A 72,089-nucleotide genomic window follows, 5' to 3' on the forward strand; every position below is an offset into this window, starting at 1 on the left:
TCTGGTTAAACTTGACGAGCCTAGCATATACAGATATGGCCTCGGAACACGGATACCGAAAGGTCGAACGTGAATCATATAGTAGATATGATCAACATAGTGATGTTCACCATTGAAACTACTCCATCTCACGTGATGATTGGACATGGTTTAGTTGATTTGGATCACGTGATCACTTAGATGACTAGAGAGATGTCTGTCTAAGTGGGAGTTCTTAAGTAATATGATTAATTGAACTTAAATTTATCATGAACTTAGTACCTGATAGTATTTTGCTTTTCTATGTTTGTTGTAGATAGATGGCTTGTGCTGTTGTTCCGTTGAATTTTAATGCGTTCCTTGAGAAAGCTAAGTTGAAAGATGATGGTAGCAACTACACGGACTGGGTCCATAACTTGAGGATTATCCTCATTGCTGCATTGAAGAATTACGTCCTGGAAGCACCGCTGGGTGCCAGGCCTGCTGCAGATGCAACTGACGACGTTAAGAACGTCTGGCAGAGCAAAGCTGATGACTACTCGATAGTTCAGTGCGCCATGCTTTGCGGCTTGGAACTGGGTCTTCAACGACATTTTGAACGTCATGGAGCATATGAGATGTTCCAGGAGTTGAAGTTAATATTTCAAGCAAATGCCCGGTTTGAGAGATATGAAGTCTCCAATAAGTTCTATAGCTGTAAAATGGAGGAGAATAGTTCTGTCAGTGAACACATACTCAAAATGTCTGGGTATAATAATCACTTGATTCAACTGGGAGTTAATCTTCCTGATGATAGTGTTATTGATAGAATTCTTCAATCATTGCCACCAAGCTACAAGTGTTGGGGAACGTAGCAGAAATTCAAAATTTTCCTACGTGTCACCAAGATCTATCTATGGAGAGACCAGCAACGAGTAGAAAGAGAGTGCATCTACATACCCTTGTAGATCTCTAAGCGGAAGCGTTCAAGTGAACGGGGTTGATGGAGTCGTACTCGTCATGATTCAAATCACCGATGATCCTAGTGCCGAACGGACGGCACCTCCGCGTTCAACACACGTACAGCCCGGTGACGTCTCCCACGCCTTGATCCAGCAAGGAGAAAGGGAGAGGTTGAGGAAGACTCCATCCAACAGCAGCACAACGGCGTGGTGGTGGTGGAGGAGCGTGGCAATCCAGCAGGGCTTCGCCAAGCACCATGGGAGAGGAGGAGTAGGGAGAGAGGTAGGGCTGTGCCAGAACTTCGTGTACAGCTCCCATGCGCCTCCCCACTATATATAGGGGTGGAGGGTCTGGTTTCTTGCCCTCCAAGTCCATTGGGGCGTTGGCCAAGGTGGGAGGAAAGAAATCTCATTATTTCCTTCCCCACCGATTGTTATCCCCCCTTTTTAGGGATCTTGATCTTATCCCTTCGGGATATGATCTTATTCCTTCTAAGGGGGGATCTTGGTGCGCCTTGACCAGGGGTGTGGGGCCTTGCCCCCACTACCCACGTCCATGTGGGTCCCCCCATGCAGGTGGGCCCCACTCCGGAACCTTCTAGAACCTTCCCGGTACAATACCGAAAAATCCCGAACATTTTCCGGTGGCCAAAATAGGACTTCCCATATATAAATCTTTACCTCCGGACCATTCCGGAACTCCTCGTGACGTCCGGGATCTCATCCGGGACTCCGAACAACATTCGGTAACCACATACAAACTTCCTTTATAACCCTAGCGTCATCGAACCTTAAGTGTGTAGACCCTACGGGTTCGGGAGACATGTAGACATGACCGAGACGTTCTCCGGTCAATAACCAACAGCGGGATCTGGATACCCATGATGGCTCCCACATGTTCCATGATGATCTCATCGGATGAACCACGATGTCAAGGACTTAATCAATCCCGTATTCAATTCCCTTTGTCTATCGGTATGTTACTTGCCCGAGATTCGATCGTCGGTATCCAATACCTTGTTCAATCTCGTTACCGGCAAGTCACTTTACTCGTTCCGTAACACATCATCCCGTGATCAACTCCTTGGTCACATTGCGCATATGATGATGTCCTACCGAGTGGGCCCAGAGATACCTCTCCGTTTACACGGAGTGACAAATCCTAGTCTCGATCCGCATAAAACAATAGATACTTTCGGAGATACCTGTAGTGCACCTTTATAGTCACCCAGTTACGTTGTGACGTTTGATACACCCAAAGCACTCCTACGGTATCCAGGAGTTACACGCTCTCATGGTCGAAGGAACAGATACTTGACATTGGCAAAGCTCTAGCAAATGAACTACACGATCTTTTGTGCTAGTCTTAGGATTGGGTCTTGTCCATCACATCATTCTCCTAATGATGTGATCCCGTTATCAACGACATCCAATGTCCATAGCCAGGAAACCATGACTATCTGTTGATCACAACGAGCTAGTCAACTAGAGGCTCACTAGGGACGTATTGTGGTCTATGTATTCACACGTGTATTACGATTTCCGGATAATACAGTTATAGCATGAATAAAAGACAATTATCATGAACAAGGAAATATAATAATAACACTTTTATTATTGCCTCTAGGGCATATTTCCAACAACAAGAGCTTCGTGATGAACTATAATATGCAAGGGATGGACAAGACTATTCCCGAGCTCTTCGCAATGCTAAAGGCTGCGGAGGTAGAAATCAAGAAGGAGCATCAAGTGTTGATGGTCAATAAGACCACCAGTTTCAAGAAAAGGGCAAAGGGAAGAAGAAGGGGAACTTCAAGAAGAACAACAAACAAGTTGCTGCTCAAGAGAAGAAACCCAAGTCTGGACCTAAGACTGAGACTGAGTGCTTCTAGTGCAAGCAGACTGGACACTGGAAGCGGAACTGCCCCAAGTATTTGGCGGATAAGAAGGATGGCAAAGTGAACAAAGGTATATGTGATATACATGTTATTTATGTGTACCTTACTAATGCTCGCAGTAGCACCTGGCTATTTGATACTGGTTCTGTTGCTAATATTTGCAACTCGAAACAGGGACTAGAGATTAAGCAAAGATTGGCTAAGGACGAGGTGACGATGCGCGTGGGAAATGGTTCCAAAGTCGATGTGATCGCGGTCGGCACGCTACCTCTACATCTACCATCGGGATTAGTTTTAGACCTAAATAATTGTTATTTGGTGCCAGCGTTGAGCATGAACATTATATCTGGATCTTGTTTGATGCGAGACGGTTATTCATTTAAATCAGAGAATAATGGTTGTTCTATTTATATGAGTAATATCTTTTATGGTCATGCACCCTTGAAGAGTGGTCTATTTTTATTGAATCTCGATAGTAGTGATACACATATTCATAATGTTGAAGCCAAAAGATGCAGAGTTGATAATGATAGTACAACTTATTTGTGGCACTGCCGTTTAGGTCATATCGGTGTAAAGCGCATGAAGAAACTCCATACTGATGGACTTCTGGAATCACTTGATTATGAATCACTTGGTACTTGCGAACCGTGCCTCATGGGCAAGATGACTAAAACGTCGTTCTCCGGAACTATGGGGTGAGAAACTGATTTGTTGGAAATCATACATACTAATGTATGTGGTCCAATGAATATTGAGGCTCGCGGCGGGTATTGTTATTTTCTCACCTTCACAGATGATTTGAGCAGATATAGGTATATCTACTTGATGAAACACAAGTCTGAAACATTTGAAAAGTTCAAAGAATTTCAGAGTGAAGTGAAAAATCATCGTAACAAGAAAATAAAATTTCTACGATATGATCATGGAGGAGAATATTTGAGTTACGAGTTTGATTTACATTTGAAGCAATGCGGAATAGTTTCACAACTCATGCCACCTGGAACACCACAACGAAATGGTGTGTCCGAACGTCGTAATCGTACTTTACTAGATATGGTGCGATCTATGATGTCTCTTATTGATTTACCGCTATCATTTTGGGGTTATGCTTTAGAGACGGCCGCATTCACGTTAAATAGGGCACCATCAAAATCCGTTGAGACGACGCCTTATGAATTGTGGTTTGGCAAGAAACCGAAGTTGTTGTTTCTTAAAGTTTGGGGCTGCGATGCTTATGTGAAGAAACTTCAACCAGATAAGCTCGAACCCAAATCGGAGAAATGTGTCTTCATAGGATAACCAAAAGAGACTATTGGGTACACCTTCTATCACAGATCTGAGGGCGAGATTTTTTTTTAAATTCGGATCCTTTCTAGAGAAGGAGTTTCTCTCGAAAGAAGTGAGTGGGAGGAAAGTAGAACTTGATGAGGTAAAAGTACCTGCTCCCTTGTTGGAAAGTAGTTCATCACAAGAACCGGTTCCTGTGACAACTACACCAATCAGTGAGGAAGCTAATGATATTGATCATGAAACTTCAGATCAAGTTACTACCGAACCTCGTAGGTCTACCAGAGGAAGATCCGCACTAGAGTGGTACGGTAATCCTATTCTGGAAGTCATGTTACTTGACCATGGCGAACCTACGAACTATGAGGAAGCGATGATGAGCCTAGATTCCGCAAAATGGCTTGAGGCCATGAAATCTGAGATGGGATCCATGTATGAGAACAAAGTATGGACTTTGGTTGGCTTGCCTGATGATCGGCAAGCCATCGAAAATAAATGGATCTTCAAGAAGAAGACTGATGCTGATGGTAATGTAACTGTCTACAAAGCTCGACTTGTTGCGAGAGGTTTTCGACAAGTTCAAGGGGTTGACTACGATGAGACTTTCTCACCCGTAGCGATGCTTAAGTCTGTCCGAATCATGTTAGCAATTGCCGCATTTTATGATTATGAAATTTGGCAAATGGATGTCAAAACTACATTCCTGAATGGATTTCTGGAAGAAGAGTTGTATATGATGCAGCCGGAAGGTTTTGTCGATCCAAAAGGTGCTAACAAAGTGTGCAAGCTCCAGCGATCCATTTATGGACTAGTGCAAGCATCTCGGAGTTGGAATAAACGCTTTGATAGTGTGATCAAAGCATATGGTTTTATACAGACTTTTGGAGAAGCCTGTATTTACAAGAAAGTGAGTGGGAGCTCTATAGCATTTCTGATATTATATGTAGATGACATATTATTAATTGGAAATGATATAGAATTTCTGGATAGCATAAAGGGATACTTGAATAGAAGTTTTTCAATGAATGACCTCGGTGAAGCTGCTTACATATTGGGCATCAAGATCTATAGAAAGACGCTTAACTGGACTTTCACAAAGCACATACCTTGATAAAGTTTTGAAAAAGTTCAAAATGGATTAGGCGAAGAAAGGGTTCTTGCCTGTATTACAAGGTGTGAAGTTGAGTCAGACTCAATGCCCGACCACAGCAGAAGATAGAGAGAAAATGAAAGATGTTACCTATGCTTCAGCCATAGGCTCTATCATGTATGCAATGCTGTGTACCAGACCTGATGTATGCTTAGCAATAAGTTTGGCAGGGAGGTACCAAAGTAATCCAGGAGTGGATCACTGGACAGCGGTCAAGAATATCCTGAAATACCTGAAAAGAAATAAGGATATGTTTCTCGTTTATGGAGGTGACAAAGAGCTAGTCGTAAATGGTTACGTCGATGCAAGCTTTGACACTGATCCGGACGATTCTAAATCTCAAACCGGATACGTGTTTGTATTGAACGGTGGAGCTGTCAGTTGGTGCAGTTCTAAACAAAGCGTCGTGGCGGGATCTACATGCTAAGCGGAGTACATAGCTGCTTCGGAAGCAGCAAATGAAGGAGTCTGGATGAAAGAGTTCATTTCCGATCTAGGTGTCATACCTAGTGCATCGGGACCAATGAAGATCTTCTGTGACAATACTGGTGCGATTGCCTTGGCAAAGGAATCCAGATTTCACAAGAGGACCAAGCACATCAAGGGACGCTTCAATTCCATCTGGGACCAAGTCCAGGTGGGAGACATAGAGATTTGCAAGATACATCCGGATCTAAATGTTGCAGACCCGTTGACTAAGCCTCTTCCACGAGCAAAACATGATCAGCACCAAGACTCCATGGGTGTTAGAATCATTACTGTGTAATCTAGATTATTGACTCTAGTGCAAGTGGGAGACTGAAGGAAATATGCCCTAGAGGCAATAATAAAGTTATTATTTATTTCCTCATATCATGATAAATGTTTATTATTCATGCTATAATTGTATTAACCGGAAACATGATACATGTGTGAATACATAGACAAACTTAATGTCACTAGTATGCCTCTACTTGACTAGCTCATTAATGAAAGATCGTTATGTTTCCTAACCATAGACATGTGTTGTCATTTGATTATCGGGATCACATCATTAGGAGAATGATGTGATTGACTTGACCCATTCCGTTAGCTTAGCACTTGATCGTTTAGTATGTTGCTATTGCTTCCTTCATGACTTATACAAGTTCCTATAACTATGAGATTATGCAACTCCCGTTTATCGGAGGAACACTTTGTGTGCTACCAAACATCACAATGTAACTGGGTGGTTATAAAGGAGCTCTACAGGTGTCTCCAAAGGTACATGTTGAGTTGGCGTATTACGAGATTAGGTTTTTTCACTCCGATCGTCGGAGAGGTATCTCTGGGCCCTCTCGGTAATGCACATCACTATAAGCCTTGCAAGCAATGTAACTAATGAGTTAGTTACAGAATGATGCATTACATAACGAGTAAAGAGACTTGCTGGTAACGAGATTGAACTACATATTGGATACCGACGATCGAATCTCGGGCAAGTAACATACCGATGACAAAGGGAACAACGTATGTTGTTATGCGGTTTGACCGATAAAGATCTTCGTAGAATATGTAGGAGCCAATATGAGCATATAGGTTCCGCTATTGGTTATTGACCGGAAACAGTTCTAGGTCATGTCTACATAGTTCTCGAACCCGTAGGGTCTGCACGCTTAAGGTTTCAATGACAGTTATATTATGAGTTTATGAGTTTTGATGTACCAAAGTTTGTTCGGAGTCCCGAATGAGATTACGGACATGACGAGGAGTCTCGAAATGGTCGAGACATGAAGATCGATATATTGGAAGCCTATATTTGGATATCGGAATTGTTCCGGGTGAAATCGGGATTTTACCGGAGTACTGGGAGGTTACCGGAACCCCCCGGGGGCTTAATGGGCCTACATGGGCCCTAGTGGAGAGGAAGAGAGAAGGCAAGGGCTGGCCGCGCCCCCTCCCCCCCTAGTCCGAATAGGACAAGGAGAAGGGGGCGGCACCCCCCCCCCCTTTCCTTCCCCTCTCCCTCCTCCTTCCCCCTTCTCCTTCTCCAACTAGGAAAGAAGGGAGTCCTACTCCCGGTGGGAGTAGGACTCCCCCTTGGCGCACCCTCCTTGGCCGGCCGCCCCCTCCCCCTTGGCTCCTTTATATACGGGGGCAGGGGGCACCTCTAGACACAACAATTCATCTCTTGATCTCTTAGCCGTGTGTGGTGCCCCCCTGCACCATAGTCCTCGATAATATTGTAGCGGTGCTTAGGCGAAGCCCTGCGACGGTAGAACATCAAGATCGTCACCACGCTGTCGTGCTGACGGAACTCTTCCCCGACACCCTGCTGGATTGGAGTCCGGGGATCGTCAGCGAGCTGAACGTGTGCTAGAACTCGGAGGTACCGTAGTTTCGGTGCTTGATCGGTCGGGCTGTGAAGACGTTCGACCACATCAACCGTGTTGTTCTAACGCTTCCGCTTTCGGTCTACGAGGGTATGTGGACAACACTCTCCCCTCTCGTTGCTATGCATCACCATGATCTTGCGTGTGGGTAGGAATTTTTTTGAAATTACTACGTTCCCCAACAGCACCTCGTGTTGGGAAGATCCTGATATATATATATATATATATATATATATATATATATATATATATATATATATATATATATCCAATTGGATGTAAGTTATCATGAACTATTATTGTTGTTATCACCCAAAGGTGAATACGTTGGGAGGCAACACTATAAGCCCCTATCTTTCTCAGTGTCCTATTAAAACTCCATAACCATTAGTATTGCGTGAGTGTTAGCAATTGTAGAAGACTATATGATAGTTGAGTATGTGGAGTTTGCTATTTCTGAAAATAAGATGAATTGCAATTGTTTGATGACTGAGAATGAAGTTTTCTAGTTTTCATGAAAGTTTATGGTCTATGCTTTAACATGTGAATAGCTTGTTACTTGTTCATGAGAAGTTTTATGAGATGAACTACTGTTATGACATATAATCATGCTAGGAAAGGTGATTGAAATTATCATTGATCAAACTTGTGCACCTTCTAGCATTCACACTTCATAAATTCTTTCTTTTATCATTTACCAACTCGAGGACGAGTAGGAATTAAGCTTGGGGATGCTATCTATAATTTATGAAGCATTTGTGCTATTTTATTATCTGTTTTGAATGATTACGGGCTTTATTATACACTTTTATATTACTTTTGGGACTAACCGGAGGCCCAACCCATATTGTTGTTTTATTGCTTGTTTCAGTATTTCGAAGAAAAGGAATATCAAACGGAGTCCAAACGGAATGAAACCTTCGGCGGCATGATTTTTAGGAAGAATATGATCCGGGAGACTTGGAGTGCAAGCCAGGGGATCATCGAGGGAGCCACGAGACAGGGGGTGCGCCCACCCCCCTAGGCGCGCCCTACCCTCTCGTCGGCCCCTCGAGGCTCCCCCGACCGACTTCTTTCGCCTATATAAGCCTACGTACCCTAAAAACATCGAATATCAAGATAGATCGGGAGTTCCACCGCCGCAAGCCTCTGTAGCCACCAAAAACCTCTCGGGAGCCTGTTCCGGCACCCTGCCGGAGGGGGAACCCATCACCGGTGGCCATCTTCATCATCCCGGCGCTATCCATGACGAGGAGGGAGTAGTTCACCCTCGGGGCTGAGGGTATGTACCAGTAGATATGTGTTTGATCTCTCTCTCTCTCTCTCGTGTTCTCTCTATGGCATGATCTTGATGTATCGCGAGCTTTGCTATTATAGTTGGATCTTATGATGTTTCTCCCCCTCTACTCTCTTGTGATGAATTGAGTTTCCCTCTTGAAGTTATCTTATTGGATTAAGTCTTTAATGATTGAGAACACTTGATGTATGTCTTGCCGTGTTTATCTGTGGTGACAATGCAATATCACGTGCCACTTGATGTATGTTTTGGTGACCAACTTGCGGGTTCTGCCCATGAACCTATGCATCGGGGTTGGCACACATTTTCTTAACTCTTCGGCAGAAACTTTGGGGCACTCTTTGAAGTACTTTGTGTTGGTTGGATGAATCTGAGATTGTGTGATGCATATCGTATAATCATGCCCACGGATACTTGAGGTGGCAATGGAGTATCTAGGTCACATTAGGGTTTTGGTTGATTTGTATCTTAAAGTGTTATTCTAGTACGGACTCTTGAATAGATTAATCCAAAAGAATAACTTTGAGGTGGTTTCGTACCCTACCATAATCTCTTCGTTTGTTCTCCGCTATTAGTGGCTTTGGAGTGACTCTTTGTTGCATGTTGAGGGATTGTTATATGATCTACCTATGTTATTATTGTTGAGAGAACTTGCACTAGTGAAAGTATGAACCCTATGCGTTGTTTCCTACCATTGCAATACCGTTTACGCTCACTTTTACCATTAGTTACCTTGCTGTTTTTATTATTTCAGATTACAAAAACCTATATCCACCATCCATATTGCACTTCTATCACCATCTCTTCGCCGAACTAGTGCACCTATACAATTTACCATTGTATTGGGTGTGTTGGGGACACAAGAGACTATTTGCTATTTGGTTGCAGGGTTGCTTGAGAGAGACCATCTTCATCCTACGCCTCCCACGGATTGATAAACCTTAGGTCATCCACTTGAGGGAAATTTGCTACTGTCCTACAAACCTGTGCACTTGCAGGCCCAACAATTTCTACAAGAAGAAGGTTGTGTAGTAGACATCAAGGTGGCAGTCACGCGCCCCATGGGTGGTGGTTCCTGTTCTTCTCCTGCATCATCATCTACACCGTCGATGTCTTCAGAGTCGAAGTCAAGCACGTCGGTCAAATCATCGACAGTGGCAATGAAGTGGGTGGTGGGTGGGTAACGAATTTCCTAGTCGCCTACTTCCACTCGAGCCATACATAGTTCGGCCAAGGGTCTCCTGACAAAGGGAGAGACCTTAATGAATTCAGTATGTCGCCGAAGGGCGAGTGTTGAAAGATATCCGCAGCGGTGAATTCCATTACCGGAGCCCAATCGGATTCGATGGGCCCGGGTGCGTACGGTGTGGAGCCTACAGCCGAATGCAAGTCTGGGGGTCCGGCGACACGGATTTCCTTGGAGGTGGAGTTTGTGCTCGGCTCTACCGCCGATGAGTATGCAGCCTCCGGGGCGGGGTCCATCCACCCGTACTCGGACGACGCGATCTGCCCCGGATTTAAGTCCGGAGCTACTACAGGTGCGATATCCTGAATATTGTCTGGCAGCAGATCTAAGCCGTGTTCATCATGACTGTTTAGCGCTCCTAGCATAGGCCCGAATCCGTCGAAGACCAAGTCTCCGCGGATATCGGCCATGTAGTTCAAGTTTCTGAACCTGATCTGATGGCCAGGGGCGTAGCTGTCGATCTGCTCCAGATTGCCAAGCGAATTGGCCCGCGGTGCGAAGCCACCGAACACGAAGATCTGTCCGGGGAGAAAAGTCTCACCCTGGACCGCGTTGTTGTTGATGACTGAAGGAGCCATCGAGCCTTGCTGCGATGACACATAGGAACTATCAATGAAAGCACCAATGTCGGTGTCAAAACCGGCGAATCTCGGGTAGGGGGTCCCGAACTGTGCGTCTAAGGCTAATGGTAACAGGAGGCAGGGGACACGATGTTTTACCCAGGTTCGGGCCCTCTCGATGGAGGTAATACCCTACTTCCTGCTTGATTGATCTTGATGATATGATTATTACAAGAGTTGATCTACTACGAGATCGTAGAGGCTAAACCCTAGGAGCTAGCCTATGATTCTGATTGTTGTTGTCCTACGGACTAAACCCTCCGGTTTATATAGACACCGGTGGGGGCTAGGGTTACACAAAGTCGGTTACAAAGAAGGAGATCTAACATCTGAATCGCCAAGCTTGTCTTCCATGCAAAGGAGAGTCCCATCCGGACATGGGACGAAGTCTTGAGTCTTGTATCTTCATAGTCCAACAGTCCGCCCAAAGTATATAGTCCGGCTATCCGGATACCCTCTAATCCAGGACTCCCTCAGCAACATCGCGAGGAGGGACTTCAGATGACGTGAGCGGGCGAGCCTTCGGCTTCATGGCACAGGGATGGCGGCGACACGGCGGTGATGGGCGAGAAATTGTTGGCCGGAGCAGGCGGGCGCCGCCATGCGCAACGGCGACGACGGCATATTGATGAGTGTGCGTATGGGAGCTTAGTTTAGTTTTATATAGGGTTGGTCAAACTTAAAAGAATACCGTACTAGTACACTAAACATTAGACTCAGGCAACGCTTATATTAGTTACCACATCCATGATACAGAATCCTGTGCAAGCACGTGAACCGCGGCCGCGCATTCGATCGAACGATGCGTCACCGTGTCGCGCTCGAAGACATCCACTGAACCTTTTTGTGTGTGTGAAAACAACCCCCGAATATTAGGCAACTTTTTTTCCTGGAAAAGTTCTTGACGCTACAATATTTCCATATATTTGAATTTAGCTCCAGTTCATGTTTATTTGGATTTGGACATTTTAGGTGTGCCCTAGTTTTTTAATACTGATTTTGGGTGTGTGACTAAGAGAGAACGTGTGTATGTGTCCATATGTGTGTTGTGGCGGAAGGGCAATGTGGAGACGGTGTGCGTGTGATAGAGAAATAGAGAGGTGTGAATGTGCAAATGATCATGCATGAGTGAGACATAGACAGATGCCGATACGTTGTGTATACATGAGAGAACGGTCTTCTATTTTACTTGTGTGTGTGTGTGAGCGAGAGAGAGAGAGAGAGAGAGAGAGGGAGAGGGAGGGAGAGAGAGAGAGGGAGGAGCATCCGTAACACAACAACCATCGCTCTCGATTCGCCCGTCCCTCGCATGATCGCATGTAACACATGCATCAACGCACACATTTTGACACCCTCACCTGGCCCCTGCCCACCTCAAGGCCCGCACATCTCTCTCTATCTCGCACGCCCAATCTCTTCATGAAAACCCTATTTAGCATGTAGCTTTCTGTCACATACACACACATTTCTCTCCATAGGTTTGATTTCTCTCAATATCTGACACACACACACACACAAACACACACACACACACACACACACAAACACACACACACACACAAACACACCGCACACACACACACCCTCCCCCGACCACACAATTCATCCCCATCCAAGGTTATATGGCGACCACTCTCGCTTGTGCTTCTCTGCACCCCAGCATCCACAACACCTCAATCTTCAAAGAGGGCATCGAGGAGATCGAAGACGGCGACCACACTGCACTAGAGAATGCGGGGCCATTTGGAAGCAGGATGATGTGACGACGGCTGACTGACTCCTCCCGCCTCTCTCTCGCACAAAATTACAAATCCCTCTCTCCCCCGCACAAAACGATCAATCCCTCAAACCACGGGATCCTTCCCCTCTTGTCCATGTTTTTCCAGCTCTCTTATCAAACTTGTTGTCTCTTCTCCTTCCACGTGTACAGAATCCCGATGCACACACATCTCACATATATTACATGTCTCCATCTTTCTCACAGACCTAACTTCTTCCTCTCTCTTTCTCTCTCTATCTCTCTCTGTATCGTTAGGTTTGTCTCATACTCTCTCGTCCACATACATACAATCTTTCCTGCCCTATCTTCTCCATCTTCGCAAGCTCTCTCTACACGTTTCATTCCCACATTGGGATGTGTTCAAAATGTTGCTTTTAGAATGGATGATGTAGAGTTATGGTTGGTTTTGTTGCATCCTACAAAGTAATAACTATGAAATGCATTTAGATTCTCATTTGACTGGGATTATGTGAGTTTGAGCATATTGTGAAGTACTATAGACCTCATATACATCTTGGAATTCAACAATGATTGCAACTATTGAATTGTATAGACCATTACATTCAAAGTAAGTAGCCTAATATATTTATTTCACAATTACAACAAATGATTAATTTAGTACAAACTAAGAAAACAAATGTGTACTCCCTCCGTTTTTATTTAAGTTCGCGTATTAGTATTGGTCAAAGTCAAGTTTTGTAAACTCTCAGAAATTTTAAAACAAAAAATATTAACATATACAATACAGTAACAAAGTAATACCATTAGATTCATTATTGAATGTACTTTCACATCATACATATGTGTTATGGTAGATGTTTATATTTTTCTATAAACTTGGTCAAACTTTAGGAAGTTTGACTTTGGTCAAACCTAATATGCAAAGCTAATAAAAACGGAGGGAGTACTAGTAGTTACTAGTACTACTAGCTAGTTGCTTAGCCCAATCACCTAGCACGCCACACGGGGAGTTCAGTGTCACAAAATTTTGAGGTCGGCGGGAAAATCTCCCGCGACCCTGATTCGACCAGTGCGAAGTTACCATCATAGCCTTCGGAACAGGCCTCCGGATGACGCTTGGTAGGGGGCTATTTTCGTAACTTCAGGTTCACCCTACCCAGCCAACCCCACCCCGGCACCCAGAGTAGTACACATGAATACTCCTCATTTTCTATACCCACCGCAAAATAGACTTCTCCACGGCACCGCAGCCTTCATGCTCCTCCCCTTCTACATCGGCGCACTCGTCCACCGCAGCGCATCTGCCTCATCGACCACCTCGTATGCCGCACTGGAGCCGGTCCACCGTCGTTGTCGTACACTGAGCCTCTTCCCCAGCACCGTCTTCCACGGTCTCGGATCTGCTTCCCGGAAGCCGACGCCAAGCACAGAAGCACCACCGTCATGGACAATGAACTGACTCTCGTTGCCGACCATGATGCATAGAGGCCGCCGCGACCATCGTTCTCCTCCTCGATTGGTAATGTGTGTATTGAATCACTTAGCAGTACATGTGCAGTTTCAATTTTTTTCATACCTACCCTTCAAATTTCTTGGTTGCTATTGTTCCCGTAAAAGTAATTGGTTATAGCCTCCATTGTCCAACAGAATATCAGCTTGTAATTGTGCGTCGCTCCTGTATCGCGTCGTGCTTGGGTAGGTTCTTCATCTGCAACTAGTAGTGTGGCAAATGATGAAAAGTTTTTTAGAACTAGCAAGATGCCCATGCGTTGCACGCATCAAGATGCATTTGTATGAGTAGTTTATCTTGTTGGAGAAATGGATGAACGAGGGAATGCCTTATTTGCAAATCTGGAGAGGAGTGTGGGTATCTTTCTGCAAAATTGCCATAGTTTCCTTCCTATCCATCTGATATAAATCGGACGGCCTATATTGCAGGATGGCAGGAACACCATCATCACCAACTCTGTTTTTTAAAAGAAAAAAAGAGTAGAGAGTAGAGAACTAGAGATAAATATTAAATATAAAATAAATATAACAGTAGAGAAGAGAGTAGAGATAGCAGGGACATCGGGAAAGGATCCCGCGCGCACAAGAAAAATCTGTCAGGCGCGCGTTGGTTTTGGTGCCCGGCGTCTGGCGCGCTTTATAAAATCCAACGCCCTCCCACTGCTCTGTGCCTTGCCACCGCTCTCTCCCCGCTCTTTCTTGCCTCGCCACCGCTGCGCCACCATGCTGCCGCGTCGTCGGGAAACTTGGGGATACTACGGCGTCCACGCGCCCCTCCGGCAGCTTCTCCGTCGAGATCCGGTTCCGCGGGATGCGTCTCGGCCTCAGCAATTTCGACACCACCAACGAGGCCGCCTGCGTGTATGACACGGTGGCATGGCGCCTCCAGTGGCCTCATATAACATTGAACTTCCCCAACGTGCCGACACGGGAGCGGGCGCAGCAGCTCACGCCTCTGTAGCGACTTATCACCGATGAGGATCGTCGTGACAAGCAGAGGCGGGAGCACCGTCTCGACATCGCCGAGATGGACGAGGAAGCCATGGTGCTGTGGCGCCAACGCTTCCCGCAAGACATCATCAACGAGTGTGATTCTACGCACAAAGGAGCGCGGAGAGGGAGAAGAGGAGGGCGGAGCGAGCCGCCTATCGCGAAGACAAGCATACACGAAAAGCGGACGCTCGATTCAACATGTGGCTAGGAGTAGCGTCGCCCTGGGAATCCGACAATGATCTGTATCTTCACGCCTACATTGAGACGTCGGAGGAGGACATCACCGAGGAGGAGTCGGATGACGAGGAGTAGTTGAACTATCTATTTTTTTATCTATCTATGCTATATCTATGCTGAGAACTATCCTCTACTCTCTAGTCTCTACTCTCTATCTCTACTTCTCGATCTCAGCACTATAAACGCTTTTTTAAAGCGCCGTGCGTTGCGCTTCTATTGGAGATGCTCTAACATGGCAGAAGAGTGCTTTAATGTTGCCCACAAGATGCGTTAGTATTACTAGTAATATATTTTTCTTGCCATGTTGAGATTTTAAAACCACGAGTGCGAACATGCAGTGGAGCTATGAAGACCAAACACGGGATATTGGGGACATCTTCAAAGAGCGTGGAAAGTTAAAGAGGAGCTACACCGAACCTGTAAAACACGTTTTGGTAAGTAACACCCTTTCAATTACTTCCGTTTAGCCTCATGTTCCTCAATGTGTATATGTTATACTCCCTCCGTTCCATATTACTTGTCGCTGATTTAGTACAAAGTTGTACTAAATTAGTGACGAGTAATATGGAATGGAGGGAGTAGTTTCTGTTTCTCTTAGCCTCGCTTTCTTCAATGTGTAATAAAAGTCTTAATCGTCCTAATGCTTTCATTTTTAGCTTGATGTAGGAAGTGGGTGTTCTCACCTTGTAGTCTATTTTTATATTTTTCCTTTTGAATTCACTTCTGCGAGTCCTGTTTATCTGGCTTCTCCTAAATGGATCTGGGTTGCTTTGAGTATTGATCTAAAAAAGAAGTAACTTCATGTTAGCATGCAGTTCCTGCGAGGAAGGAAGTATGGTCAACCTCGAGATCATGTTTCTAGAATGAGGCTGGATTACACACAAGGTGCCAGTTCCCTAATGATGCTGGATTAGACACAAGGTGCAAATTCCCAAATGACGCTGGATTACACACAAGCCAGGTGGGGTCGTCAGCTGTTCGTGTCCTCGTGGCTCTAGTAAAGGCTGAAAGAAAGCGTGCAAAAGCCCTTGAGAATGTAGCTGAGTTCTTGAAGAAGCGAAAAGAGCAATCAGATGCTCTCCTCACCCAAGCCAAAGAAGAGATGGAAGCAGCCAGAAATAAGCTAGCAGAGGCAGAGCAGGCTAGGCGTCTCCTGCTATCTAAAACTGTTGTCAATACAAAATTTCCTTCATAATAGCTAGGTTCAAATGTTTATCTAGTTAGCATGCCTGTTGTGATGTCCGTGCATCTACTGATGTGGCACAAAATACTTTTTGTCGGGTCATGTAATAACAACAACTACTTTCCAAACAATAACAGACGAAGGATTGGCCATGGTATAGTTCACGCGCAAGACCGACATTCCAAGTTCAACTTCCACATCAAACTCATGTTCACAGATATCTGCACATTCATAGATAATGTCCACAACCATGATTCACTTCAAAGCCAAAAAAATGTGAGGAGAGTTATAAATAAAGAAAAACCTCTAGTTCCTACTACCACTGCGAGCACAACAAGTCAAGACCATGCGTAATTGATTATATTTTGGTCATTTTTTGTGTTCTAAAATGCCGGCTGGCTCGCGGAAGGACGTGTTGCCGGCACACGTGCGGATTCAATGGAGGCAGGCAGGGCAGTCTGAAGCCGGTTGCATGCAGCGAGGAGACGTGTTCAGCCGGGCCTGCAACGAGTGGGGCCCTCTTGGCCGGCGCTCCGGTTCAATGCCTGTGCTACGAGAGGTCGCGTCCATGTCAGAGCAATCACTCCCTCCAGTCCTTTTTTGTTTGGGTATAACAAAATTTTGATTTCCATTCACATTTTAAAAGTAAAATTCGTGGACAAACTTTGACCCAAACTACGATGGGGACTAGTAAACTGGAACGGAGGTAGTAGTTTTTTTATCAAAGAAGGGTTTCCCCCTTCTGATTTTCATTACTGAAAACCAACATATAAGCCATAGTATTTGCCCTAGAACTACCAGGTTCAACATCTCGCAACATAAAACCCATACAACCATACGCCAAGGAGGTAGTAGTTATGAATTCCATTTTCGATCCATACCAATCGTTCTAAAAACTACTTAGTACTTATAACACGCCATTGAATATCGGAAATCTTACCCCGCTAAAAAATGATATTTTAAACGTGGCTACTCGATCTGTGGCAACTGGCGAGCCACCGCCTCCAGGTCGTTCACCTATGGTCCCGACCATCAACTCCTACGGATCAAATTATCACGCGAGCTGACTATTCCTACAAAGGTGTGCTCCACCACGTAGCCGGTACCCGCGCATGCAGCAATCATGCACCTAGGGTTCTAGGCTTTATTTGTTAATGGTGCCTTTACGTAACTCTCATGTGTGCGAGACAGCGGGAGACCGACTGCGTGGGTACGCCTCTTCTCTTCGTATATGTACTCCACCGTTTGTCTGGTGTCCCGAAAATTATACAGTGGTAAAAACTACTCCCTCCATTCCATAATGTAGTGCCAATAGATTTTTTGAAAAGTCAAGCCTCACAAACTTTGACCAAGTTTGTGGAGAAAAATATTTACATCTAGAGTGCAAAACATATATCACTAGATTCATCATATGATGTAGTTTCACATTATATTTTTTTGCTATTGTAGATATAAATATTTTTCTCTACAAACTTGGTCAAAGTTCGCAAAGTTTGACTTCTTAAAAAATCTATAGGTACTACATTGTGGAACAATGCGTTGCCACATGATCAAAGTTGATTAATACATATTCACCGATTTGATAGAAAAAAGAGTCTAGTTTTAAAATACGTATATCACTAAAAATATGTTATGTTTCACTCAAAATATATTCCTGTGGCGGTTTTGATGAGATAAGGGAGGAATGTTGTTGGTTTCAAGATTCGAGAAGTGGTATATGTGTAATTTCTACTCTTACTAGCAAGATGCCCGTGCGTTGCATGGAACATCAAGATCTTGTGGGAGAAAAGGATGAACGAGGGAAGGCCTTATCTGCAAATGTGGAGAGGAGTGCAGGTAAATTGCCATAGTTTCCTTCCTATCTATTAGATATAGATCGGACGGCCTATATTGCAGGATGGCAGGCACACCATCATCACCGACTATGCTTTCTATAAGAGTAGAAATAAAAAACAGAGTTGGTGATGATGGTGTGCTTTCCATCCTAGAATATAGGCCATCCGATTTATATCTGGCGGATAGGAAGGAAACTATGGAAATTTTGCAAAAAGATACCCACACCCCTCTCCACATTTGCAAATAAGGACTTCCCTTGTTCATCCTTTTCTCCCACAAGATAAACTACTCATACAAATGCATCTTGATGTTCCGTGCAATGCATGGGCGTCTTGCTAGTTGTTGCAAAATGCCCATGTGTGTGTGAGAGAGAGGGAGAGAGGAGGATTACGGAGTGCATGTGTGACAAAGACACAAAGAGTTTGTGTGCGAGAGGTATCAGCTTAAAATGAGGCGATAGTGTGTGTGTGCACGATCGACAGGGCGTGTCTCAAGAAGGGAAGAAAAATCTACATAGATACAAGGAGCACGAGAGAGACATGTATGTGATAGTGGAAGCACGAGTGTGCGGGTGTATAAACCTATCTAGAGGCTAGTCGATAAATGTTTCTGAGAGAAATACGAGTCGGGGGTGCGAAAGTGAGAGTTTTGTGTGTGTGAGAGAGAGAGACGGTAGTCGGGAAGGGGAGTGGAAGCAGGAGTTGTGTGTGTGTGTGAGAGAGGGGGGAGTTTGTCTGATCGGTAAACAAATGAATAATGTCAGTTTTATAACTGGGATGGAGATGGAAAGGAGACTGCAACAAATGATGTGTCTGCAGGAGAGAGTAATTTTAGTGGTATGAGTCATATCTAGAGACATATAGGGTGTGAGAGAGAACCCCATAGAGAGAAAGACAAAGTGAAAGACAAGTGAGACTGTGTGTGTGGCGGTGAAAAAGAAAGCTTAGGTACCTAGTGATACCAGAGAACGGTAGAGACGTGGAAGATAATGAAAACCGTGTAATGTATAACGATAGGGAGAGTGTGACACTTCTCAAGGGAGACGTCGAGAGACCATGTTTGCGAAGATAGGAGAAACATGAAGTGAGCGTGCGGGTGAGCTGGAGAAAAGAGAGTGATAGCTACATGAAGGAGCATGCATGCGAGAGAGATGGGCGTGAAAGGAGTCAACATAAAAGGGATTCAAATATTTGAATTCGAGATGATAATACATGTAATTCATACTTGAACCAAAATTGATCTATCAAACATGCATACTCATATGAATTCACGCGCATCTATGTTATTTAATATGTAGATATTACTGATCCATACATTTTAGTAGAACATAATTTGGTTTAAATTTTTTGAATTCAACCTTACGATTTGAGATCATTGTATTTGTAAATCATATTATACATATAAAGGAGGAGAATTCTTTGTTGTGCTCTTGAAAGTATATATAAAAATGATGTATATAGAATTTTATTCCAATCGAAAATGGATCCTGCCCAAACAAAAATAGAATACAAACTGGATTCGAATTGAGTTGGCACGGTAAACATGCACTCTTGCTCTGCAAAAATTTGAACGAAGAGGGGAAAGTCGCAGTAACCGCCTAAAACCAAAATCTGCGAGATGGAAATTACTGCCTATCCCTGCCACGCAAAGCCTATCGGCTCGATTTCTATAGGTTTCGATAGGGGTAGGTTTGTAATTTAACTCAAACATGGCATAACCGCCTCTCACCCGGATTCATACACGGTGGGCGCCAAAACACAGTGTCTCCTCGGCCGAAATCGACTCCCTCCCTGATTCATACACGGTGGGCGCCATAAACAAACTCTCGTCGGCAAATATTCGGTGTATGCGAGATTACCGTCCTATTCCCAACCGACTAATATTGCTGTGATGTAGGAAATTTTAAACAGGGGCTAAGTTTGTAAATTTCCTCGCATTTGAGACAAGCGCACCCTGAAGACATGGTTCCCCCTTCCTCTCTCCCTCCATTTCCCCATTCGTACTCCGTGACCGCCAAAACACCCTCTCCACCCCAGCCTCCTCTGACTGCCACCCCATCCACCGCCATCCTCCTCCACCATGCCGGAGCTGATACCCCGACGCTGTCGGCCATTACAAGAGATCGACCTCTCTCATCCACGGCTTTGAACCGGGATCCTGGCGTCCCGTCCTCTCGCTTCATCCCCGCCGTCGTCCACCTTGTCGGTGCCGCTCCCACGACCGTCTCATCCACCGTGCCCCGCCGCCACTGTCTACCCTCCTAGATCTGCTTCCACACCACCGACAGCCATCGCTACCGCAGCACCGTCAAATTCTCAGCAGATGCATACACGGTGCCGCACCAGAGGCGGTACTCTTTCGTATCTACTCAACTTATTTATTGCAGCAAGAAAATAGGTCGCCACTGCTTTACTCTGATACCTTGTCCATCACTTACTTGTTAGTTGAAAGCAAACATTGGTTGCAAAGTTGCCTTTGTCCGGTTTGCACCTTCAGATCCGCCATGGCACGCTCAACACTATACTCGCAATGCTTATGGTTTTCCCCTTTTATACTCCACACTAGTTAAATGACAGTAGACTAAATTTCAAAATTGGGTCAGTCAATTTTTGAGAGCTCGCCGGAGTTCGCCGGTACAAAGGAAAGGGCTCGGGTGGGGATGGTGGTTGTGGGGGCGGTGGTGTGGCCTCGCCGAACGAAGAAAACTCAACACGGGTGGGGGCGGGGCTGGGGGTGGTGGCGGCGGAGAAACACAGGTGGTGGGGGCCGGTGGTTCGGCCGGCGGCCCGTGCGGTGTTCTGTATGGGAAGAATCAGAGACGATGAAGAAGAAGGGTTAGGAGACGTAGGATCTTCATCCAAACGCCTGAAATGGTCGACTGACCCAAATGACAAAAGTCACACGACTTGCATGCAGACATGCCTTTATATTCAGTACCATCATCGTACCTGCTTAGCACTGCTCCTGAATCCATCAAGCTAAACAACATGCCACTCATAATTCCAAACTTGTTTCTCAAATACGAATGTGATATGATGCTGATATTACTAAAACAAATAACGTTTAATTGGTCAACTGATGTTCCTACTTTACTTTCGAAAAGCACGTGCACCACATATAGAGAGACAGCAGGGAGTTGCATTCTTAATGCGCTTTGGTTCATCATGTGTGGGCACTGCGCAACGAACATTTTATTATCCAAAATCTGCTTGCTCTTCTTTAGCATGTTCCTCTTCCGTTCTTCTTTAATAAGTACTCTCTCCGTTCCTAAATACAAGTCTTTGTATAGATTCCACCATGGACTACATATGGAGCAAAATGAGTGAATCTACACTCTAAAATGTATCTGTATACATCTGTATGTGATCCATAGTGGAAATCTCTACAAAGACTTATATTTTGGAACGGAGGGAGTATGATAGTAGTACAGTATGTTCCTTGTAGTGAAGATGAGCAGGGACATTTGCAGTGTAGAGGTCTATACGGTCGGTTGTGATGGACACTTTGAACTCTTTGGGCCTCTTTGATTCGTAGGATTTTGTAAACATAGGAATAGGAATTGTAGTGGCCTGCCCACTTGAATCCTATAAGATTAGCAAGGAAATGCGGGGAGCTATGTCGCCTTTGAGAGTTACATGGATATTAACAGTACCGCACCTTCAGTTGAAGAGAGCTGGTATCCGAAGCCTTTCTAGCCGTACCGGCAATACTAGCACATATATTCCAGCAAGTTCCACTTTGCTGATTTTCCTTGTGATGCTTACGGTTTTCCTGTTATATCTACACTATGATCTGCGTAGCTGCTTTGTGTCGCACTAGCAACAGTCCACTCTTGAAGCTAAACAACACACCAATCATAAGTCCAAAGCTTACTTCTTCAAGTACGAATTGTGATATGATACTGATATTAGTTAATAGACACACATTTAATTGGTCAGGTAATGCTCCCACTTGATTTTCCAAAATGCATGTGGCCATATATAGAGAGACAACATGGAATTGCATTTCTTTGGGCGCTGTGATTCATCCTGAGTGGGCACCCAACACTGTATGCAATGAAGCGAAACCTCAAGAATATGCTTCCTCTTCTGTTCTTTAACATGTTACTCTTTTGTTATTCTATATTTAGTACGTATAGTATGTTCCTTGTCAGGAAGGGGAGCAGGGACATCTGCAGTCAACAGCTGATAGAGCTGGCATGTACATGATCGATGGGCTTTCAATTAGTAGCGGCCATACAACACCGTAATTTCCAGCCAGTTCCACTTTCCCGATTTATGTATCCTGGTTATGGTGTACCCCTTTTATGTAAACTATGATCTGCCTAGTTGTTGTGTGCTCGTGTTATCATGGTTTGGCAATAAACTCTCTATACAGTATATTATGAACCTATCATCTGCCAACTATCCTTACTTCTGGAGCCTATTTTTTGTGTACTTGTGCCAGATTATATTAATGCACACACCATATTACGGCACACATGGGCTCTCTCATCAGAATCCAGTGATAGCACACAAGGGTTTACAGGGGCGCCCCTATATTAGAATATCCTCTGCATTACAAAGATAATTTCACTACTATTTATGTTTTCATGCTTCTAAGATATTATATGTAATCACAGTGAATATCAGAATCTGCGCATCAGAAGAATATTGTGGAACGCTGCAACGACTTACAGAATTGGCACCAAGGCATTGAGTGCCATTCTGGATGCAATGGAACTCATACGCTCCCCACCTATAGATTCTTGTTCAGAATATGATCCTAATGACTATTCTGACCTCGAGGAGTCAAAGGCAGATGGCCTGTCCTGTTCACCCATCAAGGTGCCTGTTCTAATTTGGCAAGGTTTTATTGATTGCACGTATCTTGCATAAGTTGTCTTGCATTTCTTCTACTTTGTAGCACCGCCATTTGCTTAGTTTACTCATCATATATGTCAAGATGACATGCCCATCCATTATCAATACATATTCCATCTGTCATCATACCATGTTTTTCCACTCAAATGCTGGTCTTGTGCATCAGACATCAGAAAGGAAGAGGGTGATTACCGAACCTGAAGGAGCACCAGCAAAGTCCTTGAAAAACGTGGTGGTGCCGGAGAAATCACACAGCACCCCACTTATATTGGCTCTACAACCAATGACACAAAACGTAGGACCAACTCCAGCAGACTGTACCCATACTTCACTAGCCACACCACTAGCCCCACCACACAGGACCTGCACGCCAGCAAAAGGTATGCCGATTTTAGTTGCCATAGCACCAGCCCTATGCTACATCTTGAGCTTGCGTTGGTTTTCCTTGAAGAGGAAAGGGTGATGCAGCAATAGTAGCATAAGTATTTCCCTCAGTTTTTGAGAATCAAGGTATCAATACAGTAGGAGGCTCCTCAAAAGTCCCACGCACCTACACAAACAAACAAAGAACTCACAACCAACGCAATAAAGGGGTTGTCAATCCCTTCACGGCCACTTGCGAAAGTGAGATCTGATAGAGATAGTATGATAAGATAAATATATTTTTGGTATTTTATAATATAGATTGGAAAAGTAAAGATGCAAATAAAAATAGATTGAAAGCTTATTTAAAACAAAACAGAGGCTAGCCAACTCACCTCCAGAAGGCTTCCCCGATTGGGGCCTCGTTGGCCGTCTGATCTGCCCCTCCAACTCAGTTGCACCGTTGGATCTTTACTTGCAGTTAAATCATTTTTCACCTCGTAGTCATTTTACTGCCCAATGACAAGTGGGCTCGTCTCACGCTTGCAGTGGCTGGGTCAGCAGCGGGTCATTTTCGGCCGGGTGAGCCTTTCCTCGCGCGCCCCGCGTCGCGCGTCTCGTGGCTTGCCTGGGGCTGGAGCGAGGAGCCCATTGGGCACGACCGCACCAACCCTAGCTCCCGATCCACAGCCACGCACTCCTCCCTCCTCCCTCTCACAGCCACCACACCCCGTTCCTCTCTTCCTCCTCCCTCCTCCTTCCCGGATCCCTGCCACCGCCACACCCACTCGTCTCCTCCTCTCTCTTCTAGCTAACTCCTCCTTCCTGATCTCTGCGTTAGCCGCAGCGCGAGAGGAACAGCAGCAGCGGAGATGCTCCGATGGCGGAGTCGAGTTGTGAAGCGGCGGCGCCCGAGCGCGAGTCGACAAAAGCTGGAGCGGCTACTCTGGGCCCCGATCTGGGGGGTTCGGTTCCAGGGCGCCGACGGCTTCTTTGTCTATGACGCGGGGCCGAGCCGCCGGGGGAAGCCTTGGATTCATGCAGGGGGGCTCCCTGGGGGGTGCAGAGGAGGGGTTGGACGAGCGGGTGAGGATGCGTGAGGCCAGAAGGAGTTTGGGGTCGCCAGAGGAGCATAGCCCGCACGGGGGCTGGTCATCGCCAGAGCAGAGGGGAGGAGGTCGATGCAGGGGACGCCATGGATGGTCGGGGCGCTGGCTCCTCCTTTCGCCATGCCACAGCTGCCTAGATCCGGCGATCCCCTCCCACTCTGGCATCCATGTTGGTTGACTCGATCTCTCAATCACCCCATCGCCGCGCTGCACACCGTCGTCAAGGACCAAGCCGCCGCCGCCACGGTGTCCTCCTCCCCGGTGGCCGCGGGTGCCCTGCCCGCCAAGCTTCCCATTCTTATCTTTCTGGAGGAAATCTGGTAGTGCTCGAGTGCACGGTGATGCTGTCACAGTATCCCCCTCCCCGGTGCTCTTAGATCCAGCAGTAGCTCAACGCAGGAAAGCTGGTTGTGCTCGATCTGCTCGCCTCCTTCACCTCGCAGGCTCAGCAAGCGGCAACAAGGTTAGCTCTGTTTCTCCCACTCCCCTCCCCCTCTCCCTCCTATAGATTTCTCTCTAATGGCAACTCCTATGGGTTTGGTGTATCATAGCTTTTTTTCTTTCTTCCAGCTGAAGCCTGCTCTCATTATGCCTACCACCTCTCTATGAGATCAGTAGGTTTGATCGCCTCGTCTGCAATTTGGCTGATTCCAGATAGTATTCTTGTTCTGTATGGGAGATACGAGTTTGGATGTAGCTCACTGACCAGGAGAACCTGCGATGCCAGCAGACCAATCTAGATCTGCACGTGTTGAATATGCAAACAGTTATGTAGTATGTGCAGTTTACTTGCTCTGTTTTTACGGGGATTTTGGAATTTCCATACATGCATGACGCAGATCCGTTCTGTGATTTCCATTGTCTATTTACTGGTGACCCATGTGTGTCTTATTTCCATCTTTCTTTGTCTTGATATAGCTAAAGGTCAACTGCTAGCCCATCCGTGCAATTCACTAATTTAATTATGCCTGCTTGCTCGAAGTCTATTTTATAGATGGCCAGCATATTATCGTGGGAGGTGTTTAACTATTTTCTCTGGAATAAACTGAAAGCTGATTATTTTGAAAATGCATCATATCGCACTGATTTATAATAAGATTGTTACGCATCATGAGTTTTTGGCATATACTTTTGAGTTATATATTGCCATTCCAAGTTGCCAACTAACTGATACATGGTTATGGTTGAGGAACAATGTTGAGCAGTGCAAGGTTACACCATCACAGTTCAAACACATCTTTTTTGGCTGATAGTTTTTGAGATAGCTTATTGCTTATGCCCAATGGGAGTTTAATTGGGAATCTTTAATATTCTAAGAATCACACCGGCGCAACACGCTTAGGTTGTTTCCAGATCTCATGTTTGTCTAAGTCACCAAGTTAACCCACAAGAATTTGTTTACTTTCTTGGCTATTGTGGTTAAAGGCATCCTTTTATTAGAGCTATATATAGTTTTTGGACATGTTCCAGTTTGGTTATTTTTTTATGGATTTTGAATATGTTTCAATTTGATCACTTTTGAGACTCAGTTAGAACAGATAATTTTTGTTTCTTTACCATATAGTTCCTAATCAGAAAAGCCTCATCTGCAAGTTGGAGGCATTGGCGTGAAGGTGTCGTGAGTTATCTGCAAGGGCATTGTTGTGACGTGCTCCTCCATGTCTCCCGCGAGTTCTTGGTGTGGCGACCATGGCTCCAGAGAGCAGCGCTTCAAGGTCAGTTAAGCCTGAATGAGTTATCAAGTCTACTGGAACCATTCCTATTTAGGCTTGTTCATTGGTTTAGAACAAACACTCCCTTAGTTAAGTATGTTTAATCACAATTAAAAGGAGGAAGTCAGATTATTGCAATGTATGTGCCTGAACTCGAAAGCTTGATCCACTACCACTTGCCCCTGCCGCTGTGTCATAATATCTCATTTTCATATATAAGATGATAGTAACTGAATGATCATATTAGGACTCCATTATTGGCAGCCTTGTGAGGTTTTCTTCATAACTTGTTCTCCTGTTTTTAATGTTTGTATTCTCTTTGTTGCAAGGTGTGGCTGCAGGTAAAGTTGTCAAGATGATCTGGTGCTTGCTCGAGCCGTTGATTACTGCTGCTTTGCAGGTTCAAGGTCTTACTACATGAGAAATTTATTCCAATGCTTGCTCAACCCCTTTACCATGATGACTACCAGTGGAACCTTCGATGTGTATAGAAGGTGATGCATATGGGGACAGACAAGAACTAGCGAACTTAATATCAGAACTATGAATTCTTTAATTATTGGAGGTTTTCATATTCATATCAACACAAGGCGAGATATGATGCAGGTGAATGCCTTTATTTTGTTTCTTTACGATCTTCTCCTCTACTTAATGATACATGCAGTGTATAGGGTCATCGAGTCAGTTAGAATGCTTTCGTGACAACCGGTATAAGGGCATCTCCAACAAGTTGTATGTTAGTCTTGTTGGTAAAATGTCCATGTCATCAACCAACAAGCTATCATACAACTACTCCAATAGGTTGTATGTAAACTATCCAATAGATGGTGAGAAAATAAATGTGATTGCTCTCTATTTCACCTTGGAGCTTGTGCAAAGGTTTGGTTAATCTACATACAACTTTGCTCTCTCTCCACATTTATTACTTGCCACGTCATCACTATGTCCTAGGTGGTAAATTAACCAACACCTATCTTATGACTGTTGGAGATGCCCTAACTGAATCAGGCAAGGTGTGAATAAGTGTGCTTAAATGCTTGCTTTGTTTATGTGTTTACTGCTTACTATGTCGTACAAGTTTCACTTTTGAATCTGCCCTCTTTTAGGCACGTGTCTTTCCCACATATATGTTGGTAAATGTGTGCACTAATGTAGGATGGAGAGGTTAGCATGCTTACTCCATGTGTAATAATTTCAGAACTACTGTGTTGTAGTAATGTCTTTTGCTAAACCTCTTATTTGGTACATCCATCATTCCAACCAGTTTATGCGTGATGATTTAGGGTGTGTTTTGCTTTTTTGCTACTTTAAATTTAAATGCTCAAGAAATTTGATAAGCGTAGATTGCAGTTGCAGAGAGTATGGGCACAAAAGTTTTGAAGAAATTTGTGAATGTTGTCATTAAGATCTTTGAAGAGAGATATCTCCTTGTACCAAATGAAGCAGATGCTACAAGGCTTCTGTAGATGGGTGCATCAAATGGCTTCCCTAGTATTTGTGGAAGCATAAAATGTATGCATTGGAGGTGGTAGCATTGCTAAAGATCTACATATTGTAGCAGTAGTTTTTACTATGAAACATAAGCTCTTTTTACAGTGCAATTATTAAATTGTAGTAGTAGTTTTTCTTGTAGCTTGTAGTAGTAGTTTTTATTGTCAAAATCAGTCCTTTCTCTATACTTGTTGATCTTTTTAGTCTGAATTTTCCAGCCAATTCAGGATTTTTGTTTTGCAACATTATGGACGATGCATGTCTTTTATATTGGCTTGGATTGCAAGCTCTTCTTTACATTGGTGACACATATGACCTACAGCGTTGAATCAGTTGTATTTTTTTGTTGAATTTCAAATCAAAAGTCTTGAATTATAGTTTCAGTTCTTTCTACTTAGATTGGCAATCAGTTAACTATCCAAGTACAACTTACTGAATGACATGTGTTATCATGAATGAAAGCTGGTCCAGTCCAACCTGTCATTTTTTATTGGGTCTAAAATTTGACTGAACCTGAACTGAACTTTAGCTCAACCTCATTTGACAAACAGATACACACACAACGCAGAATATATATACGTTCTTGAATGATATACTATATATATATACCTTCATCCACACTGTCTGATTACCAGTGCTTTTTGTTGTTGTCAGCGACATCATGGGTGCCGGTGGCAGAATGACGGAGGAGCGGGAGAAGCAGGAGCTACTCGGCCACGCTAGCGCCAGTGAGATCTTCTAGCGTGCGCCGATGGACAAGCCGGCATTCACGCTGGCCCAGATCAAGGAGGCAATCCCGCCTTACTGCTTCCAGTGCTCGTTGATCAAGTCCTTCTCCTATGTGGTCTATGACCTCGTCATCAGTGCATCCCTCTTGTACACCGTGTTGGTCTGGATCCCAACACTCCCGAGCATGCAACAGCTGGGCACATGTCCGCTCTACTGGGTGCCTCATTTTGATTTTCTTACCTTGGTGAGTTTGTATTCAGAAAATTAATTTGCCTATTTTTGCTTTTTAATCTGTGTTGGGAGAAAGATGTTCCTCTTTGTTGAGAAAATGTTTATTGTATGGACCATACAAGGTTCTTTCTCCAAATGTTATTGTGTGTGCAACTATGATCTGTTTTCCTTGTGCAGAGGGCTGCGACGAGGCAGACAGGTGGTGGGCAGCAACAATAGGGGTTGGCGGATGCTCCGAGACCAATAGCCTACTTAGTGGTATGCCTCCCTGTTCGTTTTTTGGTGTTTCCTCCAGATTGGTGTCGTGCAGTTCTTACTTGTTTTGTGTGTGTGTGTGTGTTGTGTGATGTAGATGGGAAGGAGGATCCGACAAGTTAGCCCCCACAGTTGTGTTGTTGGAGAACTTCTGCGAGCTCAGTAAAATAATGAATCTTCATCTCCGATGTTTTCTCTCAAAAATGGAGCGCGGATCGCAGGAGCAAGGAGCTGGTCGAGTGTAGTGAACAAGAAATCAACGCGGCACATGTGGAAGTTGTGAGAGCTGTGAATGGCACCGGTCTTGTCATACTAATGAGCAGGAGCACCGGCCACATTACTCGTCATGCCACTCGGTAATGCCCCGGACACACCCGCTGGTGGTCGTTACTCCTGGCGGGATCTAGACTGGCCTAACAGATCAATACTAGTCTTTTCTGCGCACTTTCTCCTCACTCATGCGCACCCGGGAGCAACTTCCCGGTCGGTCACCCATCCTGAAATTACTCCAAGCTAAGCATGCTTAACTTTGGAGTTCTTTCCGAATGGGCTCCCAAAAAAGAAGTAATTCCTTATTGATATGAGTACTCTATCATCCCTAATAAGCCATGCTATCACATACACCCCCACTTAGAGGAACCGATGTCCTCGTCGGGCCACATGAACGTTCCCTCTTGGCACATACGTCTGTGCATCCAGTCCGGCACATGTGCCATGCCGTGTGCCACGACGGGTCACAAACGTCATGAACAACATGATTGCGCACCTGTTCGCAAACATCCATGTAACCGCGAGGGTCGGCTCTGATACCAACTTGTAACGCCCCGGACACACCCGCTGGTGGTCGTTACTCCTGGCGGGATCTAGACTGGCCTCATAGATCAATACTAGTCTTTTCTGCACACTTTGTCCTCACTCGTGCGCACCTGGGAGCAACTTCCCGGTCGGTCACTCATCCTGAAATTACTCCAAGCTAAGCACGCTTAACTTTGGAGTTCTTTCCGAATGGGCTCCTGGAAAAGAAGGAATTCCTTATTGATATGAGTAGTCTATCATCCCTAATAAGCCAGGCTATCACACACTCTGAGCAGTTGGCTGCTGCTTGAGATTGATTTCCATGTTCAAGGGAAGGGAGACCTGATTGAGTTCCTGTATATGCAAGAAGAAGGGGCATTATCGTGGTTGTTGTTGAAGGTGTTGGTCAGGAGCTGATTACCGGGACTGATGACAAGAACGAAGAGCAGGATGAGTATGTCAACATGTTGTTCCTTAACGTTGGCCTTCTTCTATAAATTTCACATGCAACTCTCCTCCATGGTTAGAAAAAGCTAATTTAAACGTTTTGTTTCTTTGATGGTTACTCATTTCTCTTACCGTTGTTGTATCAAAACAATTGTATTTTCGCTGATGGCCGCTTGGGCTCATTTTCAAAGAGAATGAGATGTGGAATAAACTACTCTGAAATGGTTGGTTCCCTTCAAACAATTTATTAGCTAACTAATTTTGGCTGCTGTTGCACATGATACAATTGTGCTCTGTTGTTGCCATCTTGCATTTTATGTGAGCTTAAACAGACAATCAATTAAACTTTTACTAAGTTCTTATCGTATGTATTTGCTCAAACAGTTACTGAAAAAATGCAAATATTTTTAGCAAGTACATGGTTTTAAATGGGACTCGGTGCCGTTTAGTGCAATGGGCAGTGTTATACAAATATAATTTTTTGGTGCAAGGTTATACATTTTTTTTCAAACTTGGATTTCACAATGTGAAAGACATTTTCAAAAGAGTATGGTTTAATATATGGGCTTTCTACAACGAGTATTGAAGTCCTTGCAAAGTGAAACTATTTTCATCGACAACATGGCTTTAGCGGGTCTCTGCGCCATTTGGCGCAACGGATGAGAAATTGCACCAGTCGGCGGCTGAGAAAACGCCTGTGTCACCCAGCTGAGGAACCGGGAAAGAAAGGAAGGGGATAGACAGTCTCCACTGGATCCGCCCCCTGCCGCTTCATATTCAGCTCCTCACGGGCCACAAGCATCGCTCTACGTGGGCTGGGCTAAATAACATATGGGCTATCCTAATACCTCTTGATCCCTATATCTCCGTATATGCACAACAAAGACACTTTTTTTCTTAGGTTTCTTATCTTTTTCCCTTTTTTTGCAGGAAAAATATGCACGGCCAGGTTTCTCATCATGATAACCATGTTTTCAAACTTGCTAAAAAAATACAACCATGCCAACTTTACTCTCTCATCATAGTGGCCATATTTTCAAACTGAACATATTCATATTATGCAAAGTTTTCCTTTTCCCAAACTATTATTTAACAACATAATAAACTTGTTTAAAAAATAGCATGATTTTGTTGAAGGTTCTTGCAGCATGAAACTATTTTCATCGACAACATGTCTTCAGCAGGTCTCTGCGCCATTTGGCGCAACGGGTCAACTAGTATGATAAAAGATACACCCCGGGGCCATAGGTTTCACTAGTGGCTTGTCTCAAGATAGCATAAGTATTACGGTGGGTGAACAAATTGATGTCGAGCAATTGATAGAAAAGCGAATAATTATGAGATTATCTAGGCATGATCATGTATATAGGCATCACGTCCGTGACAAGTAGACCGACTCCTGCTTGCATCTACTACTATTACTCCACACATCGACCGCTATCCAGCATGCATCTAGAGTATTAAGTTCATAAGAACAGAGTAACACATTAAGAAAGACGACATGATGTAGAGGGATAAACTCACGCAATATGATATAAACCCCACCTTTTTATCCTCGATGGCAACAATACAATACGTGCCTTGCAACCCCTATTGTCACTTGGTAAGGACACCGCAAGATTGAACCCAAAGCTAAGCACTTCTCCCATTGCAAGAAAGATCAATCTAGTAGGCCAAACCAAACTGATAATTCGAAGAGACTTGCAAAGATAACTCAATCATACATAAAAGAATTCAGAGGAGATTCAAATATTTCTCATAGATAAACTTGATCATAAACCCACAATTCATCGGATCTCGACAAACACACCGCAAAAAGAGTTACATCGAATAGATCTCCACAAGAGAGGGGGAGAACATGGTATTGAGATCCAAAAAGAGAGAAGAAGCCATCTAGCTAATAACTATGGACCTGAAGTTCTGTGGTAAACTACTCACAACTCATCGGAGGGGCTATGGTGTTGATGTAGAAGCCCTCCGTGGTTGATTCCCCCTCCGGCGGAGCGCCGGCGAAGGCTCCAAGATGGGATCTCACGGATACAGAAGGTTACAGCGGTGGAAATTGTTTTTCATTGGCTCCCTGGATGTTTTCGGGGTACGTGGGTATATATAGGAGGAAGAAGTAGGTCGGTGGCCGCCCGAGAGGGCCACGATAGGGGGGCGCCCTATAGGGGTGGGCGCGCCCTCCACCCTCGTGGCCGCCTCAGCTGCTTCTTGGCTTGCACTCCAAGTCCTCTGGATCACGTTCGTTCCAAAAATCACGCTCCCGAAGGTTTCATTCCGTTTGGACTTCGTTTGATATTCGTTTTCTTCAAAATACTGAAATAGGCAAAAAAAAACAGCAATACGGGCTGGGCCTCCGGTTAGTAGGTTAGTCCCAAAAATGATATAAATGTGTAAAATAAAGCCCATAAACATCCAAAAGGGGTAATATAATAGCATGGAACAATCAAAAATTATAGATACGTTGGAGACGTATCAAGCATCCCCAAGCTTAATTCCTTCTCGTCCTCGAGTAGGTAAATGATAAAAACATAATTTTTGATGTGGAATGCTACCTAGCATATTTCTCAATGTAATTTTCTTTATTGTGGCATGAATGTTCAGATCCAAATGATTCAAAATGAAAGTTCATATTGACATAAGAAATAGTAATACTTCAAGCATACTAATAAAAGCAATCATGTCTTCTCAAAATAATATGGCTAAAGAAAGTTCATCCCTACAAAATCATATAGCTAGGCTATGCTTCCTTTTCATCACACAAAAATGTTCCCAAATTCTACACCCCCAATGACAAGCCAAGCAATTGTTTTGTACTTAAATAATCTCAAACTTTTTCAACTTCACGCAATACATGAGCATGAGCCATGGATATAGCACTATGGGTGGAATAGAATATGATGATGGGGATTGTGTGGAGAAGACAAAAAAGGAGAAAGTCTCACATTGACGAGGATAATCAACGGGCTATGGAGATGCCCATCAATTGATGTCAACATGAGGAGTAGGGATTGCCATGCAACGGATGCACTAGAGCTATAATGAATGAAAGCTCAACAAAAGAAATTAGTGGGTGTGCATCCAACTTGCTTGCTCACGAAGACCTAGGGCATTTTGAGGAAGCCCATCGTAGGAATATACAAGCCAAGTTCTATAATAAAAAATTCCCACTAGTATATGAAAGTGACAACATATGAGACTCACTATATGAAGAACATGGCGCTACTTTGAAGCACAATATATGAGACTCGCTATATGAAGGACATGGTGCTACTTTGAAGCACAAGTGTGGAAAAGAGATAGTAACATTCCGCTTTTTATTTATTTTCCTTTTTTTTCTTTATTTTTTTGGGCCTTTATTTTTTTTTCTTTTTAGCCTCTTTTTTCTTTTGGCCTTTCCTTTTTTTATTTGCCCTTTTTGGGGGGGACAATGCTCTAATAATGATGATCATCACACTTTTATTGATTTACAACACATGAATTACAACTCGAAATGAGAACAAGATATGACTCTATATGAATGCCTCCGGCGGTGCACCGGGATGGTGCAATGAATCAAGAGTGACATGTATGAAAAAATATGCATGGTGGCTTTGCCACAAATACGATGTCAACTACATGATCATGCAATGGCAATATGACAAAAGTAATGTGTGTCATGATGATAAACGGAACGGTTGAAAGTTGCATGGCCATATATCTCAGGATGGCTATGGAAATGCCATAATAAGTAGGTATGGTGGCTGTTTTGAGGAAGATATAAGGAGGTTTATGTGTGATAGAGCGTATCATATCATGGGGTTTGGATGCACCGGCGAAGTTTGCACCAACTCTCAAGGTGAGAAAGGGCAATGCACGGTACCGAAGAGGCTAGCAATGATGGAAAGGTAAAAGTGTGTATAATCCATGGACTCAACATTAGTCAAAAGAACTCATATACTTATTGCAAAAATTTAGAAGTCATCAAAAACCAAGCACTATGCGCATGCTCCTAGAGGGATAGATTGGTAGGAAAAGACCATCGCTCATCCCCGACCGCCACTCATAAGGATGCACAATCCAAGGACACTTCATGGTTCAAATTTGTTACACAACTTTAACCATACGTGCATGCTACGGGACTTGCTAACTTCAACACAAGCATTCTTTAAATTCATAATTACCCAACAAGCATGACTTTAATATCACTACCTCCATATCTCAAAACAATTATCAAGTATCAAATTGATCATAGCATCCAATTCACTTCCTATGATAGTTTTTATTATACCCAACTTGGATGCCTACCATTCTAGGACCAATTTTATAACCATAGCAAATACCATGTTGTTCTAAGAGACTCTCAAAATAATATAAGTGAAGCATGAGAGACTAGCAATTTCTACAAAATTAAGCCACCGCCGTGCTCTAAAAGATATAAGTGAAGCACTAGATCAAAAACTATCTAGCTCAAAAGATATAAGTGAAGCACATAGAGTATTTTAATAAATTCCAATCAAGTGGGCTTCACCCAAAAGGTGTGTACAACAAGGGTGATTGTGGTAAACTAAAAAGCAAATACTAATATCATACAAGATGCTCCAAGCAAAACACATATCATGTGGTGAATAAAAATATAGCTCCAAGTAAAGTTACCAACGAACGAAGACGAAAGAGGGGATGCCTTCCCGAGGCATCCCCAAGCTTAGGCTTTTGGCTACTCTTGAATATCTTGGGCTGCCATGGGTATCCCAAAGCTTAGGCTCCTGCCACTCCTTATTCCATAGTCCATCAAATCTTTACCCAAAACTTGAAAACTTTTTTTTTCTTTTTTTTCGAGAGTACGCCAAAAGCGTACCATAATTTTATAAAAGGAGAGAAAGTTGATTACAAGAGACCGTGCAAGACGACGAATCGTCAAGACGGGAACTCCGACTCCAAACACGGGGGACCAAAGCCTACTCTCTCACAAACCTAGCTAGACCCTCAACTCCTACTCCCGCTAATTTCCATTGCTTTATCTCTTCTAGTATTTTGAGCACTAGCGCCACGTCTGACCTAATTTGATCATCTCTATGAAACACCCTAGCGCTCCTTTGCTTCCAAAGGTGCCAGGCGGTGGCGATGACAAAAGAATCAAAACCTCTCTTGACCTTTCCATAAAAGGATGCACGTGTCCTCTCCCACCATGCCAAGAAGGTGTCCTCATGGTTTAGAATTTGGATGTTAACTTGCAGGGCCTCGAAGCATCCGTGCCAAACTTGTCTCACATATACACACTGCGCGAGAATGTGATCCACCGTGTCCTTGTCTTGATCACATGTAAAGCAGGACGAGGTAGTCTCTTGCAGCCCATGCCTAGCTCTGCGGTCAGATGTCCATAGCCGGTATTGAGAGGCCAGCCAAGCGAAGATTTTGCATTTTAGTGGCGCCCAACTTCTCCAAATTTGGTTAGCGGTGGCTGATCGGGTTAGGCCTAGACACACCCTGTTGTATGTGGTCTTCGCCGAGTATGTGCCAGATTCATCGCACGACCAAGTGAAGGTGTCAGGCTCCGTCTCGTTCCTGACCACCGTGGCGATAGCCTGCTGGAGGTGAATGAGCTGCATATGCGCAGTGAAGGAAAGGTGGCCCTCGATATCCTGCACCCAGGCACTGTTGGGAAGAGCTTGCTGGACTGTTCTCTTGTTCTTCATTCATTTTTCCACCATTGCTGTGATCAAGGGTGCAATGTCCCTGGCAGCGAAGCCGTGTATCCATCTATCTATCCAGAATAGGACTGCTGCTCCATCACCAACTTGAATAAGCACCATGCTACCGAACACAGCTTTAGCATCCTCATCAATCATGAGATGCAAGCCTTGCCATGGTCGACTGGGGTCCGTTCTCCTGAGCCACTCCCACCGGACCCGTCAGGCCAATCCTTGTAGCTCGAGGTTCTTGATGCCCAAGCCACCGAAGCAAGTGGGTCGGCAGATGGTTTGCCAAGCCACCAAGCATTGCCCACCATTAACACTCGTTTTCCCAGCCCAAAAAATGCTCTCATCCACTTGTCTATCTCTTCAAACACCCAGGATGGCGCATCCATGACGAGCAAGAAAACTTCACAACACAAAACTCAGCAGGAAAATCTCATAAGCTCCATTAGTGAAAGAAAGCTAAACCACCACTTAAGGTACTGTAATGAACTCATTCTTTATTTATAATGGTGTTAAACCTACTGTATTTCAAGTTCTCTATGGTTCATACCACTTAATACTAGCCATAGATGCATCAAAATAAGCAAACAACACACGAAAAACAGAATCTGTCAAAAACAGAACAGTCTTTAGCAATCTGTAACTAACGCAAACTTCTGGAACTCTAAAACTCCTACCAAAATAGGAAGGCCTGGAAAATTTTCCTATTGATCTACAGCAAAAAGAACCAACGCAAAAGGACGTTTCTGTGATTTAACAAAACTAATTTCGTGCGCGCAAAGTTTCTGTTTTTCAGCAGAATCAAATTAACTATCATCGTAGGTTATCCTATAGGTTCTACTTGGCACAAACCCTAATTAAAACTCAAAAACACGTCTAAACAGAAGGTAGATGCAAAGTTTATTACTAAAAAGAAACAAAAACAAAAAACACAAATAAAATTGGGTTGCCTCCCAACTAGCGCTATTATTTAACGCCCCTAGCTAGGCACAAAAGTGAAGATAGATCTAAGTAGTGCCATCTTTAATTTTCAGTTTTTCAGCGGAGTCGTGCTCGAATCCGGGAGGTTCTTTACGTTTCCCTTCATACTCGGAAATTTTTAGATCTAAAGAATCCAACCGCTTATTGCAAAGAGTAATCAACATATTCATGCAGTGAAGATTTCCGCTAACACTTTTAAGAGGCTCAAGAGACTTTTGTAATATTTTTGTTACTTCGCAAATCTTTCCAAACACTTGTGTTTCATCTTGGGTAGGATGTGATCCCCCTTTTTGAGGTAGTGTTCCCACTATTCCCTCTATGATTTCATGCGCAATACTAGGATTAATTTCAATAAAATTTCCCTTGGCAATGCAATCCAAGAGTTGTCTATGCGACATATTTAGCCCAACATAAAAATTGCGGAGAAGAATTCTAAAATTCACCTCTAGGGTGCAATTGCGATAAGATTCCATCATCCTATACCAAGCATCTTTTAAGTTTTCTCCTTGCCTTTGCTTGAAGTGAAGAACTTCAAACTCGGGGGACATAGGAGCGGATAAGGAACTAGCCATAACGAAAAGGTAAACAATCTAACAAACGAGCAAACAGAAAAAAGACAAGCGAAAGAGAGAGGAGAAGATTGGGAAAGAGAGGGCGAATAAAACGGCAAGGGTGAAGTGGGGGAGAGGAAAACGAGAGGCAAATGGAAAATAATGTAAATGCGAGGGAGATGAGTTTGTGATGGGTACTTGGTATGTCTTGACTTGAGTGAAGACCTCCCCGGCAACGGCACCAGAAATCCTTTTTGCTACGTCTTGAGCTTGCGTTGGTTTTCCTTGAAGAGGAAAGGGTGATGCAGCAATAGTAGCGTAAGTATTTCCCTCAGTTCTTGAGATCCAAGGTATCAATCCAGTAGGAGGCTCCTTAAAAGTCCCACACACCTACACAAACAACCAAAGAACTCGCAACCAATGCAATAAAGGGGTTGTCAATCCCTTCACGGCCACTTGCGAAAGTGAGATCTGATAGATATAGTATGATAAGATAAATATATTTTTGGTATTTTATAATATAGATTGGAATAGTAAAGATGCAAATAAAAGTAGATTGAAAGCTTATATGATAAAAGATAGACCCGGGGGCCACAGGTTTCACTAGTGGCTTCTCTCAAGATAGCATAAGTATTACGGTGGGTGAACAAATTACTGTCGAGCAATTGATATAAAAGCGAATCATTATGAGATTATCTAGGCATGATCATGTATATAGGCATGACGTCCGTGACAAGTAGACCGACTACTGCCTGCATCTACTACTATTACTCCACACATTGACCGCTATCCAGCATGCATCTAGAGTATTAAGTTCATAAGAACAGAGTAACGCATTAAGAAAGATGACATGATGTAGAGGGATAAACTCATGCAATATGATATAAACCACACCATTTTATCCTCGATGGCAATAATACAATACGTGCCTTGCAACCCCTATTGTCACTGGGTAAGGACACCGCAAGATTGAACCCAAAGCTAAGCACTTCTCCCATTGCAAGAAAGATCAATCTAGTAGGCCAAACCAAACTGATAATTCTAAGAGACTTGCAAATATAACTCAATCATACATAAAATAATTTAGAGGAGATTCAAATATTTCTCATAGATAAACTTTATCATAAACCCACAATACATCGGATCTCGACAAACACACCGCAAAAAGAGTTACATCGAATAGATCTCCAAAAGAGAGGGGGAGAACATGGTATTGAGATCCAGAAAGAGAGAAGAAGCCATCTAGCTAGTAACTATGGACCTGAAGGTCTGTGGTAAACTACTCACAACTCATCGGAGGGGCTATGGTTTTTATGTAGAAGCCCTCTATGGTCGATTCCCCCTCCGGCGGAGCGCCGGCGAAGGCTCCAAGATGGGATCTCGCGGATACAGAAGGTTACGGCGGTGGAAATTGTTTTTCGTTGGCTCGCTGGATGTTTTCGAGGTACGTGGGTATATATAGGAGGAAGAAGTAGGTCGGTGGCCGCCCAAGGGGCCCACGAGATAGGGGGCGCGCCCTCCACCCTCGTGGCCGCCTCGGCTGCTTCTTGGCTTGCACTCCAAGTCCTCTAGATCACGTTCGTTCCAAAAATCACGCTCCCGAAGGTTTCATTCCGTTTAGAGTCCGTTTGATATTCCTTTTCTTCGAAATACTGAAATAGGCAAAAAACAGCAATACTGGCTGGGCCTCCGGTTAGTAGGTTAGTCCCAAAAATGATATAAATGTGTAAAATAAAGCCCATAAACATCCAAAAGGGGTAATATAATAGCATGGAACAATCAAAAATTATAGTTACGTTGGAGACGTATCACCGTACCATAGAAAAATCCCACTCCAGCAAAAAGTACAGCAAGTCCACCGGCCGAAGACCTATCCCAACTGCAGAGACGGCCAATTCCTGCAGATTGGAACCCCATTCCAGTTATTCCCAGTTTAAAAGACAATGCTTTCAATGTTGTTAGGGACTACGTGCATATATTCCCATCATGGGAAGATTATAGACAAACACCATTTTCACATCATCCTGTCCCACTTACGTGTAAGTGCTATTATTCATGGTGATTATTTTCCTGTTTTCTGCTGATTGAACACATCAATGATTTAGATTACATTGTTGTAAGTAGGTGAAGGTCAATCTGGATAGTCATGACGAGGAAAGCATTGCAGCAGTATCGATGTTACCTGAGGAAATCACACTTTGATGGCAAGTCTATAAACGAATTGCCAGTGAAGTCTCCTGTGCTAAATTTAGAAGACATTGAATGGAAAAATCTTGTTATGCACTGGTCTCGTTCCCAGGATGAGGTACTGCCTATGATATTACATGACAATTTGAACTTCTACTTTTCCGCATGTGCCTTACGGATCTTTTTTGCAGGAAATTTGCTCGAAGAAGAATTCCGATTTGAAAAGGACGACAGGATATCGCAAATATGTTGCCCGCTGCTTTGCTCTTGTTAGTACTTGTTGTCATGTATCACTGTACTTGCATACATACCTGGTTCATTATGTGACAACTTGCTTATCAACTTTTCCCTCCAAATTATCTGATCTGTATGAATGGTTACATTAGTGTAGAATGTATCCAATGCCAATGAATTTTTTTAGCTCCGCGTTGTTCTTGTAAGTACCTGCTGTCCTTTATCAATGTACTTATATTGACAGCTAGTTGTACATGTACCATCACTCTGCAGCTTATTTTCCTTTGCCCTCCATTTTCTACACATCAGATCTATATTTACTCTTAACATTAGGTTGGATAACACTGATGGTACTGAAGAAGTTTAGCTTTGCATTGCTCTTGGTTGTACCTTTTGCCTCTATCCTGTACTTACATTTATAGCTACTTGGTTATGTAGCATCACTCTTCATCTTATGTTAAATATTCTCCATTTTTTCTTATATTATCACATCTATATTTACTCTTAACAAAATTTAGAATAAAGGCAATGCTTATGAAGAAGATTTTGTGGTAAACTTCTTGAATTGCGCCCCCCCCCCATTAGCATGGACAAGGGATTTATAGAGCCTGTCTTCACCAATAATGTAAGTTTGTCCTTCCCAAGCCTTCAAACTTTGTTGTGTATATTTGGTTAGGCATGACTGCAACATCTGTTTATTTTTGGTGTCTGCATCAAATTGCATGTTTAAAGTTTATTATGTAGTCAATAAACAAAAGTTTGTCCTTCTCAATTTAAGTTTTCAGTTGTACAACCAAGTTCCTTCTTCATACCATGTAAATTAGACTATATGGAGCAAGTGATCTTCTTTTGCGCTGCATGTATGCTTCTGTTCTTGATCTGTAATCCAGTGGTGTCGTGAACCTACCCACTACAGCACAATGTCATATCCTGCAATGTCTTAACTATGAACAATGTCATATCATTCTACTATTATTTAAACCATCTATTTATTTGTCAATCTGAAATGGGATAAATTGACAACACACTAACAATTGATACTTATGAGTTCTTGATCTATAATCCAGTGGTGTCGTGAAGCTGCCAACTCCTTCACAATGTCATTTCCTGCCATGTCTTGACCTCAGCAATACCATATTGTGTTAATGCTATTTTAAACTGTGTCACTTTATTCGTCAGTAAGAAATGTGATGAATTGTCAGCGTTCATACTTATATGTGCAAAACCTATCATCTGTCTGCTTGTTTATCTTTCAGAGTGAGGGGGATATAAGTGTCAAACAAGCGCAGTCTCATCAGATTGCTCAGCTGCTTGCGCTGCAGCTCCCGAGCAGGACTAACCTTTCTTGAACTCTATTGAAGTGCTGATGGTTTTGTATATCATTTTGTCAGCGTGTTTATTTGCACTGGTGGCAATCTTTGGTGCCCAGTGTATGTAATTTGCTGTCTGCTTGTGCTTTATTATCATAGTGGCAAACTTTGATGCCCAGTGGATGTAATATGCCGTAATTTCTTTATTTTATAGTCTAGGTTTTTTCTTATTCACGATGTTGCAGTTATTTTATTGTATATATATCATGTCTTCGCAGTAAACCGGCCAAACCGTAAAATTACGGTACATAATTGGGCCGTCATGCAAATAACTATGTATGATCCGCATCATGGGCCCAGTCATCTTGGTCCGTTAACAGGACTAAATGTAAACTGGCCCACAAGTAGATCCGGGCCTTTAATAGGCCGAGTAAACCGCCGGCCATATTTTCGCAAGAATACTCAATGGGCTTTTAGGAGGCTGAAAAGTAGGTTGGGCCTGAAACGTGCCGAACAGCTCATGGGCCGGCAGCAGGCCGAAATAGACCCCGGCCCATGATTGTGTCAATCACATCATGGGCCGTTAACAAGCCAAAATTGTCTCGGTCCTTATTTGGCCCAATCAGATTATCGGCTGTGAGCAGGCCGGATGCAAACCGGGCCGTACTTAGGCCCAACTATATGACGGGCTTTTAACAGGCCGAAATAAATATAGGGCCGAAATGTTAAACGGGCCTTTAACAGGCCGAAACTAATATCAGGCTGAATTACTAAATAGGCCTTTAGCAAGTGGGCCCAAAAGTATATCGTCCAGTTGACGGGCCGAATCTGATATGGGCCATAATTTGGCCCAAAGCCTCTTAAAGGGCCGGATCTTATCTGGGCCGTAATTTGACCCAAAACATGGTAGGCTTTTAACGGGTCAGATCTCATATGGGCCTTTATTAGGCCCGGAACATGGCAGGCTGTTAATGGACCGGATCAAATATGGGCCAGCATTTGGCCCAAAACATGGTAGCATGTGAATGGGCCGGCCCACTAGTGTCCTCAAAATCTTGTGGGCCTTTAGCTGGGCCGGCCCATTATGGTCGGCAAAATCTTGTGGGCCTTTAGCTGGGCCGGCCCATTATGGTCCGCAAAATCTTGTGGGCCTTTAGTTGGGCCGGCCCATTTAACCTATATGGGCCTCTGTTGGGCCCTGCCACGTGTCGACGTATCATAGGCATGTCTCCTCCAATGGACGGGCGACATCTGGCCCACCGAGGAGTAGCCACGTGTTTCCTCCGGCCAATGAGAATTTTACACGTGGAAAATCACCATTGGTCCGGGCTGTTAACGGGTTATCGGATCCAAAACTGGACCCGATAGCTTAACGACGAGCCGTTACGGTGGATGCCACGTGTCAGTCACCCTTGACGAAAGCACTTCTATGACGCGCGATTTATCGTCATGGAAGTGGACACTTCCGTGATGATAATTTTGGTAATGTCATGGAACACTTCTACGATAGCACAGGTATGACTATCTTGATTCTGTCGTAAATTTTTTATGGATGTACATGCATGACAGAAAACATGACTTACTATGACAAACAGGTATCATCATGGAAGTGTATTTTTTTTTGTAGTGATATACATCCATATGTGGCAGTCCATTTGAAATCTCTAAAGAGACTAATATTTAGGAACAAAGGGAGTAAAATGTAAGACATGCATGGTCCTCAATTCAATATTTAAAATGAACAGGAAACTGAAACATGAATATTAAGTCTAGTACTACATAATGCAAATGTTGTGTTTATGCGAAGCTACGTAGATTGTCGAGGGTTAACCCCTCGACCTTAGATAAAATTGTGAAGCTCTATTTAGGATTGTTTAGATTATATTTTTTGAACATTATATTCGTCCCCACCCTTCCAAACACCGATTGGTTGTGCACCCCCTCTCCCCGAGAGAATATCATGTGCCCCCACACCTTAGATGCTATATGCTGATACGAGTTGCTTGGAGCTTGTAGATCCGAGATATAGCAGCTCATATGATGTCTTAATATTTTTACAGGAAACCTTAATGAGTCTGAGAATTGCACACAATTTGTACAAAAACTACTCAGATGCCCTTCGATCCCATATCCAATGACCTCGGAGCTCATATCACCATAGCATCTAAGATGAAGGAGGACCTCACATTCTCCTGTATGTAATAATATCATGTGCTACAACATCTTAGATGCTTTGGTGATACAAGCTCTTCGGAGCCGTTGGATCTGTGATTCAACAACTCCTTGGTGGTTTGAATGTTTTTTTGCAGAAAAGCCCCCAAAGAGTTCGGCCACTGCTTACAAGCACAAAGACTGCTCAGATGCCATTGGATCTCAGATCGAATGACCTCGAAGCTCGTATCACCGTAGCATCCAAGCTACGAGAGCACCTGATGTTTTCTCGCACGAGAGAATATGAGGTTCTCCCGCACCATAGATTCTATGGTGATACGAGTTCCCGGAGATCTAACGGCTCACAGTAGGAGGTTTGAATGTTTTTGCAATATATGCTTGAGAGATTTTGGGAATTGCGCAGAAAGTACAAGTACTACGCATGTGGCATCTGATCACAAATCATACGACCTAGATGCTCGTATCACCGTAGCGGCTAATTAAGCTACGGGGAGCACCTAATATGAGCAACTGGGAGCCGTTGGATCCGAGATGCAGCGGCACACACGAGGCCTGAATGTTTTATTTGCAAAAAAAACCTTGAAGAGTTTTGAAATTGCGCATAATTATAAAGACTACTCCCAAGGCATTGGATCTCACTACCAACAACGTAAAAACTCGTATCACCATAGCATCTAAGCTGCGGGGTGGATGTGATATTCTATGCCGCTGTCATTTTTGTTCCTAAACTTGCAAAATACGTGTAACTCGTGTCGTTACTTGTCTAACCGCGCAAAGTGTTTGTGTAAAAAAAACATCCTACACTGAAATATCGGAACAACACAAAGGGGTTCACTTGTCATTGGTCAAATTTGGACCTAAAACTAACAAATCTGAAAGATGAGATTCGAATTGGTAATCTGGACTACAAAGCGTAAGTCGATAGGCTGAAACAACAACGGTTGTTGGCTTTGTCCCATAACTTGATTTTATAGAGGGAGTGGCTCGTCAACACGTGCATGACCGTTGACTCACTTACTGATGGGCCCCATGTCTGCGATCTCTCTCTCCTCTCCATCGTCTAACCTTTAGACACACGGGCACACACGAAGAGCGGCGCGATCTTACCGTGGTGTTATTATAACTAAAAAAGCTTGGAGAATAGAAGAAACGCCTAAAACAAGATACGTTGTGGCTAGTTGAGACGGAGCTAACCACACCTATCCTCTGTGCCATGTTAGCATGATGAAGCTGTGTGGCTAGTGGGGTGTTTTCGACCGACTGGCTGGGTCCCGAGGTCGAACCATAGGTAGTACGTCTGATACAATATATTTTTACACGCACATTTTTCCTCCGTGCCGAGACGTGGCACACCCTACCGTGCGGTTTCAGGGTCCTCCCGGGTGCTGCACGCATATTTTCTTCCTTGCCAAGAAGTGGGACGCCCTACTGCGCGCTTTCTGGGTCCTCCTTGGTCGTAGCACCGAAGCAAGTAAATGAGTCATCAAATCACGAAAGACCACCTTTCCCGCCGAGTACATCAGTAAAGCACGGTGGCTAGCTAGTTGGGCTACTGCGACTGATTAGCTAGGTTGCCACCACATTTGTTTTTCACCCCTTTTTTATCTCCTTGCCGGCAGGTAAATTTAAATATCCACCGCGGCGTTGCTGTGGTCTTTGGGTGCGGCAGGTGCGGCAGGATTTTTATTTTTTTGATTGACGGGAGCAGGCACGACAGCAATTAGTCACGGTGACTCCGCCTGTAAAAACCACTGCTCCTTGATGTGAAAAGTCGTTGAGTGGTGTTTTCCCATGGTGAAAACCAAAAGATTCACCCCGCTTCTCGGCTAGCTCCCTCCGCCTTCCCGTAGATTGCATTGCCTTTCAGCCGTTTGGCCCTCTTTGCTTTCTCTCCCCATTGCTTCTACCTGGTGCCATGGCGGCGCACCAGATCACGGAGTCTGAGGTGAGGCGCCTGACACAGGAGCTCCAGGCCAAGGATGCGGAGCTCAGGGCCAAGGATATGGAGCTCCGTGAGCTCAAGGAAGAGAGGACTGCCATGCTCCTCCTTTATGTGCGAAAGTTCACGGAGCTTCAAAAGCGGCAGGCGTCCACCACAAAGATGCTCGAGATGTCGGCGGCGTTGCTGCAGAAAGCGGGAGATATGATAGGCGGTCAGGCGAGCCGGCTGAGCATGAGCGGGCCAATCGTGACGAGATCCAGGATCGCCTCAGCCACTTGGTGGACCATGTTGCCACACACGTGTTGCAGCTGTGCGATGCCTACCGTCGTGCGAGCGCGACCATGCCGGTTGTCGGGCTAAACCCGTTTGACCACCCCATCGACTTCAACAAGCTGCGGCTTTCTGACCTGGTCTTCTTCTTCATCTATATCTCCAACGGGTCGAGCCGTCTCCGCGCGATGGTGAGGGCAGAACTGGACAACGAGGGGTTGCAGGCTGCCATCGCCGTTGCCGAGCGAATCCTCTCAGTGCTCCGTCATCGAAATCCGTTCGTGCGATGGGAGTGGGATTTCTTCTCAATCCGAGTCGATCTCCAGGTCCGACCAGTGGCCTGTATAAAATAGCTAGCGGGGGCGGGACGGAGAAGAGTCAACCAAGCCCAGCCTGTGATTTGATTTGAAGAAGGAATCCGCGAGCGATGGGGAGGAAATTGCCCGCTCTTGCTCCGGCCGGGGCGGCGGCGGCGGGAAGGAAGCGAAAAGGTGCCACCTTGACAACGCTCGCCGCGTGCAAGCGCCCTGCGCGGGCGCAAGTAATCGGCGGCTGGGCGTCCCTGCCCACCGACATAGTTGGCCTCATCACCTGCCGGCTCCTGGCCGGCGACGGCGACGGCGACGTGGTTGATTACATCGCCTTCCGCGCCGTCTGCTCCGGCTGGCGCGCCTGCACGCCCACGGCGCGCGACCCCACTCTGCGGGATCCCCGCCTACGCCCGCGCGGCTGGGTCGCTCTCTGTGACGGCGACGCCGTCCGCCTAGACGATGCCTGCGAGATCGTCTTCTTCCACACGCGCACGGCCAGGCGCCTCCGCGTCCTCCTCCCGGAGCTCCGGCAACACAGGATCGTTGGCTTCACCGACGGACTCCTCATCCTCGTGCACAAGCGCACCACCGAGGTCCGCGTGCTGCATCCCTTCACGCGCGTCGTGGTCGATTTCCCGCCCCTCGCCCCGGTGTACCACGCGGTAGTCAGGCGGATGAAGCTGCTCGACATGAGCGCCGCGATATGCAGCAGCGCGTCCTCGGCGACCTCCATTGCCGTGGTGGTCTGGTTCCTCTGCACAAGTGTGGTGCTCGGCGCCGACCCGGGTTCAGATTGGGCCGAGGTCTTTATGTTTGGAATACCTTGTCCTTCCAAGGAAAGCTCTATGCCACCACCCTGTCTTCACACGAGATCCTGCAGCTATACCCTCCTCCCAGACAGGAACCCCTCGAGAATTCTGTGGTGGTTGCTCATGCTCCATATTTTGCTGATCGCCTGTATAGCGATTTTCTACTCGTGGAGTCTGGTGGAAGGATGCTGCTCGTCGTCCGGCACCCAGCTCCTGGTACAAAGGACTAGCAGTCTTCAGGCTCTATGAAGTGCATCTGAGCAGCCAGCAGTGTAAGCTTATCCCGGTGAACACCTTAGGCGACCGCTCGCTGTTTCTCAGCGGTGACCGATGCCTGTCTGTTTCGGCCAGGGACCTCCCAACCTTGAGCAGCAACTCCATCTACTTCAGTCTACCATGGGACCCCATTGTGTTGCATTCGCTGGGGACTGGTTTGTCCGAGCGCTTAGCCGAGTCCTGCAAAATACATGACGGGAAGGACAGGATACGCCCATCTGTGCGCCCCTTCACCATTGCTGATCATCTCATGACCTACTGCCATACTCCTGAGTGGTATGTTTTCCTTCCTCAGTTCCCTTCCTAGCACAGATGCACCTCATCAGTATCCACCGCAATGAATGGATGTATGTTTAATTCTAATTTCGGTTGTCCTTCTCTTCCTCAACATATGTAGGTCTAAAGGACTCATGTTCCACGAGTACCAACACATACCTGAATCTTTCAAGGAACTGATTAAGAACATCCGGGCACAGGATGCGCAAGTGCGGATTCCACGTATTGGTTGAGCTGACGCTAAGCTTCACATTGCCCACTGAATAATGAAGGTACAAATAATGCCAGTATAGGCAATAAAGGCACAACTTCTTACAACTGTCTCAGTTAACATTTTTTCAGTCACACAACTTCTAACCTGGCAGTCTCTGTGTTGATATCAATGTTATCATTTCTTGCATATTTGACTTGCCTGGTGCAATTTGCAATTAGTAGATTCCTACCAAGCGTAAGAGCAGTAACCATATCATCAGCAATGTGATCTCATTATAACCTGCTGCAGCTACATATGAGTAATATGGCTATGATTTAAGAGAGAACCAATTTCATTATCCACTTCTGACCAGCAGTAGTTATTACCAGCAATATGACTATATGAGTGACGTAATCTTATGATCATTTTTGTGAACACCAATTGTTTACAGGTTCTGGCAGCATATGGAGAAGAAGAGAGGGGGCATGAACCTGAAGATATTTTGTTTACTAGGATTGTTGAGAACTTGGTTAACGTATGTATCTGTCCAAATATATGATTATTTAGGAAAATGAAAATCCATCCTCAGTCATGTTGATTGCGGGGTGTATTTTGTCACCAAGTATGTTTGGGTGTTGAACTGCAGTGAAACTTTCTGTGTATTTTTTTACTTTGAGAAAATAATGCCCATGTGACCTTCATGGCCCTGTTTTTTGATACATGGCCCCGTCTTAATAATGTGAAGTTGGATTATCGTCCTTGCATCAAAGTTACTGCAGGATATATGTGTCGCACTAATTTTTCTTGTGTTCATAGACCACCTGCTTATGCATTTGGTTGTAGGTTATCTTATACTGATTCTTTGGGACCTGCCAAACTTGTTTGTGAAAATGTTAAACCTGGCCGCAGGCATGTATTTTAGTTATTTCCCAGAACACTCAAGTAACTCTTCATAATGAAAGCTCAAAATGACTTGGTTTTCTTTATTTATTGCATGGTGATTTTATCGAAAACAGAAATTTTCCCATCATGGTCTTGCAAATGTTCTGAAGTCTTACGATATGAAGAGTGTAAAACTGTAGATGGTCTTGCTTCTCATACTCATGGCTCATGAATCATGATTAATGGCGATTTTCTTTCCAATCTCATCGGGACAGAAGAATAGCAGGAATCCTGTGTGTTATTCACTGAGAGGCCGAGGCCTTTATATACACGGGAGTCATGCTAGTAGTTACAACAGAGCTCTGAGAATGACATCATTTGGAAGCACTCTTCGGATGGCTCATATTCGGCGTCCACTGCATACAAGACACAATTTCTGGGTTTGACGCTTTCCCCCATGGACTCCATGGTCTGAAAAATGTGGGCGCCCCCAAAGGTCAAATTCTTCTCTTGGCTGGCCTTACAAGATTGGATTTGGACCGCCGACAGGCTAGAGCGACGTGGCTGGGACAACTGCGGTCTTTGCCCGCTCTATAAGCAGGTGGAGGAGTCGGGCGTCCACCTATTTGCCAAATGCCGCTTCACCTTGAGGCTTTGGCGGATGCTCATTGACAGGTATGGGCTTGCGCATCTAGACCCTACTGACTGGCACCTTGAGGATTCCCTCCTCTCTTGGTGGGACAAGCGCACCAATTCGAGCATTCCGGATCGTTGAGCCATGGCCTCCCTTACCATGCTCGTATCCTGGACAATTTGGAACGAAAGGAACGCTAGAGTCTTCCGCCACAAAGAGACGCCACCGCCAATCCTTCTCAAGCTTATTATAGATGAGGCCAACCTATGGGTTACTGCAGGGGCTAAACAATTAGGGAAAATTGTATCGCGCGAGTAATTGTCATGCCATACTCCGGCCTTGTGTAACTCTACAAAACTCTATTCTCCTCTACTTTAATAGATGAGGCAAATCTTTTGCCTCCGTTTCAAAAAAAAACAGAGTGGAGCTAATCTCTAGGAAGAGCGTGGCGAACGCTACGCCCCGGCGGGCGCGGACGTGGCCGCGGTCACCGCACGTGGTGCGGGCAAGTGGGCACGGGCTGGGTCTCCACTAGCCGTTTTCCAACAGCCCCCCGCAGCCGCGACAGCGTCGTCGACGATGTTGAGGCTGGATCGAAACTAGCAAAAGACGGCGGTTGGCAGTCCGTTGGTGAAAACATCGGCAAACTGAGACGAGGAGGGCACGTGGAGAAAGCGGACGTCGCCGAAGGAGACACGCTCCCGGACGAAGTGAAGGTCGATCTTCACGTTCTTGGTGCACTGATGCTAAGCTTGGGGATTCCCATGGCATCCCAAGCTATTATCTAAAAGAGAAGCAAGCAGCTAAGCTTGGCAATGCCCGAGTGGCATCCCCTCTTTCTTCTAACGACCATCGGTATTTTACCTGGAGCTATATTTTTATTCATCATATATCATGAGTTTTGCTTGGAGCGTTTTGTATTATATGAGTCTTTGCTTGTTTTGATTTTTATTTTGTGTCATCTATCCTTGCTGGACACACCTATTTGAGAGAGCCAAAATTATGCTATGACTTGTTAGCATTGCTCTCTATGTTTCACTTAAATCTTTATGAGCTATGGAATTGCTTTAGTGCTTCACTTATATCTTCTTGAGCATGATGTGCTTTAGAATTTTTGAAGAAATTCTCTCATGCTTCACTTAGATTTACTTTAGAGTTAGTAAAATTTTTAAGAAATTCTCTCCTGCTTCACTTAAATTATTTTGAGAGAAGAACTTTTTTATGCTCATGTTCTTCACTTAGATTTGTTTGAGCTATCAAAAGCAACATATAAAATTAGTCCCAAAGTGATAGATATTCAAGAGGGATAATAAAAACTTTCATGAAGATCATTGGACAAAATAAACTTGATTCTTTGTAATAGTTTTGTGATATGATGATATAATATGTGAGTCATGTTGATGAGTAATTTTGCTTTAGTAAGAATATTGGTGTTAAGGTTTGTGATTCCCTATGCAAGCACGAAAGTCAATAGTTATGCAATGAAATTACATCCTACTTGTGGTGCATTATTCGGTGTTAGTTATGCTTAATGCTCGCTTATGAGATTTTTTGTTTCTTTGTTGGATGCTTCTCAATCTTTTGCTAGCCTTCACTTGCACTAAGTATGATCACTACTTGTGCATCCAAAGTCCTTAAACCCAGGTTTGCCATATGAGTCCACTATACCTACCTATATGCGGTATTCTTTTGTCGTTCTAAGCAAATTTGTATGTGCCATCTCTAATTTCAAAATAAATTTCTCTTTTATATGCTCGTACCGCTCATGAAACGGTAGGGGGTGGCCGATAATTTTCCATGCTAGATGTGTTATTCTCAAGATTAGTGTTTATTCACTTGTCATTGCACGGGAGTACGACAAAGGTATTAGGGATGCCCAATCCCAAAATGAAAAATGAATTTACTTTATGTTGTCAGATAATAAATTCCTTGGAAAGTGTTGGTATGGAAGACACCCGTGGATTCGGTTAGCCGTAGAATGTGAAAGTATGGTGGAGAAAGGAATAAACTTTATTTTCTATTTCGGAATCGCCTATGATATATCTAGCATGGAAAATATTGGGAACTACTCGCTCATTTTCGTTGACAGGAAAAGCATGCCACCCAGAATGTTTTACCTCTATCTTTTTGCTTTGAGCTCTGGCACCTCTACAAATCCCCACTTTCCTCCGGGCCTTTCTATTTACTTTATGCAATTCTTATTTTGAGTCTCCATCTTCTCTTATAAAGCACCAACTAAGGGGCACTATGATTGTACTTGAGCATTGGGTGTAGCTAATATGCGAGTGTGTTTCATGAATGGATCAATGATTGAGCATAATGGGCTAGGGATAACTTGCTTTAGTATTGATATTTTGAAAGACATGGTTGCTTGTTGATATGCTTGAGTATTGAAATCTTCATGTCAAAACTACACTATTGCTTTGAATCATATAAAAGTCCAAATGTCCATGCTACAAAGAAAAGAATATGTGATGAACATGTTAGGCAGCATTCCACATCAAAAATTCTGTTTTTATCATTACCTAGTCGAGGACGAGCAGGAATTAAGCTTGGGGATGATGATACGTCTCCAACGTATCTATAATTTTTGATTGTTTCATGCTGTTATATTATCATTCTTGGATGTTTTACAATCATTTTATAGCAACTTTACATCAATTTTTGGAACTAACCTATTGACATAGTGCCCAATGCCAGTTGCTATTTTTTGCTTGTTTTTTACTTCGCAGAAAATCAATACCAAACGGAGTCCAAACGCAGCGAAACTTTTTGGTGATTTTTTCTGGACCAGAAGACACCTGTTGGTCCAAAGAAGTACTAGAGGGGGGCTCCGAGGGGAGCAAAACCCACCTGGATGCGCCTGGGCTGGTGGGTTGTGCCCACCTCGGCCGCCTCCCACATCGCCTCTTTCCTTTATAAATACCACAATATTCCAGAAACCCTAGGGGAGTCGACGAAAGACAATTCCAGCCCCGCAAGTTCGAGAAACCACAGATCCAATGTAGACACCATCATGTAGGGGTTCATCATCCTCATTGGTACCTCTCCGATGATGCGTGAGTAGTTCATTGTATACCTACGGGTTCGTACTTAGTAGCTAGATGGCTTCCTATCTCTCTTTTGATTCTCAATACAACGGTCTCATGGAGATCTATTTGATGTAACTCTTTTTGCGATGTGTTTGTTGGGATCCGATGAACTTTGAGTTTATGATCAGATCTATGTTTTTACCCACGAAAGTTATTTGAGTCTTTTGATCTCTTATATGCATGGTTACTTATAGCCTCATATTTCTTCTTCGAATCTTTGGTTTAGTTAGGCCGACTAGATCGATTTTTCTTGCCATGGGAAGAGGTGCTTTGTGATGGGTTCGATCTTACGGTGCTCAATCCCTGTGATAGAAGGGGAAATGACACGTATGTATTGTTGCTATTAAGGATAAGAATATGGGGTCTATTCCGACATGAATAGATCTTGTCTACATCATGTCATCGTTCTTATTGCATTACTCTGTTTCTCCATGAACTTAATACACTAGATGCATGCTGGATAGCGGTCGATGTGTGGAGTAATAGTAGTAGATGCAGGCAGGAGTCGGTCTACTAATCTTGGACATGATGCCTATCTAATGATCATTGCCTGGATATTGTCATAATTATTTGAAGTTCTATCAATTGCCCGATAGTGATTTGTTTACCCACCATATGCTATTTTTCTCGAGAGAAGCCACTAGTGAAATCTGCGGCCCCCGAGTCTATTTTCTCATCTTATACTTTCAGATCTATATTGCTATTTCCCTTTTTATTTATTTGCAGCTTCTTTTTTCAGATCTATATTATCAAAAACCAAAAAATAAATCGCTGAATTTTATTTGCTTTTATTTGCATCTATCAATTTATTACAACTTTCTCCCGTTCATGTGCCAATTTCTGGCGCCGTTATCCGAAAGGGATTGACAACCCCTTTTAACACGTCGGGTTGCAAGTATTTTCTCTTTGTGTGTAGGTACCATTTACGTAGTGATGCTTGGTTCTCCTACTGGTTCGATAACCTTGGTATCATCGCTGAGGAAAATACCTACTGTTGATGTGCTGCATTATCCCTTCCTCTTTGGGGAAATACCGACGTAGTTCAAGCCGCATCACTGTCCCTGTAGCCACTGAATCCATGAGCCAATTGCGGAAGGACCTGGAGGTGGCCAGGGAATCCCATCAGTGTGCAGAGTCGCAGCATGAGGCTGGCAAACAAGTACTGACACGAAGTCATGACGAGAAGAATAAGCTTAAGGCGGAAAATCGGCAGAAAGCCAAAGAAATCGAGAGTTTAAAATCTCAGTTGGCGCAGCCCTGGAGGAGAACTAGAAGCTAAAAGGTGGCATATTCGGTAAGTGACAAATTCAATCTTACCTCTATGTGGATGATCACAATATTTTGATAAAAACATGTTGTGCCTGCTTGCTAGGTCTCCTGACAGGACGACCGGAAGAGGAGGTCGGTTCCTTTAGCAGGAACCTTTTGAAGGAACTGACCAAAATGCACGAGAGAGCCCGGAAGGCCATGAAAAGCATGGTTAAAGCATTAGGGCCGCTGGAAGTGCCGCCAGAGAGCATGGTTGAGCTGGCTAGCCGCTTTAAAGGAGTGATGCGGCGCTTGGAGTTATGGAGGAAGTTGGCCTGCCAGGAAGGAGCGCGCGAGGCTTGGGCAATGGTGAAGACCCGGTTTACCAAACTCGAACCTGAACATATGGCTCGAGTTGGACCCATGGGACCAGATGGGCAGGAAATACCTCTTAGCTTAGTATATGACCAGGTAATGCCTGCTGCTCGGTACTCTCAACAAGATTGTGCCTTGGACAGTTTGATAGATGGTATTGACAAAGAGTAGGTTGCATGATTCTATGTATCCATGTACTTTACATCACGTCATCTCGATCCGCAGTAAAAATGTTGTCTTAATTGGCCATCGGCTTCCACCTCCCCGAATAGTGATCGAGGAGTGTTCCGTACTATATGCCCTAATTAACAAGGAATACTTCCGGTAACCAGGCAATCTGGCCATTTGGTGCGAATAGGCGCAGAGAGCTATGTTTTTTTGCTTTGTAACGTAAGAAACATCTTCCGAAGAAAATAGTTCCTCCAAGGGTTCCTTTCTTTAGGTGTGGTGTGTTGACCATAAGCCGTAAGTCTGGATGTCGATGATACACGGATGTTGGTGGTTTTTAGGAACCAAAAATAGTGGGTTTGCAGTGAGCGCCTAGTTATTTTCACTTCCCTTGAGGTCGACCCATTATTTTCTGTAAGAACGCTAGCTTTCAGCTTCACCCGTGCGAGGTACGTATCCGGATTACCAGGGCTTAACAATCGCAAAGGTGTGATACGTCTCCAACATATCTATAATTTTTTATTGTTCCATGCTATTATATTATCTATTTTGGATGTTTTATATGCATTAATATGCTATTTTATACTCCCTCCGTTCCTAAATACTTGTCTTTCTAGAGATTTCAACAAGTGACTACATACAGAACAAAATGAGTGAATCTACACTCTAAAATATGTCTATATACATTCATATGTGTAGTCCATTTGAAATCTCTAGAAAGACAAATATTTAGGAACGGAGGGAGTATGATTTTTGGGACTAACCTATTAACCTAGAGCCCAGTGCCAGTTCCTGTTTTTTGCTTGTTTTAGAGTTTCGCAGAAAAGGAATACCAAACGGAATGAAACTTTCACGATGATTTTTCTTGGACTAGAAGACATCCAGAGGACTTGGAGTGCAAGTCAGAGAAGCCACGAGGCGGTCACAAGGTCGGAGGGCGCGCCCAGGGGGGTAGGACGCGCCCCCACCCTTGTGGGCTCCTCGTGACTTCACCGACCTATTTCTCCTGCATATATATTCTCAAATATCCCAAAACCTACCAGGGGAGCCATGAAACCACTTTTCCACCACCACAACCTTCTGTACTCGTGAGATCCCATCTAGGGGCCTTTTACGGCGTCCTGCCGGAGGGGGATTTGATCACAAAGGGCTTCTACATCAACACCATTGCCTCTCCGATGAACCGTGAGTAGTTTATCACAAACCTACAGGTCCATAGCTAGTAGCTAGATTGCTTCTTCTCTCTCTTTGATTCTCAATACCATGTTCTCCTCGATGTTCTTGGAGATCTATTCAATGTAATACTCTTTTGCGGTGTGTTTGCCGAGATCCGATGAATTGTGGATTTATGATCAGCTTATCTAATCTTCTCTGAATTCTTATATGCATGATTTGATATCTTTGCAAGTCTCTTCGACCTATCGATTTGGTTTGTCCAACTAGATTGGTTTTTCTTGCAATGGGAGAAGTGCTTAGCTTTGGGTTCAATCTTGCGGTGTCCTTTCCTAGAGACAGTAGGGGAAGCAAGGCACATATTGTATTGTTGGCATCGAGGATAACAAGATGGGGTTTTCATCATATTGCTTGAGTTAATCCCGTTACATCATGTCATCTTACTTAATGCGTTACGCTGTTCTTATGAACTTAATACTCTAGATGCGGGCAGGAGTCGGTCGATGTGTGGAGTAATAGTAGTAGATGCAGAATCGTTTCGGTCTACTTGACACGGACGTGATGCCTATATTCATGATCATTGCCTTAGATATCGTCATAACTTTGCGCTTTTCTATCAAATTGCTCGGCAGTAATTTGTTCACCCACAGTAATAATTTCTATGTTGAGAGAAGCCTCTGTGAAACCTATGGGCCCCGGGTCTATTTTCCATCATATAATGTTCTATTTTCCATCATATAATCTTCTATTTTCCATCATATAAGTTTCCAATCTACAATTTTAGTTTCCTATTTAATTTCCTTGTAGTCTTTACTTTCGGTTCCATAAACCAAAAAATACGAAAAATATTAATTTACTCTTTATCCATCTCTATCAGATCTTGCTTTGCAAATAACCGTGAAGGGATTAACAACCCCTTTATTGTGTTGGGTGCAAGTTGGTGGTTGTTTGTGCAGGTATTCGGTGGCTTGAGTGTTGTCTCCTGCTAGATTGATACCTTGGTTCTCAAAAGCAGTGGGAAATACTTACCCTACTGTGCTACATCACCCTTTCCTTTTCAAGGGAAAAACCAACGCAGACTCAAGAGGTAGCAGGAAGAATTTCTGGCGCTGTTGCTCGGGAGATTTACGCCAAGCCAAGAAATACCAAGTACCCATCATAAACTCTCATCTCTCGCATTAAATTATTCACCATTCGCCTCTCGTTTTCCTCTCCCCCACTTCTAAAACGATTTTCAAAAAGATTTGCCTTTTCTTCGCCTATTTTCCATTTGTCTTTTTGTTTGCCTTGATGTCTTATTTGGCTCGTTTGCTTGTTTGGTTGGAATTATTGTGTATTTATTGCAAATCAGAGAACAGGTCTATGGATCCTCATCCGCTTGCCAGTCTTTTTAAGAGATCCAATTATGATGAACCAATTGCTAGTGAGTTTTGTGCACTAGATTATCTTTATGAAGTTTTGCTTGAAATTCGCGAATCTGAAAATTGTGATGAAATACTTTATGAAGTGATTCACGATAGATCTTTGAATAAAAACCATGATTGCAATGAGGTCATTATAAATTCTGTTAATGTCAATTGTGCTAATAATATGCAAAACCCTAAGCTTGGGATTCTAGTTTTTCTATGTCCACTACTTGTTGCAATGATCATGATTGGGGTGATTCTTCTTATGATCTTGAAAATTTATTTAAGCCCCATGATGAATATGAGATTGATAATAATGTTTGCAACAATATTGAAAGTGGGTTTGAAAGAGTGTCAACTTTAGATCCCACATATTTGGAGAATGTTCAATCTTATGAAATTTTTGATAAAAGTGGGTTTGGAGAGGTCATGACTTTAGTTAATGTTAATCCCACTATTTTGGAAGAGTTTCAACTTCGCATGCATGTGGATCATGTTGAGAATATGTTATGTGATAGCTATATTGTTGAATTTGCTTATGATCCCACATGTAATTATTATGAGAGAGGAAAATATGGTTGTAGAAATTTTCTTGTTACTAAATAACCTCTCTTGTTGAGATTGTTGTCGTCTCTTTCTTCTTCCTTGCATATGCTAGTTTTTGCTTGCCTTGATGATTTGCTTGCTTATAAAATGCCTATTCATAGGGAGTATGTTAGACTTAGATGTGTTTGTCACGTGTTTTATGATGCTCTCTTTGCGCTTCAATTCTTGTCTTTCATGTGAGCATCATTGAAATCTCAATGCCTAGCTAAAAGGCTTTAAAGAAAAGTGCTTATTGGGAGACAATCCATTATTTTTCCTTGCTGTTTTTGAATAAATATTTCATCTAGCCTCTGGTTAGATGTGGTTTTCTGTTTTAATTAGTGTTTGTGCCAAGTAAGACCTTTGGGATAGCTTACGGTGATAGTTGTTTTGATCCTGCTGAGAAACAGAAACTTTTGCGCCCAGGAAAATAATTTTCATAATTCACAGAAGCATGCTTTTGATCTGATTCTTTTTGCACTGGATTGGTACACAAATTTCCCAGGTTTTCCTAATGTTTCAGAATTTTTGGAGTTGCACAAGTATTCGAGAGTTACATATTGCTACAGACTGTTCTGTTTTGGACCGATTCTGTTTTCCACGTGTTGTTTGCTTATTTTGATGCATCTATGGCTAGTATCGGGGGGTATGAACCATGGAAAACTTGTAATACAGTAGATATTACACCAATATAAATAAATAATGAGTTCACAAGAGTACCAAAAGTGGTGATTTATTTTCTTATACTAATGGAGCTTACGAGATTTTCTGTTGAGTTTTGTGTTGTGAAGTTTTCAAGTTTTGGGTAAGGATTTGATGGACTATGGAATAAGGAGTGGCAAGAGCCTAAGCTTGGGGATGGCCAAGGCACCCCAAGGTAGTATTCATGGATACGAAGAGCCTAAGCTTGGGGATGCCCCGGGAAGGCATCCCCTCTTTCATCTTCGTCTATCGGTAACTTTACTTGAGGCTATATTTTTATTCACCACATGATATGTGTTTTGCTTGGAGCATCTTGTATGATTTGACTCTTTGCTTTTTAGTTTTCCAAAATCATCCTTGCTGTACACACCTTTTGAGAGAGACACACATGAGTCGTGATTTATTAGAATACTCTACGTGCTTCACTTATATCTTTTGGGCTAGGCAAATTTGCTCTAGTGCTTCACTTATATCTTTTTAGAGCACGGTGGTGGTTTTATTTTATAGAAATTGATGAACTCTCGCACTTCACTTATATTATTTTGATAGTCTCTAAACATCATGGTGATTTTCGTTGGTTATAAATTTAGTCTTAATATGATAGGCATCCAAGAGGGATATAATAAAAACTTTCATATAGAGTGCATTGAATACTATGAGAAGGTTGATTCCTTATGATTGTTTTGAGATATGAAGATGGTGAAATTAGAGTCATGCTAGTGAGTAGTTGTGAATTTGAGAAGTACTTGTGTTAAAGTTTGTGAGTCCCTTAGCATGCACGTATGGTGAACCGTTATGTGATGAAGTCGGAGCATGATTGATTTTTTGATTGTCTTCCTTATGAGTGGCGGCCGGGGACGAGAGATGGTCTTTTCCTACCAATCTATCCCCCTAGGGGCATCCTCATAGTACTTTGTTTCGATGACTAATAGATTTTTGCAATAAGTATGTGAGTTCTTTATGACTAATGTTGAGTCCATGGATTATACACACTCTCACCTTTCCGCCATTACTGGCCACTCTTGTACTGCGCAACTTTCACCGGTACCATAAACCCACCATATACCTTCCTCAAAACATACACCATACCTACCTATTATGGCATTTCCATAGCCATTCCGAGATATATTGCCATGCAACTTTCCACTGTTCCGTTTATTATGACACGCTCCATCACTATCATATTGCTTTCCATAATCATGTAGTTGACATCGTATTTGTGGCAAAGCCACCGTTCACCATTTTTTTATACATGTCACTCTTGATTCATTGCACATCCTGGTACACCGCCGGGGGCATTCACATAGAGTCATATTTTGTTCTAAGTATCGAGTTGTAATTCTTGAGTTGTAAGTAAATAAAATTGTGATGATCTTCATTATTAGAGCATTGTCCCATGTGAGGAAAGGATGATGGAGACTATGATTCCCCCACAAGTCGGGATGAGACTCCAAACGAAAAAAGAGGCCAAAAAAACGAGAGAAGGCCCAAATAAAAAAATGAGAGAGAAGGGACAATGTTACTATCCTTTTACCACACTTGTGCTTCAAAGTAGCCCCATGATCTTCATGATAGAGAGTCTCCTATGATGTCACTTTCATATACTAGTGGGAATTTTCATTATAGAGCTTGGCTTGTATATTCCAATGATGGGCTTCCTCAAATTGCCCTAGGTCTTCATGAGCAAGCGAGTTGGATGCACACCCAATTAGTTTCTTTTTGAGCTTTCATAAACTTATAGCTCTAGTGCATCCGTTGCATGGCAATCCCTACTCACTTACATTGATATCTATTGATAGGCATCTCCATAGCCCATTGATAAGCCTAGTTGATGTGAGACTATCTCCTTCTTTTTGCCTTCTCTACGACCACCTTTTATTCCACCTATAGTGCTATATTCATGGCTCACGCTCATGTATTGCGTGAAAGTTGAAAAGGTTTGAGAACGTCAAAAGTATGAAACAATTGCTTGGCTTGTCATCAGGGTTGTGCATGATTTAAATATTTTGTGTGATGAAGATGGAGTATAGCCAGACTATATGATTTTGTAGGGATAAGCTTTCTTTGGCCATGTTATTTTGAGAAGACACAATTATTTTGTTAGTATGCTTGAAGTATTATTTTTTAATGTCAATATTAAACTTTTGTTTTGAATCAAACGGATCTGAACATTCAGGCCACAATAAGGAGAATTACATGGATAAATATGTTAGGTAGCATTCCACATCAAAAATACTATTTTTATCATTTACCTACTCGAGGACGAGCAGGAATTAAGCTTGGGGATGCTTGATACGTCTCCAACATATCTATAATTTTTGATTGTTCCATGCTATTATATTATCTGTTTTGGATGTTTTATATGCATTTATATGCTATTTTATATGATTTTTGGGCCTAACCTATTAGACTAGAGCCCAGTGCAAGTTCCTGTTTTTTCCTTGTTTTAGAGTTTCATAGAAAAGGAATACCAAACGGAGTCCAAACGGAATTAAACTTTCGCGATGATTTTTCTTGGAGTGCAAGTCAGAGAAGCCATATGGTGGCCACAAGGTCGGAGGGCGCGCCCCCCACCCTTGTGGGCCCCACATGACTCCACTGGCCTATTTCTTTCACCTATATATTCTCAAATATCCCAAAACCTACCAAGGGAGCCACAAAACCATTTTTCCACCGCCGCAACCTTCTGTAGCCATGAGATCCCATCTAGGGGCCTTTTCCGGCGTTCTGCCGGAGGGGGATTCGATCATGGAGGGCTTCTACATCAACACCATTGCCTCTCCGATGAAGCGTGAGTAGTTTACCACATACCTACGGGTCCATAGCTAGTAGCTAGATGGCTTCTTCTCTCTCTTTGATTCTCAATACCATGTTCTCCTTGATGTTCTTGGAGATCTATTTGATGTAATAATCTTTTGTGATGTGTTTGCCGAGATCAGATAAATTGTGGATTTATGATCAGCTTATCTATGAATATTATTTGAATCTTCTCTGAATTCTTATATGCATGATTTGATATCTTCGCAAGTCTCTTCAAACTATCGATTTGGTTGGTCCAACTAGATTGGTTTTTCTTGCAATGGGAGAAGTGCTTAGCTTTGGGTTCAATCTTGCGATGTCCTTTCCCAGTGATAGTAGGGGCAGCAAGGCACGTATTGTATTGTTGCTATCGAGGATAACAAGATGGGGTTTTCATCATACTGCTTGAGTTAATCCCGCTACATCATGTCATCTTACTTAATGTGTTACTCTATTCTTATGAACTTAATACTCTAGATGCAGGCAGGAGTCGACCGATGTGTGCAGTAATAGTAGTAGATGCAGAATCGTTTCAGTCTACTTGACACGGACGTGATGCCTATATTCATGATCATTGCCTTAGATATCGTCTTAACTCTGCGCTTTTCTATCAATTGCTCGGCAGTAATTTGTTCACCCACCGTAATAATTTCTATCTTGAGAGAAGCCTCTAGTGAATCCTATGGCCCCCGGGTCTATTTTCCATGATATAATCTTCTATTTTACATCATATAAGTTTCTGATCTACAATTCTAGTTTCCTATTTACTTTCTTTGCAGTCTTTACTTTCCGTTCCATAGACCAAAAAATACCAAAAATATTACTCTACCGTTAATCCATCTCTATCAGATCTCACTTTGCAAATAACCGTGAAGGGATTGACAACCCCTTTATCACGTTGGGTGCAAGTTGGTGTTTGTTTGTGCAGGTATTCGGTGGCTTGAGCGTTGTTTCCTACTGGATTGATACCTTGGTTCTCAAAAGCTGAGGGAAATACTTACTCTACTTTGTTGCATCACCCTTTCCTCTTCAAGGGAAAAACCAACGCAAGCTCAAGAGGTAGCAAGGTGCTTCCTTTACTCCCTAGCCAAACAATCAAAAATGTAGGGGTAAACACAGGAGCCAGGCAACCCATCTTGGCAAAGGACTTAAGTCGAATAGGTGCATATAATGGCTTGAAAGATATGGGAAGGACATTAATTCAAACAAGATAAAAGAGGTTGTGAGATGAATATTGTAATTGGCCTCTTTGAAAGAAGCCCCTAGGTAAAGCTGGGTAATACATCCGAGGATGTGTACAATGGCGATATGCCATGTGACGGTTTATCCGGACTCTAAGTCGGGAGGTTAAAGCTCCAAGAGTAAAATAAAGAAAGATATAAAACCAAAGGAAAACGATGAGTGGTGATGATGACGCCGGACTAGGCGTAGAAACACCGAAGCCGAGCGGCATTCCACGGGTTGGGTTCAAGGCGGTTATTTGACGAGCTGCGAAGGCGGTATGCCCCCCTGTGAGTACTCATCTATAATGAAGGGCACCTCCCATTTGGGTGAAAGCTTGTGCTTCTACTTCTCAGGGAGGTGTAGGACGAGCTCTCCCACGCCGTATGCCTTCGCCCGAACCTCCCAATTCTGGTAGCGCTGAGCTTGCTATTGATAAAACATGGAGCGTGCCCGCGCGACGTCACTCTCTCCTTCCAGGGCGTCCAGGTCGTCCCGCCGATCCAGTTTGGCCTCCTTCTCGTCATACATGTGTACTCTAGGTGCGTCATGGATCAGATCACATGGTAGGACTTCTTTGGCACCATACACCATAAAGAACAGGGTGTATCCTGTTGACCGATTAGGAGTGGTGTGCATCCCCCATTGCACAGAGTCCAGCTCCTCTACCTAGTGGCAATCTGATTCTTCGAGTGAGCGGATTAAGCAAGGTTTTATGCCACTCATAATTAGTCCATTTGCTCACTCTACCTTCCCATTAGTTTGTGGGTGATACACCGAAGTGTAATCGAGCTTTATGCCCATCTTAGCACACCAATCTTTAACCTCTTGGGCAGTAAAATTACACCCATTATCGGTGATTATGCTGTGGGGAACACCGTAACAGTGTAGACACTAGATATGAAGTCAACAATTGGTCCGGATTCTGCAGAGGTTACCGGTTTTGCTTCGATCCACTTAGTGAACTTATCGACCATAACCAGTAAATACTTCTTTTTCTTGGTCCCCCCTTTAAGTGGTCTGACCATGTCAAGCCCCTAGACTGCAAATGGCCAGGTTATTGGTATCATCCGAAGAGCTTTGGGGGGCATATGGCTTTGATTTGCAAATAGCTGGCACCCAACGCAATGTTGGACTAGTGTACGTGCGTCCGTGCAGGCTGTGGGCCAGAAGAACCCTGCTTGGAAGGCCTTACTGACCAGGGCCCAAGCTTCTACGTGGTGGCCGCCCATGCCGGCATGTATCTCAACAAGAAGCTACTGCCCCTCCTCTTCGGAGATGCACCTCTAAACGACCCCTGTAGTGCTCTTTTTAAAGAGCTCGCCCTCATGGACCTTGTATGCTTTAGAGCGCTGAACTATGTGTCGCGCCTCCTTCTGATCATCGGGGAGTTCTTGTGATAGGAGGTAGGAAAGCAAGGGTTCGGTCCATGGGGCAGTTATGGCCATGATCTCATGGGCCGAGGGTGTTTCTTCGAGTGCAGAGCCCCTGATGATGTAGTCGCCGGGCTTGATTTTCGGGGGGACAATTTGGGCGGGTTCATTTGTTGTGGTGCCACTGTCCCCGCCCTGCCATACCACGTATGGCTTAATGAGCCTTTCTAGGAAGGTGTTTTTAGCGACTGGGTCGCGCTTGGCGCCCATGAGGGCAAGGATATCCGTGGCTTGGTTACTGTCTCTAGAGACATGGTGGAATTCTAGACCCTCTAATTGGGCTGACATCCTGAGGACGATGTTTCTGTATGCCGCCATTTTCGGGTCTTTGGCATCAGATTCGCCATTGACCTGGGAGATGGCGAGGTTCGAGTCTCCCCACACTTCTAGCCGCGGAACACCCATCGATGTTCCTATCCTAAGACCGTGCAACAGTGCCTCATATTCGGCTGCGTTATTGGAATCCATGTACATGATCTGTAGAACGTACCGGATATTGTCGCCTGTGGGGGATATTAGGATCACCCCAACCCCCAGTCCGCTAGCATTTTAGAGCCGCTGAAGTACATTGTCCAGTGTGCATATGTATTATATTCCCTGGGGAGTTTGGCTTTGGTCCATTCAGATAGAAAATCAGCCAACACCTAAGATTTAATGGCTCGGTGTGGTTTGTATACTATCTCGAAGGGAAGGAGCTCTATGGCCCATTTGGTAATGCGGCCTGTGGCATCCCTGTTAATGATTATATCATTGAGGGGTACCTCGGATACCATTGTCACCGAACACTCTTGAAAGTAGTGTCGCAGTTTTTGGGATGCCATAAAGACCGTATATGCTATCTTTTGGTAGTGTGGGTATCGTGACTTGCACGGTGTGAGGACTGATACGTCCATTTTGCATCATGCTTTTATATCAATATTTATTGCGTTATGGGATGTTCTAACACATTATGTCTCAATACTTATGGCTATTCTCTCTTATTTTACAAGGTTAACCATGAAGAGGGGGAATGCCGGCAGCTGGAATTCTGGCTGGAAAAGGAGCAAATATTGGAAACCTATTCTGCACGGCTCCAAAAATCCTGAAACTCCACGAAAGTCAGTTTTGGAATTAATAAGAATTATTGAGCGAAGAAAACACCAGAGGGGGCCCACACCCTGGCCAGGAGGGTGGGGGGCGCGCCCACCCCTACTGGGCGCGCCCTCCTGTCTCCTGGGCCCCCTGGTGGCCCTCCAGTGCCCATCTTCTGCTATATGAAGGCTTTTATCCTGGAAAAAATCATAAGCAAGCTTACGGGACGAAACTCCGCCGCCACGAGGCGGAACCTTGGCGGAACCAATCTAGGGCTCCGGCAGAGCTGTTCTGTCGGGGAAACTTCCCTCTGGGAGGGGGAATCATCACCATCGTCATCACCAATGATCCTCTCATCAGGAAGGCATTGGGAAGTAATAACTAGATGATGGGTTGCTAGAGTGACAGAAGCTTAAACCGTAGTTTATGCGTTGCTTTGTAAGGGGCTGATTTGGATCCTTATGTCTAATGCTGTGGTTAGGTTTACCTCAATACTTCTTTTGTAGTTGCGGATGCTTGCAATAGGGGTTAATCATAAGTGGGATGCTTGTCCAAGTAAGGGCAGTACCCAAGCACCGGTCCACCCACATATCAAATTATCAAAGCACCGAACGCGAATCATATGAGCGTGATGAAAACTAGCTTGACGATAATTCCCACGTGTCCTCGGGAGCTCTTTTCTCATTATAAGAAACTGTCCAGGCTTGTCCTTTGCTACAAAAAGGATTGGGCCACCTTGCTGCACTTTATTTACTTTCATTGCTTGTTACCCGTTACAATTTATCTTATCAGAAAACTATCTGTTACCTACAATTTCAGTGCTTGCAGAGAAAACCTTACTGAAAACCGCTTGTCATTTCCTTCTGCTCCTTGTTGGGTTCGACACTCTTACTTATCTAAAGGACTACGATAGATCCCCTATACTTGTGGGTCATCAAGACTCTTTTCTGGCGCCGTTGCCGGGGAGTGAAGCGCCTTTGGTGGGTGAAACTTGGTAAGGATACATTTATATAGTGTGCTGAAATTTTCTGTCACTTGTTACTATGGAAACTAATCCTTTGAGGGGCTTGTTCGGGGCATCTTCACCCCTACCAATAGAGCAAAGAGTTGCTCCTCAACCTACTGAACCTACTGAAAATATTTACTTTGAGATTCCTTCGGGTATGATAGAGAAACTGCTAGCTAATCCCCTTGCAGGAGATGGAACATTGCATCCCGATTTACACCTTATCTTTGTGGATGAAGTTTGTGGATTATTTAAGCTTGCAGGTATTCCCGATGATGTTGTCAAAAGGAAGGTCTTCCCTTTATCTTTGAAGGGAGATGCATTGACATGGTATAGGCTATGTGATGATACGGGATCTTGGAATTATGAATGATTGAAGTTGGAATTTCACCAGAAGTTCTATCCTATGCATCTTGTTCATCGTGATCGTAATTACATATATAATTTCTGGACTCGCGAGGGAGAAAGCATCGCTCAAGCTTGGGGGAGGCTTAAGTCAATGTTATATTCATGCCCCCATCATGATCTCTCAAGAGAAATGATTATTCAAAACTTTTATGCTCGGCTTTCTCTCAATGATTGCACCATGCTTGATACTTCCTGTGCTGGTTCTTATATGCTGAAGACTACTGAATTCAAGTGGGACTTATTGGAAAGAATTAAACGCAACTCTGAAGATTGGGGTTCCGGCGATGGTAAGGAGTCAGCTATAACACCTAAGTTTGATTGTGCTAAATCTTTTATGGATACCGATGCTTTTCGTGGATTTAGCTCTAAGTATGGACTTGAATCTGAGATAGTAGCTGCTTTTTGTGAATCTTTTGCTACTCACGTTGATCTCCCTAAGGAGAAGTGGTTTAAATATAATCCTCCCATTGAAGTAAAAGTAGTTGCACCTTTTACAGTTGAAGAAAAGACTGTCATTTATAATGATCCTATTGTTCCTACTACTTATGTTGAGAAACCTCCTTTTCCTGTTAGGATGAAGGATCATGCTAAAACTTCAATTGTTGTTCGTAAGAGTAATACTAGAACTTATACACCTCCATAGCAAATCAAAGTTGAACCTAGTATTGCTATGGTTAAAGATCTCTTGGATGATAACTTAGATGGGCATGTTATTTACTTTTGTGAACATGCTGCTAATATTGCTAGACCAGATGCTAAGATACATAGACCTGTTGTAGGCATGCCTGTTATTTCTGTTAAAATAGGAGATCATTGTTATCATGGCTCATGTGATATGGGTGCTAGTGCTAGTGCAATACCCTATGACTTATATAAAGAAATTATGCATGATATTGCACCCGCTGAAATAGAAGATATTGATGTTACTATTAAGCTTGCCAATAGGGACACCATTAAGCCAGTAGGGATAGTTAGAGATGTTGAAGTCTTGTGTGGGAAAGTTAAATACCTTGCTAATTTTCTTGTTCTTGGTTCCCCACAAGATGACTTTTGTCCCATTATTTTTGGTAGACCCTTCTTGAATACTGTTAATGCTAGGATTGATTGCAATAAGGATGTTGTTACAATTGGCTTAGGGGATATGTCTTATGAGTTTAATTTTGCTAAGTTTCGTAGACAACCCCGTGATAAAGAATCACCTAGTAAGGATGAGATTATTGGTCTTGCTTCTATTGCCGTGCCTCCTACTGATCTGTTAGGACAATATTTGCTAGACCATGAAAATGATATGTTTATGAATGAAAGAAGGGAAATAGATGAAGTGTTCCTTCAACAGGGTCCTATTCTGAAACACAACTTGCCTATTGAAATCCTAGGGGATCCCCCTCCACCCAAGGGTGATCCCGTGTTTGAGCTCAAACCACTACCTGATAATCTTAAGTACACTTATCTTGATGAGAAGAAAATATATCCTGCTATTATTAGTTCTAACCTTTCAGAGCAAGAAGAAGAAAGATTATTGAAAACTCTGAAGAAGCACCATGCTCCTATTGGATATATTCTGGATGATCTTAAGGGCATTAGTCCCACTTTATGCCAACACAAAATTAAATTGGATGAAGGTTCCATACCAGTTAGAGATCCTCAACGACAGTTAAATCCTAAGATGAAAGAAGTGGTAAGAAAGGAGATACTAAAGCTCCTTGAGGTAGGTATAATTTATCCCGTTGCTGATAGTGAATGGGTAACTCCTGCCCACTGTGTTCCTAAAAAGGGAGGTATTACTATCGTTCCTAATGATAAAGATGAATTGATCCCGCAAAGAATTATTACAGGTTATAGGATGGTAATTGATTTCCGTAAATTAAATAAAGCTACTAAGAAAGATCATTACCCTTTACCTTTTATTAATCAAATGCTAGAAAGACTATCCAAACACACACATTTCTGCTTTCTAGATGGTTATTCTGATTTCTTTCAAATACCTGTGTCAGCGGAGGATCAATCAAAAACTACTTTTACTTGCCCTTTCGGTACTTTTGCTTATAGACATATGCCTTTTGGTTTATGTAATGCACCTGCTACCTTTAAAAGATGCATGATGGCTATATTCTGTGACTTTTGGGAAAAGATTTGTGAGGTATTCATGGATGATTTCTCCGTTTATGGATCCTCTTTTGACGATTGCTTGAGCAACCTTGATCGAGTTTTGCAGAGATGTGAAGACACTAGTCTCGTATTGAATTGGGAAAAGTGCCACTTTATGGTTAATGAAGGCATTGTCTTGGGGCATAAGATTTCCGAGAGAGGTATTGAAGTTGATAAAGCTAAAGTTGATGCTATTCAAAAGATGCCATGTCCCAAGGACATAAAAGGTATAAGAAGTTTCCTTGGTCATGCCGATTTTTATAGGAGGTTCATTAAGGACTTTTCTAAAATCTCTAGGCCTCTGACTAATTTATTACAAAAAGATATCCCTTTTGTCTTTGATGATGAGTGTGTAGAAGCATTTGAAATACTTAAGAAAGCTTTGATCTCTGCACCTATTGTTCAGCCACCTGATTGGAATTTACCTTTTAAAATTATGTGTGATGCTAGTGATTATGCTGTAGGTGCTGTTCTAGGGCAAGGAGTTGATAAGAAATTGAATGCTATCCAGTATGCTAGTAAAACTCTTGATATTGCCCACAGAAATTATGCCACTACTGAAAAAGAGTTTTTAGCAGTCGTATTTGCATGTGATAAGTTTAGACCTGATATTGTTGATTCCAAAGTTACTATTCACACGGATCAGCTGCTATTAAATATCTTATGGAAAAGAAGGATGCTAAGCCTAGACTTATTAGATGGGTTCTCTTGCTCCAAGAATTTGATTTGCATATTATTGATAGAAAGGGAGCTGAGAACCCCGTTGCAGACAACTTGTCTAGGTTAGAGAATGTTCTTGATGACCCACTACCTATTGATGATAGCTTTCCTGATGAACAATTAGCGGCCATTAGTGCTTGTCGTACTGCTCCTTGGTATGCTGATTATGCTAATTACATTGTTGCTAAATTTATACCACCTAGTTTCACATACCAACAAAAGAAAAAGTTCTTTTATGATTTAAGACATTACTTCTGGGATTACCCACACCTTTATAAAGAAGGAGTAGATGGTGTTATTAGACATTGTGTACCTGAGCATGAACAGGAACAGATCCTATGCAAGTGTCACTCTGAACCATATGGAGGACACCACGCTGGAGATAGAACTGCACATAAGGTATTGCAATCCGGTTTTTATTGGCCTACTCTCTTCAAAGATGCTCATAAGTTTGTCTTATATTGTGATGAATGTCAAAGAATTGGTAATATTAGTAGACGTCAAGAAATACCTATGAATTGTTCTCTTGTTACTGAACCATTTGATGTTCGGGGCTTTGATTATGTGGGACCTTTTCCTACCTCTAATGGCTACACACATATTTTAGTTGTTGTTGATTACGTTACTAAGTGGGTAGAAGCTATCCCAACTAGTAGTGCTGATCATAACACTTCTATTAAAATGCTTAAAGAAGTTATTTTTCCGAGGTTTGGAGTCCCTAGATATCTTATGACTGATGGTGGTTCACATTTTATTCATGGTGCTTTCCGTAAGATGCTTGCTAAGTATGATGTTAATCATAGAATCACATCTCCTTATCACCCACAGTCTAGTGGTCAAGTAGAGTTGAGCAATAGAGAGCTCAAATTAATTTTGCAAAAGACTGTGAATAGATCTAGAAAGAATTGGTCCAAGAAACTTTATGATGCATTATGGGCCTATAGAATTGCGTATAAAAACCCTATTGGTATGTTTCTTTATAAGATGGTTTATGGAAAAGCATGTCACTTACCTCTTGAACTTGAACATAAAGCATGTTGGGCTATTAAAGAGCTCAACTATGACTTCAAACTTGTCGGTGAGAAGAGGTTGTTTGACATTAGCTCACTTGATGAATGGAGAACCCAAACCTATGAGAATGCCAAGTTGTTCAAAGAAAAGGTTAAACGTTGGCATGAAAAAAGGATACAAAAGCGTGAGTTTAACGTAGGTGATTATGTGTTACTATTCAACTCTCATTTAAGATTTTTTGCAGGAAAACTTCTCTCTAAATGGGAAGGTCCTTACGTTATCGAGGAGGTCTATCATTCTGGTGCCATAAAAATCAACAACTTCTAAGGCACAAGTCCGAGGGTGGTGAATGGTCAAAGAATCAAACATTATATCTCAGGTAATCCTATCAAGGTTGAAACTAATATTATTGAGACCGTAACCCTGGAGGAATACATAAGGGACACTTTCCAGAACGTTTCAGACTCCAAAAAGGAATAGGTATGTGGTACGGTACTAATGGCAATTTTCCTCCGCTTTGGAATTTTAAGAATTTTGGAAAGCAAGAAGTAATCCGGGAAGGACACATGGCCTCCACGAGGGTGGAGGGCACGCCCACCCTTCCTGGGTGCGCCCCCTGTCTCGTGGCCACCTCGTGTGCCTCCTAGACTCCATTTTCTTGCACGTTACGTATTTTGGTCGGTAAAAATTCATTATATAATCTCTAGAAGGTTTTGACCACCGTATCACGCAAATATCCTCTGTTTTCATTTCGAGCTATTTTTCTGACAGATCTAGAGCATCATGACATCACCCTCCTTCAATAATGAAGACAAGGACGCTTGGCTATTGAAGATAGAGCTGAAAAGAGAAGAACCTGAGGAGATCAGCAAAGATGAAGGGATCAAGAAGGCCATGAAGGATCAAGCTCCGACGATGGAAGAAGAAACATCCCTCAACCTTTACCTAACCTCTTTACTCCAACTGAGATTGAAGCTTTCAAGATGATTGAGTTAGCTCGCATACAGAACAAGTATCTCATACAGGAGAATATTTTGTTGAAGGATCATATCACCAGACTCAAGGGCATTATCCGCAAGTTGGAGGAGCTTTTACGCTCGATGTGCGATTATCCACCATCATCATCACCACCTTCATCACCTCCGAGGACATAATCACATGGGTATGGGCACTCCCCTTGGCAACTGCCAAGCTTGGGGGAGGTGCCCTGGTATCGTATCACCATCACACTCCTATCTTTACCGTTTTACTTAGTTCGATCCTTTTAATAATATCTTGATGTAGTAGACTGAAGTTTTGGTATCAAGTAGTTTTGAGTTTTGCTTTGTGATCTCTTTATGTAATCAAGTTCATGAGCTATCTATAATAAAGATTAGTGTTGAGTCAAGGGCTTTGCTATCTTGCTATGATCTTGAGAAAGTAGAAAGAATAAAAAGAATAAAAGATTTCATATTGATCTTCTGGATAGTAATGACTTCACACATAAAAAGTATGAGGCATAAAAGTTGTTGAGAGTTGACAAACATAGTTTTGGTCATCATTGAAATTAATAGGAAGTAATAAGGAAAGAGAGGTTTGCACATATAAATATACTATCTTGGACATCTTTTATGATTGTGAGCACTCATTAAGTATGACATGCTAAAAGAGTTGATGTTGGACAAGGAAGACAACATAATGGTTTATGTTTTCTCACATCTTAGTTAAAGTATATTGTCATTGATCTTCCCAACATGTTGAGCTTGCCTTTCCCCCTCATGCTAGCCAAAATTCCTTGCACCAAGTAGAGATACTACTTGTGCTTCCAAATATCCTTAAACCTAGTTTTGCCATGAGAGTCCACCATACCTACCTATGGATTGAGTAAGATCCTTCAAGTAAGTTGTCATGTTGCAAGCAATAAAAATTGGTCTCTAAATATGTATGACTTATTAGTGCGGAGAAAATAAGCTTTATATGATCGTGTGATATGGAAGTAATAAAAGTGACAGACTGCATAATAAAGGTTCATATCACAAGTGGCAATATAAAGTGACGTTCTTTTGCATTAAGATTTTGTGCATCCAACCCCAAAAGCACATGACAACTTCTACTTCCCTCTGCGAAGGGCCTATCTTTTACTTTATATTTTTACTTTATGCTTGAGTCAAGGTGATCTTCACCTTTCCCTTTTTCATTTTATACTTTGGCAAGCTCCTCGTGTTTGAAAGATCCTATTGGATGTAAGTTAGCATGAATTATTATTGTTGACATCACCCAAAGGTGAATACGTTGGGAGGCAACACAATAAGCCCCTATCTTTCTCAGTGTCCGAGTAAAACTCCATAACCACAAGTATTGCGTGAGTGTTAGCAATTGTAGAAGACTATATGATAGTTGAGTATGTGGACCTGCTGAAAGGCTCTATTCTTGACTCTTTCTGATGTTATGATAAATTGCAATTGCTTCAATGACTGAGATTATAGTTTGTTAGTTCTCAATGAAGTTTTTGAACCATATTTGACATTGTGAATTTATTGTTACTAGAGCATAAGAAATCATATGACAAA

At 43.3% G+C, this 72,089-nt stretch overlaps 1 protein-coding gene and 1 long non-coding RNA gene across 3 annotated transcripts; both read left to right on the top strand.

Moving 5' to 3' along the window:
• Positions 1-24,131: 24,131 nt before the first annotated feature.
• LOC123070418 (uncharacterized) lies at positions 24,132-30,451 on the top strand. Of its 2 annotated transcripts, XR_006433662.1 has the most exons (7): positions 24,132-25,068; positions 25,176-26,320; positions 26,647-26,923; positions 27,668-27,842; positions 28,463-28,781; positions 28,946-29,026; positions 29,121-30,451. It is a non-coding gene; the product is annotated as an uncharacterized lncRNA (long non-coding RNA). The 2 variants fall into 2 exon arrangements; XR_006433661.1 differs by lacking the exon at positions 27,668-27,842 and having other exon boundaries at positions 24,135-25,068; positions 29,121-30,449.
• Positions 30,452-45,796: 15,345 nt separating this feature from the next.
• On the top strand, positions 45,797-48,188 carry LOC123065539 (uncharacterized). Its single transcript, XM_044488797.1, has 3 exons — positions 45,797-47,265; positions 47,387-47,537; positions 47,910-48,188. Exon 1 carries the CDS (start codon positions 46,021-46,023, stop codon positions 46,960-46,962), a length of 942 nt encoding a protein of 313 aa, XP_044344732.1. The 5' UTR covers positions 45,797-46,020; the 3' UTR covers positions 46,963-47,265; positions 47,387-47,537; positions 47,910-48,188.
• Positions 48,189-72,089: the final 23,901 nt, after the last annotated feature.

The sequence above is a fragment of the Triticum aestivum genome, chromosome 3B (genome assembly GCF_018294505.1).
Source record: "Triticum aestivum cultivar Chinese Spring chromosome 3B, IWGSC CS RefSeq v2.1, whole genome shotgun sequence".
NCBI lineage: Eukaryota > Viridiplantae > Streptophyta > Magnoliopsida > Poales > Poaceae > Triticum > Triticum aestivum.

What these genes read in the sequence shown, in the direction of transcription:
- LOC123065539 (XM_044488797.1), top strand. Translation starts at nt 46,021, where the DNA reads ATGGGGAGGAAATTGCCCGCTCTTGCTCCGGCCGGGGCGGCGGCGGCG.